The following is a 71,227-nucleotide window of genomic DNA, read 5'->3' as shown; positions in this document are numbered from 1 at the left end:
CATCCTAAGTGTTTTACATTTATACCATCATCTAACTCTCATAGCACCGCTATGTGTGGTGACATTTGTTATTGCTGTTTTACGGATGAACAAACGCGCAGAGATTCAACAACTTGGTCAAGTACACAACAGAACTCAGGCAGCCTGGCTCCAGAACCCCTTACTTGGAACCCCCGTGCTAGGCCCCCTCTCTTTGGGTATTACGCCTGTGAAACTTATTTGCATATCGTATACAATTTACTATTGCAGCAACATTCGTGTATAGGGTATACATCAAATTTAATACTCACATACAGGAGTTTATATTTTGTTCCAACCCTTCAGTGGATTGCTTCGGGCATCTACACCCTCAAAGCCACAGTGCGTTGGAGGGAAAGGAACCACAACGGAGTATGACTGAAGCAAACCGACTAGGAGGGGCCTATGTTTTGTAGCAAGTGGTAGTTGGGATGAGAAAAGAAAAATCTTCCTGCGTTTCGAGATCTCGGCATACGTTGGATTGCCTTCAAAGGCCCTCTCCCAACGGCTTGGCTCCCAGCCTGTTGCCATCTTCCTTCTCCTGCCCTCTTGGGTTCCAGAGATCTTGACTCTTTGTTTCCGACATTCTGATAAAGAGTGAGTGAACAGGAAGGAAGGGGGTTTGTAAGCGTCACAGCGAGCTGTCTCCACAGACATAAGCAACAGCATTCAGTACACAGGCAGACGGGGACCGGCCTAGGCACCCAGGGCATGCTCCAGCCACACTGAATTTTTTTTGACGCCTCTCTCTATACCACAGTTTCTCATTTCTTGGCTTTCTGACATCCTGTTCTCTCTGTGGGAATGCTGTTCCCTTCACCGCCTGGATCTTTTGCTTGGATGATTCCTATTCCTCTTTCGGGTCAGGGATCAGAGGGCTCCTTCTGTGGGTAGTGATGCTCTCCCTTCCTGAATCGGGGCCCCGTGCTCCCTAGGGTCTTACACTGCCCTTGGCCTCCCTCGGTATCGCATTTCTTAGTACTCTGTAATGTAGCTTTTGGCTTCCTTGTCTGGATCCCTCTCAGGAGGTGAGTAGGGAGAGGATAAGGGTCCCTGATGTGCTCCCCATTGTATTTCCATGGTGGCTGACAGCCATAGAGTAGGCACTTAATGGATTTTCAATCGACTAAAGTAGAACATACGAATGTAGTTTCCAACGGCGGCAACCACGTGAACCTAAGTCATTTCCATCCTTCTCCATTGGAGATTGGACAGGATCCCATCCGCCTTCCTGCTCAGATAGGCATGAGTCCATTCTTCTGAGCCTTCTGTCTCATGGAGTTAATATCCATGGAATGGGTATTGCCTTCCTCAGCATCTACTAAACAGAGATATTACTTGCCAAGTATTGTTTTACTCCCTGATGGACATGAGCTTATTTGCTTCTTAGAACAACTCTCTGAATTAGGTACTAGTATTAGCATTGTTTTCATCTGATAGATGAGGAAACTGAGGCATGGAAAGGTTAAGTAAGTAGCACAATGCCATATATCTTCTGTTTTAGTCAGGGTTATGGTAGGAAACAGCACATACGCATTGGTATATTAAGGTAGGCTTCAAAAAAGAATAATTTGTTAGGTTGACACACGTGAGATTGCCAGTATTTGATAACTTTTGATCTTCAAAATGGTAATTTTATAAGATCAAACCAAATACAAATCTAAGAACAGAGTTTAAGGCAATAATAAGGCACGGTGCCATACATCTCAAGGAGCTGTAACCACCATCTGAAGGAGCGAGAGGAGGGAGTGGCTACCAGGGCCTGAAGAGAACTGTCTAGAGAAGCCACTCTCGAGAAGATGTGGCCTCCCAGTGAGCCCATAGTGATCCATCAGAGAGAGAGCTGAAGGAGTCAATTCCCAAACCTACCTCTCCTCAATTCCTGCATTCTCTCCTGGGGCTCCCCATTGGCTGAACCCAACTGGAAGCTGGAGGTCAAGGGCATCTCTTGATGCTGTCCATGGAGTTCAGCCTCTTGGAGCACAAAGCAGAGTGGAAAAGGATAGAGGGTGGTTTGCAGAAGCACATGGGAGGCATTCAGCACTGGACTAGTGGGCAGTTCCGGACAGCCTGGCACCAGGGCCCATGCTTGGACCCAGCACCTCTCACTCTGAACTTGGTAGAAAGAGTTGGGTCTATAGTCACTGGGGCACCAAAAGCTCCTCTTAGGGATTTCTACTGAGTTTCTCAGGGACTCAGCCTCAATAATGAATTATTCACCTTTCATATTAATATTTGATTTCTAACAAAAGAGCCGATTTCAAGAGGGCCTTGGTGCCGAATGGAGCCAGTGTGAGCCCAGGGCTATAGCCCACTCTTTGCAGGTCTGCTTCACCTTGGCTGTTAAATATTTTAGAGGGTGGATAAGGGCCTATAGCATGTTTCATAAATGTTTTAGAAGTTGAGGCTGGCTGTCGAGATGATGGCACATTTATGAACATGGATGGCATCCAACCGATTGAAGGTAGCTCACTCAGACCACCAAAACTGGACTCTGGAAAGAATCATGCGATCCTGGAATTTAAAAGCCCACGCTTTGAGAAAATTTTGAGGTTAAAAACAAAGAACAAACTGGGGATTGCCAGAGGTGAGGGGATGGACAAACTAGGTGAGGGGGATTAAGGGTACGGACTTCCAGTTAGAAAATAAATAAGTCATGGAGATGAAAAGTACAGCATAGGGAACACAGTCAATAATATTGGAATAGCATTGTATGGTGACAGGTGGTTACTATACTTATCATGCCAAGCATCACATAATGTATAGAATCGTTGGATCATGGAGGCACCTGACTGGCTCAGTTGGTAGAGCGTGGGACTCTTGATCTTGGGGTCATGTGTTCAAGCCCCACACTGGGTGTACAGCTTACTTAAAAGAAACACTCAGATTAAAAACAAGTAATAATACGAATTGTTGAATCACTATGTTGTCCACCTCAAACTGAGACATCGTATGTCAACTATACGTCCATAATAAATACTCTCTAAAAAAACCGACTCAGTGATTCGAACATGAACTGGTAATGATAGAAAGAAACAAGAATTATGCTTAATCAAATTCTGTGCACCTGAAGTCCATTAAGGAAGTCAACAAATAAATAAAATCTATGTGATCTGAAAAAAAAAAAAATAAAGTAAAAACCCCACCCAAACGCCAAGTTCTGGACAACCCAGTGTTCTTCCACAGCAGTTGGGAAGTTCTGGCATGCAAGCCAATAGGTCTGGCCTGGAGCGTCATCTCTCTCCTTTTGGCACCTTTGTACTTGATGTTTCCTCTACCTAGAACATCCTCTACCTTTAATCCCATGACCAAATCCTACTCATTCTTCAAGCATCACCTTTTCTAGGAAAGCTCCTGTTATTTTCCATTTCACCCCAGGCCAAGGAAGCATCCTGGGTAATGGGATGGTGACCTGTTTCCCCCACCAAGCTGCGACTCAGCTGTGGCCAGAGACCACGTCGAGGTCATCTCCGAAAAACTCTAGTCCAGCATGGTGCCTGGTGGTCCACACAGGTTGGCCGCATGAGTAAACAAGTCAGCGGACCCTGCAGTTTCAGAGGAAGCCACCAACAGCTGCTGTGTTGGTTCTGTGGGTGCCATGGGGGTGGGGGTGGGGGAACCTGCCAGAACTCCAAGTGTTTAAAGAAAGGCAAAAAGTCATACGAGAGATGTGCGTACTGAGCAGCTGGGCTCTTTTCTGGAAGGTGCATGTGATTCCAGTCCCAGGGGGTCAGTCTGTCCCTAGTTTTCATTTCAGGGAACAACTAGCAGAATCTTAGCAACAGGAAGCCAACGTGCCTGAAGCCCCAAAGCCTTTGGTATCAGACAATTCTGGTTCAAGTTCCAGCTTGGCCACTCACTTGGTGAATGCCTTACCCTCCGTGTGCCTCCGTTTCCTTGTCTGTAACATCAGGGTGATCATTCGTAGCCCTCCGGGCTACTGCAAGGTTTAAGTGACATTATATATGAAAATTAACGAGCACGTATTCATTCAGCAACAAGTAAGGTTGCCCCTTTCCCTCTTCAGGCTGTTTTACCCCAAGGCAGGAACATCAAAGGCAGGACTCTGCACGGTCCCGTTGCCCAGACAATGTGCAGAGGGCTGTCTAGGAATTAACCAGAGTGCCAGTCAACAGGCTATTCCATGTCTCTCGCTCGTCCCTCAGCGTTTTCCATTCTCATTGCAGTGTCGCTGGTCTGTGTCCCCAGTGCCTGGGGATCTCAACCAAGTCCTGAACTGCATTACCTCCCCGGGCCTGATTTCTACCACCTCGATCCATTTCCACGATTCCGGCAAGGATTATGTTCCCAGAGCACAACTCAAACCAAGCCACTGTCCTGCTTAAAATCTATCCGTGGCTCCCCGACGCCAGCTGAGCTGAGCCCGGGCCCGCTGAGATGGCACTCCACTCTTGCTGACCCCTGGCTCCGAGTTCCCTTGCCTTGGACTGCTTTCTCGCTCCCCCCAGTGTTCTGGGGAATTGAGTCTCCCTGCGCCGCTCTTCGTGGAATTCTCAGAACTACTTGGTCTTCGAGAAACCACTGTCGAATAGCTCGAGACAGAAGTCACCTTGGCCTCCTCTGACCCTGTCAAGGGGTTCTGTGCTGCTCTCTGACTCACACACCACCACCGGCCTCACCACCACTGCTCTCATCTGAATGCCTGTGTCCACCCCCCACCCCCAACCCCCCAGCAAATTTCTGTGTTGTAACCCGATCCCGATGCGACGGCATTTGGACATGGTGCTTTTGGAAGGTAATTAGGTCATGAGGGGGGAGTCCTGGCGGTTGGGATTAGTGCCTTATAAAAAAGGCCCCTGGGACATCCCTGACCCTTCTCCATCCCTGGGACGACGCAGTCTTAGAAACAGGACGCTGGCTCTCACCGGACATCAAATCTGCCAATACCTGATCTTGGATTTCCTGACCTCCAGAACTGTGAGAGATAGATTTCTGTTATTTAAGCACTCAGAACTGATTTAGACAGCCACCACCACCATCAGTCATCATCACTGCTTCTCTCTTTATTTACCGTTATTTTAATACGTCTTTTCTGTCATTCCTGGCTGAATGCCCTCACCTTGAGGGCAGAGTTAAATCTGCGTGGTCTTTGTTGTTGTTGTTTTTTTAATGTTTATTTATTTTTGAGAGCGAGAGCGAGAGCGAGAGCGAGAGCGAGAGCGAGCATGAGCAGGGGAGGAGCAGAGAGAGAGGGAGACACAGATTCCGAAGCAGGCTCTGGGCTCTGAGCTGTCAGCACAGAGCCCGACGCGGGGCCCGGACTCACGAAAGCAAGTTCATGACCTGAGCCCAAGTCGGATGCTTAACCGACTGAGCCACCCAGGCGCCCCTCTGTGTGGTCTTTGTATCCAGTCCCAATGCCCAACCCAGTATCCATCACAGGGTGTGTGCCCAGGAAATGCGCACTGAGTGAAGGAATGAATGAAGGAGTGAGTTTGTGAGTCACCGATTCCAGGCTATCTGGCTACCGTGGCATTAACAAGGACGACAGCAAAGGAGGAAAACGCACGGCCCTTGCTCTCCCAAGGACCTCACGCCCAGCTCTGCGGAGCGGAGCACAAACCAGAACATGAGGGTGGGGCCGGGTCTGTGTGGGGAAACCAAGGAGGGGTGCCGTTTGCATCGTTCTGCAGGACACAGCCCCCATCCTGCTACGGGGAGGGGTGCAGGAAACGGGCAGCCTCCTGCTCCAGCTCCTTCAGCCTCCACCTCAGCTTTTGACCTGAGACACAGCCTGTGACCGAAGTCAGCAGGGTAGTCAGGTCTTGCCTTTCCTCCCCAGCTTGACTCCGGAGCTCACTGCTGACGTTCAGATCCGCCCTGGGCCCGGGGCTCTCCCTGGCCGCTCCTGCTTCCTCTCCTCTACCCTTCATGACCTTCCACCCCGATAAGCCTTTTCAGTTCCTCGCTTGGCTTTGGCGCCCGCTTCCCGGAGGACCCAGGTGCCGCACTCTCTTGCTCATTACTCTGTCCCAAGGAGGGCTCCACAAGGATCTGTGGAAGAGCAAGCAGATGTCAAAAGAGGGTGATACTCTAAGTAAAGAGCTTCCTATGAGTCCTGATGGGACATCCATCCGTGTTCTGGCTCTTTTTTTAGCCAAACTTACTTCTGGTCCTCTTGTCATTGGCAAGGGTGTGTTGAGTATTTTATCCGCCAGGAGCGCCATAATGGCCCTCCTCTCTCCTGAAATGACAAAGCACTTTCGTGTGGATATTGTTTGCAGCAGATGTCATATCCCCTCAGCTTGGGAGGTATTTTCCATACCTGAGGGAGAATATTCAATCACTCACTCCCTCACCCCCTCACTCAATCAACCAATGGTTGCTATGGGTTAGACGCTGTTCCTGGTGCTGGGGGTCCAGTACACACCAGACGTTTAACGTCCCCGCCCTTCTGGAGCTTCTGTCTCAGACACAGGACCTTCAAAACCTGCTGTGGTCCGAGGTGGTAGATTGACAGGCCCCAGGAGCTCCAGGCCAAGGATGCCGTGTGTGCTGGAATCTTCCACTGGCCCCTTAGATCCGCCCTCCAGCCATCTCCCTCACTGACCTGCATGGACCACCAACAGGTGTCCTTGTCTTCTGCCTCTGGCTTCCAACTGGTCCCTCACCCAATGGGAAGTTCCAGCAGGCGACCAGGGAGCGGGAGAGGAGTCAAGGGGAGATGTCTCTCCCCCTCCCCACCAGCTCCCTCCCTGCTATACTGCCTGGGTTGGTAGAGTCCCCACAGCTCCTGTCAAGCCGCCCTCCCCTGCAGCTACTCCGTCTGGGCTCTGGAGACTTCTCCCTCCCGTGTGCTTTCAGGCTTGGGAGAGTGGTAATAGCCCTGCACTCTCGCTAGCCCTGGGCTACTGCTCCATTCTGTTTCATTTCTCTTAACCGGCCCAGACCTATGAAAGAACTGGCTCATGCTAGCTGAGTCTGAAAGATGTCTAAAGCTGATTCTCCTGCCAAACTGAGGGCAGCCAGTTCCAACATAGCCATACTCTGTTGGCATGTGCTAATGGTCAGTCAGTTGAACCCTTGTCCTTGAGATACCAGTCCTCTGCGTTACCCACTTATAACCTGCTAGAGCCCTTGGGTGCTCTCTGAGTCATCTCCTTGAAGCCCGTCTTTAGAAGTGAAGGGGGAGACACTGTCCATCCTCCAGAAAAGTGGGATTCGCTGCCCCTTGTCCTTTCCGAAGACATACTCCCTGCCACCTATCTCCCAAACTCCATGCGTGACCCTTTCCTACCCCAGTGTGACCGAGGGGCTATCTCGATACCCACTTTGACATCTAAAATCTGTTGTATCTTGGTGCCTCAGTCAAAGCTCTTAGACATCTCATCATATAATTTTTGTGTAGTAGCAGTAGGAAAGTTGGAAATGGAAGCCAACTCTAAGGTAGCTTGAACTCAAAGCTAAGATACCTTACAAAGGATAAGAGTGAATGATGGAGATTTGGCAAGCCTGCCCATGGGAATGGGGGCAAGGGCACCTCATCCCTGACATCTTGTTTTCTCACCAATATGACTTCAGAAGCACTTCATGAAGTGTGATTAAGATTCAAGGAGGCTGTGAGTTGCACAAAGCCATGGCAGGTCCTTGATCGTAGCAGTGGATCACGGTTCTTGGTTATTCACACATAAGACAACTCGTGTGGTTCTCACAACATGCCTATATAGCACAGACTCTACTGTTAATACTCCCTCTTCACAAGCAAGATCATTAAAGCACAAAGAGGTTGAGTGATTTGCCAAGGTTTTCTGGTTAGTAAGTAGTAAAGACAGGATCTGAACCAAAGAGTTGAACTCGAAGACCTTGGTTTTACTCACTGTCCTCTACAATCTCCTAATCAGTCACACCTCCATTAGCCCGCCCCTTGAATTGAGGTCAACTGGCTTTGTCCAGTCCTCCCTGCCATATTTTCTACACCCAGTTCTATCTTCATTGTAGCTTGACAAGCAACATAGCCCTGTGGGGTTGATTGTGCCAAAAATGTGGAGTTATAGCTCATGGATGGACATTTAGAGGACTTTGCACAGATCTGGGTTTTGGAAAAAAATCTGGCTCTTTATATACCTGACAGTGTGCATGCCAGACTTAGGAAGCCAATATATATTCTCTACTGGGACGGGGATTCCAGGGCATAAAAACCTAGTGGCCAGCTGTTAACCAAGAAAATAAATATTTCACATTTCTTGGCAGGAAGGAGTGCCACATTTCCCCGTGACATCAGGAAAATGGGTTGTGTCTTCTTTCCACCAGCTGTCCTCTTCAGAGATAGCCAGCCTGTAGCTCAAAGCAGCCTGCAAGGTAGGAACCACACCAGGCCCGGCCCTTCTACCCGGTGTCACTGGGGAGCTATGACATCTGGTCATGCCACCTACTCAGAGGGTGACTTTGGGCTAGTCACTTCCCCTGCCTGAACTTGTCTCCCCAACTGTAAAACAGAAGGGGTGGACTAGAGGCTCCTGAAGGTCCCCTCGCGGTGTATAATCGCTAACTCATGGGTCCATGCGTGCTGGGCAGTGAAGGGTTCAGATGCTGAGGAAAGTCCACAGGATGCCAGCAAAATGGAAATCGGCATTGTGTAACCAGGTGTGTTAAGTGAAAGATGGTTGGGAGGGAAGGTAATGCCTGGGTTATCAGGATCTCAGGATAGGTTCATTATCGTTTCTTCCTCCTGTCCTACTGCACATAGACCCCGAGAGATCGTGAGAAGACATCTGATTGCTATTTATGGTAACACAGGGTTTGTTTTGTTTTATTTTGTTTTGTTTTTTAGTTCCCAGGACCACAGCCCCCACTCTTTCAAGACCAGCTTCCTCCCACAGCAGAAATCAAATGGGCAACGCAGAGTAGTGCTTAAGCATGGGAGCCCGCGTGTCGATTTTCCCCAAGCTCAAATTGCAGCGTTTCTACTTAATAGCTCGGTTCCATTAGCAGGTCTTTTAAACTCTTCAAGCCTCAGTGTTCCCACCTGTATAATGGGGATGATATTGGAGCTTACTGAATAAAATACAAATAGTATTGCAAATACTGTGGAGTAGTTAGTAAATTTTGGTGACGATGATGATAATGATGCCAATGATGTCTGCTGGCATGCCACAGCTTCACATTGAAGGGACTGATATGCTTCCCAATCTTTAGTTCTAATGGCCCCTGCTTGGGTCTGGTGACTGTCTCTGGGCCATTTAATGCTGGGCATGTGAGAGGGTACTCTGACTGGCTCACTCAGGAGCCAATCAAGAGCAAGGGGGAGTGCAAAGAGGTGGGGTCAGGAAGAAGATGGGAGGTCCTTCTAAAGCCACATCAAGTGGGAGGAGGGCACTGTTGAGAAGAACGAGTTCTGTTTTTGCAACCAAGATTGTAGGCATCTGCTGTAAGATCCAGTAACAGATTCACCGTGAACTAACAAAGCCAACATGGCAGGACCTCTCAGACCTGAACGGGCTTTTTACAAGGCCCTTGGTGTGGTGCTAACAATGTTTCCACAGGGTCATACGTTTTGGTAAAAGTAAAGCATTTTAACCACAATGGGTTAATCCTGCTGTCTCTTTCCAATCTGACTTCTCATCTGTCACACTCGCCTCTGTAGGAGGTGCCACCGGAGTGGCTGTGAACATTTTTGGTAACTGGCTAAAAGGATGTTGAGTTAGGGACACCTTTATTTTTAGTTTTGTGAAATAAATGTATGTCATTCACAGTTATTTCCATATATAGTTATATTCCATATATAGCTCGCCCAGTGCAGGAAGAGCTTCCAGGAAAATTGCCACTCATTTAACTGACTTAAACTGGCATTATGACCTAAGTGCAAGGCCGCAGATGGATTCCTGATATGAACGTGATCGATGGCACCAGCACCAGAGTGGATGGTTAATGGAAGAGAAATAAGGCTTGAAATATACAAGAAAGCAGCTTATCTGCAAAAATGTCTGACTCTTTCAAGCTTTCAGAGTCTCATAATTGGATGGCTGTTTTCTTTCTTTCTTTCTTTCTTTTTTAAGTTTCTTTATTTTGAGAGAAAGAGAAGCATGGGCAGGGGAAGGACTGAGAGAGAGAAGGAGAGAGAGAATCCCAAGCGAGCTCCAAGCATAGCCTGATGTGAAGCTTGAACCCACAAACTGCAAGATTTGAGCCAAACCAAGAGTCAGATGCTCAACTGACTGAGCCACCCAGGTGCCCCACGGTTGGACAGTTTCAAGCACACATGGTAAAAATCCACATTGCACTCGGGTGACTTGTCAGCCTGGCAAACATTTTTGGAGGCTCAGAGGACACAAACAAGATGCAAAAACTTTGTCCCAAATGTGGGTGTAGAGTTGGTATTTTCAATTTGTATTTCTCTGATGATCAATAAAGTTTTCATATGATGATTGGTCATCTGTATGTCTTCCTTTGTGAGGTGTTTGTTCAAGCCTTTTGCTCATTTTTCAAAAATGGGCTTTCTTTTTTTCTTATTACTGAGTTGTAGAAGGTCTTCATATGTTCCGATCGCAAGTTCTTTGTTAGATAAATGTATCTTGAATATTTTCTTTTAGTCTGTGCCTTGACTATTCATTTTCTAATGATGTCTTTTCATGAGTAAAATTTTAAATTTTATGAAATATGATTTATCAATTTACTGTTTTCTAATAAGTGCATTCTGTGTCCTCTCTGGGAAATCTTTGCTTATCCTCGGGTGGAGCAGATAGTCCCTTGTGTTTTCTTATAGAAGTTTTCTAGATTTAATCTTTACATTGGTCTTTGACTCATTCCAAATGAATTTTGTATTATTTGTATGAGATAGGGAGTCAAATTTCAATTTTTTCCGATATGGATTTTTTAAAAAAATTCAGGTTAGTTAACATACAGTATAATCTTGGTTTCAGGAGCAGAACCCAGTGATTCATCACTTACATATAACATTCAGTGCTCATCCCAACAAGCGCCCTTCTTAATGCCCATCACCCATTAAGCCCATCCCCCCATCACTTCCCCTCCAGCAACCCTCAGTTTGTTCTCTGTATTTAAGAGCCTCTTATGGTTTGCCTTCTTCCCTGTTTTTATCTTATTTTTCCTTCCCTTCCCCTATGTTTATCTGTTGTGTTTCTTAAATTCCACATATGAGTGAAATCATATATTTGTCTTTCTCTGACTTATTTCGCTTAGCATAATACATTCTAGTTCCATCCATGTTGTTGCAAATGGCATGATTTCATTCTTTTATCGCCGAATAGTATTCCATTGTGTGTTTATATACGTGTGTGTGTGTGTGTGTGTGTGTGTACATGAGATCTTTATTCATTCATCAGTTGACGGACATTGGGCTCTTTCCATACTTTGGCTATTGTTGATAGCGCTGCTATAAACATTGGGGTGCATGTGTCCCTTTGAATCAGCATTTTTGTATCCTTTGGATATATACCTAATAGTGCAATTGCTGGTTTGTAGGGTAGTTCTATTTTTAATTTTTGGAGTTTTGAGGAATCTCCATACTGTTTTCCAGAGTGGCTGCACCAGTTTACATTCCCATCAACAGTCAGTGTGGATTTTCAATTGAAAGAGCACTACTTGATGAAAAGATTTTAATTTTCCCATAAAACTGCTTTGGTACTTTTGTCAAAAATCAGTTGACCTAAGGCCGCATGGGTGGTCCAGTTGGTTAATCATCCAACTCTTGGTTTTGGCTCAGATCATGATCTCATGGTTCGTGGGTTCCAGTCCCACGTCGGGCTCTGCACTGACAGCACAGGGCCTGCTTGGGATTCTCTCTCCCTCTCTCTCTGCTTCTCCCCTGCTCATACTCTCTTTCTAAATAAATAAATAAGCATTTGACTTATTAAGTATGAGTTTATATCTGGCTTTTCTAGTCTGTTCTGTTGATCCCTTTGTCTCACTTTATACCAAGACTACAACATCTTGTTAAATGTAATTTCAAGTGGTCTTGAAGTTGAGTGGTTTCAATCCTCAGAATTGTTCTTCTTTTTAAAAGTTATTTTGGCTTTTATATGTCCTTTGAATTTCCATATTCATTTTAGAATCAGTTTGTCCATTACTACCCAAAAAGGCTGCTGAACTTCAATAGAGATTGTGAGAATGAGTAGGTCAAACCTAGGGAAGACTGAAATTACCAATGTTAGTCTTTGAATTCATGAATGTGGAGTCTGTCTCCGTTCAGTTAGATCCTTTAAAACGTCTCTCAGCAAAAATCTGTAATTTCGATGAGCAGATGTTGACCATATTTTAAAATTTATTCTTAATTACTTCAGATTTTTTGCACTGGTATTTTTCTCCCAATTCTAGGAAGAAAGCATTTGATTTTTGACAGCAATTATAATTTTATCTGTAGTTTTTCTTATTATACACATATTAACACATTAAGAAAGTTTGCTTATATTCCTAATTTGCCAAGACTTTAAAAAAAAAAATCATGAACACGTATTGAATTTTGCCAACTGCATTTTCTATGTATATTGAGATGATCAGATGCTTTTCTCCTTTATTCCATTAATATGATGAAATACACTGATTGATTTTTAAATGTTAAACCAACCTTGCATTTCTGAGAAGAACTTTACTTTGTCGTAGCATATTATTTTTTTTATATATCGCTGTACGTGATTCGATAATTTTAGAAGGATTTTTACATCTATGTTTATGAGAGACAATAGTGTATAGGGGCTCATGTCATGTATTTCCCTTCTCTCGGGGATCAGTCCTGCATTGCTTGTTGCTTGATGATATTGAGGACAGCAGGCTTATATATTTTGTCTAGTTTTTAGTTGTTTATGGCAAGAAGGCTGGTCTGGTATCAGTTACTCCATCTGGCCAAAAGTAAGATGTCTCCTCAAATTTTTAAAATCCAGTAATTTGTTGAGACGTTTTTGTCATTATAATTTAGCACCTGATTTTGCCTTTGTAATTCTGTGTTATTTTTCTAAAAGAGGGCCCCACACTGTAGAAACTATCGACCCCCAAAACTGAATCTGTCTCTCATTAAGACTATTTTCTTGGGGCGCCTGGGTGGCTCTGTTGGTTCAGCATCCGACTTCGGCTCAGGTCATGATCTCATGGTTCGTGAGTTCAAGCCCCTAGTCGGGCCCTGTGCTGTCAGGGCCAAGCCCACTTTGGATCCTCTGTCCCACTCTCTCTGCCCCTCCCCAATTCTTGCATGCGCACGTTCTCTCTCTCTCTTTCTCAAAAACCAAACATTTTTTAAAAAGACTATTTTCTTGAATGAAAATAAGAGTTTCTACTCCCTTCCTTGGTGCTGTCTGCAGAGGTGGTAGCTATCTGCTACTCAGCTTTACGGCTGCCCTCAGACCTCTGGTGAGGCCCAAGGTCATTAAAAAAGGAACCAAGAAGTTTATATGGCACCAGGGAGACTGACACGTCAAAATGAAGTGCAACTGTCAGGAACCCGGAAGCACGGACAATAGGGTGGGCAGAAGTTCAAGGGCCAGATCTTGGTGCCCAACATCACTGGTTATAGGAACAAGAAACAAAGCCCATGCCACTCAGTGGCTTCTAGAAGTTCCTAGTCCACCACACCAAGGAGCTCGAAGGGCTACTGATGTGCAACAAATCTTACCATACAAAGATGGCTCACGATGTCTCCTCCAAGGACCACAAAGCCATTGCGGAAAGAGCAGCCCAGCCGGCCGTCAGTCCCCAATCCTGATGCCAGGCCACGCAGCAAAGCAAGTGAGTAGACAGACAGCTTATGTGTGTGTGGCATTTGTGTTAAGAAAACCATTGGAAAAAAGAGTTTATTGCACAAATACAAAAAAAAAAAAAAAAGAGCTCTGTGAAAACCCAAGAGGAGGAATATGAGCACCACCAGGTTCAGGAAAACTCCCAAGTTGGAAGGGGTCGGAAATAGAAGCTTCACCCTACCATGCTGTATGCACCTTGCTTTGCCTGTATTAGTCAGCTCTTGAGAGGCCACCACGGAAGCTCAGTGTGGTTCAACAGTCCCATCTTCTCATCAATGTCTTCAGGTTGGCGAGGGTGGCTCAGGCTGCAGGCTGTCCAGGGAATTCTGATGACGGTGGCTCATTTTCAGACTCAGGCTGCAGGGGCAGCAGAAACCCAGAGTATATTCTGACTGTGTTGGAAGGTCTAAAGGGAAAATCTAAATGCAGAAGCAAATTCTAAACCCCTACTTGGATCATGCCCACTAGCGTTCCTTTAGCCCAAGCAAGTTATGTAGCCAAACCCATAACAAAGGCTGGAGAATTAACTATGGGAGGTGGGAAGAGAAAAGAGTGTATACGATATCATTATATAGGAGTAAAGAATCAGAACCCATAATTCAATCTGCCACACTGTCCATGTTTCATTTGTTTGTTCTGATCACTGTATTCAAGACTTCAGGCTGTGTGTATGGTCCCTAAGATTTTCCCAGCCCTCCCTACGTCATGAAAACTCTCAGTATATTTATCCTTCTGACGAGATTTTTCCTGGAAACTCCTATTTTTATCTCTTGGGAATTACACTGGCCAGGTCCATCTTTCTGAATCAGAGCCCTGTCAGTGGAAAGGCCACCTTTGGGTCACTCACCCATCCCCGGACCTTTGGTGGCTATTCCTGAGCAAAGAAGAGTCTGGCACAGCTTCCTGCGGAGGAATATTGGGGAGGTAGCCTCGACTAGAAGGGGAAGTTGGGCACAGTTGGCATCATGACTGGCATATCCCGTGACAGGGACCATGCTGGGTAAATCATAACGTCTGCAGCAGACTTTTTTCTCCAAGATTCTTCCACTTGGGAGGAAGTATGGGGAGTGCTGACGGGGGCATAGTGGTGGAGGATATAGCAAAGAGTGGAGTATACTGGTCCTTTGTGGGAAGCCTGGGGCTAAGGTAACTGATGGCGGCCAAGTGACATTTAAAATATCTACTCATCAAAACAAACAAATAAATAAATAAAATAAAATATCTACTCATCTATGTGGCATGGGAACTAGCTAATGAGAAGGGGCTACCAACAATAAATCTTGGTGTGCTGCTATCTATTCCTGAAGATACTATTCAGGTAGCATTGCCCCCTCTAAAAAAAAGTGCCTCGACATTTGTCCCAAGGTCATGTAGCTTGTAAGTAGCAGAACCTTTTATTACATAAAAAATGTAACCCATACACTTACACTGGGAGAACAGATTTACTAAACTGATGACAAGAAAATCAAAGTTCAAAAACATCAAGATTCTGGTCCAAGATCTATAGATGGATCAGTAGCATATTTGGGACTTGAACACAGATTTGCCAGGTTCTGAACCTGACCTTCATTTCTGGATGACTTCCTGGCTCTCAGAAAAAGCTAAGGGGTGGTCATTGGTGATGAGTGAGCGATAGACTTTCTGCACATGCTCATGATTCAAATGCCCAAAGAAATGGACTTACCCACAGAGTTTTCCAGAGAGAAGTGAGATGAGAAAGAGCTATTGCCCAGTTCTGGTGGCCGAGCCAACATCAAACCAGAACGCCCCACGGAAGCTAAGTTCACACATCTCTTTAATATTGAGGCAGAGTCTTAGAACTTCAGAACCCAAAGTTCTACAGCAGAGTCTTCAGAACTAAAAACACTGATGTGGGCTCCTCAGGACAAAAAACAAAGTTACCAACGAAAAAACGTGGCCAACTAAGGTCAGATAATGACCTCAGAGGCTGGGACAACAGGGGCTCAGATGGCAAGAAGCAGGGAGGGTGATAGCAACCACAGGAAGGACAATCACTCTGTGGGACATTGCTGGACCCCTGCTCCAATAATTATAAATACAAGTCTCTTTGGGAGCTGACTCAGGGTTTGGGTAAGCCAACCATGTATGGACTCCAGTGGCACCTACACGTGTATTCTGGAACATGCAGGTATGTGAAGAAGTACCTGAAATTGACCTTTCCTGGGCTGGATTTCCCACAGATTAAGTGACCTACAGGCATCTCAGCAGCTTTGATTTGTGGCTGGTCCCCATCAATGGGTCATCGTTGGTCTGTGCCTTTGGCCTTTCACGACAGAAGGGGCCCCTTTCTGATTAAGAGAAAGATGGCAGCTTATGGGTAGGGAAGATCTGAGGAGTCATCTTTGGGTCTTGCCAGAATTAAGGCTGACCCACCTCTCTGCTCGTTCTAACTTTGATTTCTTTGGTCCCAATGAGATAGATGCTAGTTAAGGAACTTGTGCCTTTCTTTCTTTACCAACTGCAATGCTTAGGACTGTTCAGCTGTTACCCATAGCTTCCTGCCCTTGGCTGAGAGATGGGATGCTCAGAACAGGACACTGAGTTGTGCTGTCCTCCCAGTGACCAGGACAGACAATGGAGTTGAAAGCCCCAGCTTTAAGGCCAAGTTTACCTACCCGGCAGGCTGTCCCAGGCACGGAGGTGTCCTGACCTTGGATTACCCTGCTGTGGATGCATCTGATCTCTTATTTTGCAAAATTCCCCCATTATTGTCTAACCGTAGAACATACACCTCTCAACAAAGGGTCTTGTAGGGAAAAGTTTACAGATATCTTGTGACCTTCTCTCTCAGAGCAATAATGTGGCCCTTCTGCCAGGAGTGTGCACAGTTTTGTGTAACTTGTTTACGAACGGTGGAGAATATCAGCAGTCTGCTCATTCCATCTGCTTCCCATGACAGAGAAGAATCGTCAGGTAGTGATGTCCAGCACCCCCTACCCCCCGCCCACCCAGCTCACAAAGGGGTCTTTCTGGGGATGGCCCACCATAGAAATTCTGCCCTTAGGGAGGGGGAAGCCACTCAATCCTCTAGGAGAGCACTGTCAGAGGAGGAATCAGGAATTTGGCCTCTGGAACTCTCTTCCCAAGTGTGGCCGCAGCCAGTCTGGGCTCCTGAAGCAGCTCTCAGGGAAGTGCTTATGTGGCGGATGGGATTGTTTCTGGCAGAGAACAAGGAAACCAGGAAGCGAACGGGTTTCCTGATGCTCTGTGGGCAGCCGACGGGGAAGAGAGAGCCCTAAGACTAAGCACGGTTGATGGCAACATTCACAGGAAAGTGGGCTGAGGCGGGGGCTGCTTAGAGGAAAGGGAGGAAAAGAGAGGAAACACAAGAGGGAGAAAGAGAAATGCGGAGAGAAGGGGGCAGGAGTGGGGGAGGATGACGGGGAGAGACACTCTAACTGAAAGACTTCCTGTGAGGTCGTATACAGTTGGTGCCAAGACGGGGCACTTGTTCTCCCAGGCATTCTGCTGGGAGCTGTAGCTGCACTGTCTCATTGGACTTTCCTAATGACCTGGGATCGGGGTGTTACTGTCAGCTTTGGATAGATGAGGGAAGCCAGCTGAAGAGACGGAGACTTCACCTAAGACCAGCACAACCACCTGGGTCCCGGGCTCCTGGCCCAGGTTGACATCTGGTTTCATCTGCCTCACTGCCTCCAAATATGCCTGATCACCTGGGAGGCCCTGTGAAGACTGGGGCCAGGCTCCACTCTGGAGCTGGGATCTGGGAGAGGGTGTATGTTTCCTGAGCATCCAGGGGTATCCCACCGTCTCTTTTGTTTGGGCAAGTGACTTCCCCAGATACTGTCCTTGTAGCTGTGGTGAAGGATACCACTGAGACCACTCAAAGGGGTCACGGGAAGGCAAGGGCAATGCTCGGGCTGCTTTTGAGCAGGCTTAGAGGTTGGTTTGATAGCCAACACTGTTGACAACCTGACGGTCCAACAGTAAGAAAACAGGGACACGGGTGATGCTACATCTAAACAGCAGGATCCCAAGATTCATTGATACGCGACCATAGTCCGGATTGTTAATGACAACGTATCTGGGAGCAATGTTCATAGCATGGCACCATTTGTATAAATTATAGTTTCTACCTCCTCCCGAGGAAGTGTCTGAATGGCTGTTGACGATGGCCATCTGGAACGCCTTTGGACCCAGCCAATACGAGGAACAAAGGAAGCTGTCCATTATAACAGGGAATGTGGCGACAATGACCTAAAGACTGTGCCTTGCCTAAACGCGACACTACTTTCATATTTCAAGGAAAATGGTCTCTCCAAACAGATGCGCAGTCCACCTGGTCTATAACGTATACACTAAATATCATCTTGATTCTGGCTGGTGATCTCTGGAGATTATTTTAATTTTTAAAAAAATGTATAGAATGTTTTAAAAATTGCAATTCTTTTCGGCTGGGACTATGCATGTGTGATTCATGGAAAGACAGACAAGGATGAAAGATAGGACTGAGCTGCTGGGTCAACTGGCCCCCTTCTGTTGCAGCATGAAGAGGTCTCAGCCCCCGCTATGCAGGAGGGCACCCCAAAACTGTGCTCCTTGGGGTTAGGATGGCACATTATGGGGGCTAAGGTGGGGGCAGAACTCAGGGTTCGTGGATAAACCATTTGCTTTGCACAGAAATCACAGAAACAGGCAGTGGGAAAAGAGCTTGTGGTCCATGTAGTATCCATGAAAGTCTTTTAAAAAGAAAAAAACAGTCTCTATAAACTTTGCCCAGACTTCCCTGGACATCTCTGGACTCGTGAGCTATGTGACTTGAGGGGACTTGATCCTGTCTGGGTTTCAGATGGTTTACTGGGTTTAAAAAAAAAAAAAAAAAAAGGAAAAAAATCTTTGGGAAAGGGTCTCTGCCCTGCCCCTCCCCCATCCCGTAGAACCAGAGGGACCCCAAATGCCCCCTCTGCCTTCCCAGGGTGTGGGTCCCTCTCACTGAACCTGGAAGGTCTTTGAGGCATCCTATGTCCTCCACTGAACCTCAGGCTTCCCCAGGGATCTTTCTTTCGGGGTCTCAATGCCGCTCTTGGGCTGGAGTGGGGAAGACCGCGCTTGGGACTTAGGCTCAGTGCCTTGCTGTTTGACCTCACAGTCCTCGTGCCTTTGCCAAGTCAACTCACCTTGCAAGCCACACTTTCTGCATCAGTTACGTGAGGTAAACATATCCACCTGATGGGATTAGGGGGCTAACATCACCCCCATTTCCAGGGGAGGAAAACCAGGGATCCCAGATCACAAGAGCCAGAAATGGGGTTCAAGCCACAGGCAAGCACCTCACAGCTCCGAACCTAGGCTTCCAGGATCGGGCTTTCGGCTTTCGGAGGTCCCCCCTGCAGGGGTGGAAGCGAAAGGCATCCATTCAGCTGTGCTGCCTGGGCCAGCTGTGGGGAGATCAGAGCGAGGCAGGGCTGGTGGGAAGCATTGGGCCCCAAGCCCGAACTGGCCAGATTCCAGCAAGCTCACCCCCACACCTTGGGCCACGCGAGGTGCAGAGCCAGAAGGTCCGATTCCGCTTTTCCCGACCGTGGTGCAACCTTGGTGGAATCAGTTAGCTTTTTTGAGAGCCGCTGCCTTCATCGTGTAAAATGGGGAGAAGGATACACATCTCATGGGGTGGTTGTGAGCCCCGCGCCCCCCGCCCCCGCCTCCAGTAGGATGGGTGCAAAGTGCTGGGCGTGGTTGTGATCACTGTTATTAATCCCCGGGCTGGGCTCTGTGCACGCGTGAAACTGGAGACCCGAGGCCACGGTGGCCTCTCCCTTCCCTGTTCCCTGAAGATGCCCCTAGACCCTCGGGAAGCTGTGGGTTTGCCCAGTGTGCGCTCCTGGGTCCTGCTACACGAGGGTGCAAAGAAGACCACGCAGGCCAGAGACGCGGGCCAGAGCACCTCCCCTCGGCCCGGCAGGCACTGAATGGGCAGCTTTATTTCCAGGCTCTGGATTACGATGATCTAGAAGAACCATCTGGAGGCTGATCCGAGGGCTGGAAGGGCAGTTTCCTCCCCCCCCGCCCCCAATAAATTTCAAATGAGTATACTTGAAACATCACGGGGGCTTCTACGGCCCAAACCAAACAGGTCTGTTTAACAGAATCACATTCAGGTGTTTTTTGTTTTTTTTTTTTTTAAATAAAATAAAAAATAAGTATAGACAAAGGAATGACAGTGAATGAAGTTTGAAAATACCACAGTGTTAAAAAAAAAAAGACATTGGTAGTATTTTTTTAATCCATTGCACCTTTATTGTTTACTCTGTTCACTGTTCAGAATTTTCATACAGTCTTTCCAGAATCACACGCAACCTGGGAGATGGCTCCCTCCCCCTGACAGCCCATTTTATTCCCAACCAGCCTCCTCTTGTCCCTCGTCCTTACTTGTATGATATTCTGCCAGTGTCCAAGGAATTCCCAAGGGTTATTTATTTTTACGGAGGAAGGGGGGGGGGTGAGATGTGCAGAACTGGACTTTCACAAAGCCATCGGGTTTGTGAATGACCCTGAGGGCCCTTTCTTTCCTGCGTCTTCCCCTCCTGTGCATCATCTCTCTCTCCAGCAGCCCCACAGCCCTCACTGGGCTAAGGAATCGGGCAGATCCGGGCAGATTCAGCCACATGATCTCGGGGAAGTTTCCTGATCTCGGAGCTCTTTCTTCTACAAATGGTGGCAAAAGAGCCCCTCCCATCTCGCAGGGGGACTACAGGGTTATAGGGGGATTTCAGCGACCTAAGGAATATAAAGTCTCTGGCACACAGTGTGCCCTAAATGCATGTCTACTTCCTTCTGGGAGGGAAGAGAAGACACCTGATGAATACTGTCAGAGTCAGGTGCTCGGGGGCATCTGCTTTATAAAAGAACCTGGTCCCTTAAAAGAGCACAAGAAGTGACTCTCTAATGGTGGAATTTCAGACACCACAACAAGGGGAGGGAGAGATCTGGCGGTAGCGACCTCCTGGGCATCATTTGAACCCAACTAGGCGAGCTGCTGCTTCTTTCATCCACGGGCAAGTCTGGCACCGGCAAAAGGAACCGTGACCCTCTTTGCCAGGGTATGTCGCCACAGCCAGGCAAAGGCCCTTCTCAGGGAGCCAGGAGCAGAGGGCAGATTTGTATATATTCACCCATCCCTACCAGGGAGGAAGTAGCTTTGTGTGGCTGTAAACCAGGAGCTTTAGGAAGCACAGCAATCTTTTAGGGTGATCACTGCATCCCCTTCTAGTGCCCTTAAAATGTCACCTGTCATGGGGGTGTCCTCGCAGAGCCCGAAAGAGCCACGTGAGCTCTCACGCTGGACAGCCCACGTGCCATTTACACCCCACCTCCTTTGGAAAAGGTCCCAGGCAGCTCGCTAAGGAAGGAATTATGCCCCTGTGCTGGCCTTCCCTCCTCGTTCTCCCTAACGTGCACGCTATGTGGCCACTAAAATAAAAATCTGATCAATGTCACCAGAATGAAAAAATAATGCTGGCAATAAGAAGCCGACGATTCCGTCCTAGAGTTGATCTGTGAACGTAGCTGCCCTCTCCTCTTCAATGACAGTCCTTTTTACGTTTTTTCGAAGCTGATCTATCGCTCAGTCCTCGTTCATGCAAAATTCTCACTAAGGATATGGTATGACTAAGGTCCACATGCCCACAATCGTTTTAGATCTCCCATATAACAACAAAAAGCCGCTCAACGGACAATCTTAAAACATGCATCCACCAGGACCAGGGCTGGTACTATGGAAAAATGTCCTCCAGACCAGAGAGAGAGAGAGAGAGAGAGAGAAAGGCGGGGGGGGGGGGGGGGAGGGAAAAGATTCAAGATGTTCGAAGCAGGACTAGAATGGCTATACCACACAACACCTGCAGTCTACGGGGCGAAGCAGATAAAACCAACGAAAGCTCGAGGACTCGAGGAGCGCCTCTCCAAATATTTGGTTCATGCTAAAAAATAGAGCACATTTATTAAAAATATATATTTATAAACGTTGATATGAACAGATACACACGTCAAGCCAATGAAAAAAGAAAAATAAGTTATCTCCCCAGTATCAAATAGTTAGCCACGTTTGATGAATGGGATTCTGTCAGAGGGTGGCCCCTGTGGTTTCTCGTCCCGAACGGCTCGTGGTCGTCAAGTTAAGGTGAAGCCCGTGTCCCAGGAGACGCACCGACGAGCCTCGCCCGCCCTGTTCCTCCTTTCCAATGCGTGAAATCCATCAGAGACCCGGGATGAGGAGTTTCTGCACCCATCCGCTCACCCATGGCGTCAAAGGCTGGTCTTCCGAGTGTTCTTTCCGGCCCCGGGCCAAAGACGTTGAGTTCCTTGTCGTGTGGATGAGTTTTGTTGGGTTCATTGTGCTTTAGTGTCTGCTCTTTGTAGCAGGAGTGGTTTGTTTTTGTGACCTCTTCTACAGTTCGAAGGTGCATTTGCTTGAGCAGCGTGTGTAGGTCAGGCCTGCTCGCTTGCACGGCAGCGTCCGATCAGTCACCTGCCGACACACAGGACTCCCGTCATTCGGCCATCCCCGAGGCCCCTCAGCACCCTCTGAGCCATTCACAGAGTGGTGTATATGTATACAAATATGATAACAATCAGGTTCAGAATGGTCCCGATAATCCCCAGCATCGCCAAGACGCTCTCTTCCTTACTCTCTCTCTCCTGGCCTCCTCTGTCCTCATCATTTCCACTCGTGATTACCATCTTGGTGGCAAATGTCTTTATCTTCCGCCCCAGGCTAACCTGTAATGGAAAGAGGCAGCACAAAAGACGATCATTTATAAGCATCCTCTCCACGGCAGGGCAGAGCCGGGGCAGAGGGGAGGGGATTTCATGCCTGGGCACTAGACCGTGTGTGGGAGTGAAAAATCACCCAGGGATCCCATCCTGGGACACGCCGCTCTGAGCCACAGAGCAGTAGCAGAACACGGCTTATCAATTTCCAGGGTGACTGTCCTGACACTGACACAAAGAGATCGGCCCAGGAGTCCAGCCTGGGTGCCACCTTTTCTACCAAGCTTGTTCTCTCCCCTCTTCCTTGAAGCAGAGAACAGAAGCTACTGCACAGCAGTTGAACGAAAACACAGGCACCCTCCACGGCAGTGGGAATTTTACGTGCATTCACGTCCTACATCACACCCCAGAAACGTCCCGTCCTGCATATGTACAAAGAGGGGTTCCTGCACACGACAGGAGCACTGGCTGCCACGTGGGCAGGGGTGGTCGGGACCCAGGGCAGGTGACTCACTGGGGCCAGAAGGACGGCAAGAGGATAAGAAGACTACCGTAAGAAACTCTAGCAGGAGTTTAAGTTGGAAAGTTCCTTGGCGTTAAAGGGACACATCTTGTACAACTGGGCCGGGCACCTGTGCACTTGGGGACGTGGGCGAGAGGCTCCTGCAAGCTCCGTTTGTGACAGCAGAGGACCAGAAGCCACCCAAACGTGCATCAAGTGTAGAACAGATGGACCCGTGGTGGTCCGCCCACTAGGCACGTCTGGACGTGATGGAATATTATACGGCAGTGAAATGAACGAGCTGAGGGCACCTGTGACAACGTGGAAAAAGCCCCAGCATGAGATGCAGAAGACTTTGTGCAGCAGGAGTCAAACCACAAAGGCTGAGAACAGGCACAACCAAACAAGATGGTGTGTAGAGACACGTACAGTAAAAAGCCTTGGTTTTCGAGCATAATTCGTTCCGGAAACATGCCTGTAATCCAAAGCACTTGTATATCAAAGCGAATTTCAAGAACCACTGGCTCAGTCGTGATCACGTGACGTCCCGCCTCACGTACTACGCGCCCTGCAAGACATCGCTCGTTTATCAAGTTAACGTTTGTGAGCAATGTTTGCTCGTCTTGTGGAACACTCGCAGAACACGTTACTTGCGATCCGAGGTTCTACCGGGTTTGGTTTTTAGACAAAGCAAGCGAATAATTAACGCAAAATTCAGGAGAGAGGCTTCTCACAGGTGAGGACGAAGAGGGAGGCCATCTGGAAGGAGCACCAAGAACCTTCAATACACTGGCCACTTGCCCTTTGTTAAGCTGGGTGGGGGACACCTGGGTGTTCATTTTTGCCTCATTATCTTTTGAACTGTATTCATAGGTTCCAGATTTTTTTTTTGTATGAGGCATTTTGCAGTAACTGAAATCATTTCTTTTTTTAAAAATTTTTTTCACCTTTAATAGCTCTAAAAGATAATTGTTTAGATGTTTAAAAAAATATCATAGGGTTTATAACAAATGTAGAACTAAAATACATGTGATAAGAATAGCACAGAAAGTGGAGACAGTAAATCTGTTGTAAGGATCTTCTATTTCAGGGGCACCTGGCTGGCTCAGTCGGTAGAACACGCGACTCTTGATCGTGGAGTCGTGAGTTCAAGGGCCACCTTGGGGGTAGAGTTTACTTAAAAAAACAATAATGATGAACAAATAAACAATAAAAATTAAAATTAAGGATCTTATATTTTATGCGAAGGACTTTCATAGGATTTAGAGATCGATGGTGGTAAGTTAACAAAGACTGGAACAACTCCTCAAAAAAAAAGAAAAAGTAGAAGAGCTAGTCAGCCAATAGTGGAGATAAAAACTGAACTGTAAGATATAATCAATTAGTCCAAAAAAAAAAAAAAACACCAGGATAAAAGAAAAGAGGAGCAAAGAACAGATGAGACAAATAGAAAACCACTAAAAGAAAACCGTTTTCCGCCAGCCACTAATCTGAACCGTATGTAAAAAACGATCAGTGTGTGTGTCACGGCAGCAGCTTGTCTACTTGATGGGATGGGACTCAGACCAGGCCAGCACCCCACCTCACCCCGGCTGCACTTCCTCCTTTAGAGCCAGGAAGTGTTTCAGGCTCCGGCATTGTGATGGTTAATTTTATGCGTCACGTTGCCTGGGTCGTGGGGTGCCCTGACATCTGTCAAACGTTATTTGGGGCGACTCCATGAAGCTTTTTCTGGATGACATTCACATGCGAATGGAGAGACTGAGGATAGCAGATGGCTCCTCCTAAAGTGGGTGGGCCTCACCTAATCAGCTGAAGACCCAAAGAGATCAAAAGGGCTGAGTAGGAGGAGTTTCTCCGGCCTGCCTGCCTTTGAGCTGGAGCATCACTTTCCCTGCCTTTGAATTCAAACTGAAACACTGATTCTTCCTGGGTCTTGAGCTTGTTAGCCTTTGTCCTGAAACTAAACCCATCGGCTCTCCTGAGCCTCCTAGCTGCTGACTCACCCTGCAGATCTCGAAACTCGCCAGCCTCCATCATGACATGGGCCGATTCCTTACAATAAATCTCTTTTTATCTGTATGTATCTGTCTATCCATCTATCATCTATCTACCATCCATCTTGTCGTATCTGTTTCTCCGGAGAACTAATACAGGGGTCAGAAGATATCTCAGGGCAAATACCCGGGACGGATCACAAACAGGAATCCAGGAAGGTGGAAGGTGTGGTTGCAAAGTGAATTATCCTCACATCTCTTCCCCTGGGCCTGCGAATCCCCAAAAGGGCTGGGTAAGGCCGTGTGGATCAAGTCTAGATTTGGAGCCCAGTACATGCGAACAGGTGTCTGTATCAGGGACAGACAGACGATGAGTGAAGACAGGGGAATTAATGCAGCGTGAATGCATGCACAAATGAGTGGATAAATGTCTTAAAGCGAAGTCCCATTTCGTTCACAGCTTTAGTATAACCAGACAGGCTCAGGCTAGGCCAAGCTTCCGGCTGGATCTATTCGGTTGTCTTTCTTCTTTTTCCTAGTACGGTTTTTAATGATGCATAATACACACACAGAAAAGTGCCCAGACTTTAAATGTATAGCTTGACAAATGTTCCCACCTGTTTAGCTAGCATCAAGAGCAAGAAACAGAACCTTCCAGAACCCCAGGAGGCCCCCGTGGCACCCTATTCCATTTACTATCTTTTCTGCCTTCTCCCCCTCCCCCCAAAAAAAACCCCACTACCCTGGTTTCTACACCCTAGGTTAGTTCTGCATGTCTGTAAATTTTACACGAATAGAATCATACAACACATCCTTGTTCTCCCCCTCAGTCCTATGCTGGTGAAATTCACCTGTGTTGCGTGTAGCTTGTGGCTCATTCATTCTTATTGAGAACAGTACCCCATTATATAAACAGACCCATGATTTATGTCTCTATTTACTGCTGATGGACATTTGGATTTCTTCCAGTCTGAAGCCATCATGCTGCTCGGAACGTTCTTGCACACGTCCGCTGGCAAACGTTAAAAGCGTGCATTTCCCCCAACGTTTTACATACAAGTTTTCAACATACAGAAAAGAAAAATTTCCAGTGAGCACCCACACACACACACCATCAGAATGCCACCATGAACAGGTTACTACACTTGCTTTAGCAAATATCTGTGCGCCTACCCGTCCATCTTCCTTTTTGGGTGTATTTCAAAATAAACTGCAAATATGATTACACGTCCGCTTAAATCCTGCAGCATGCATGGGTTAACTAGCGTTCAATATTTGCTTGCAATTTTTCTTTTGACGTAAAACTTGTACGTGTGCGATGTCCTACTGGCTACCTGAGCCCGGGAGAGGAACCGCTGAGGTACAGGGCATGCACGTGTTGTGGTTTACTAGATGGTGCTCGACAGTCCCCCAAAGGGGTTGTGTCCGCTTGTTTGTGAGTGCTAGAGTGATGATCGTCTCTTTTCTTCTGGTCACTCCATAGCCCAGCCTCTGCACCAAGTCACGAGAAGGTGCAAGAACTTTAGAAACCCACTCCTTTCTCTGCTCTGGACAGACATCTAGCCAATGAGTAGCCGTTAGCTCCTTAGAGGGTCTCTTGTGGCTTGGAGTCTCTTTAGCTGGACCTCGAGCCCCAAGAGAGCAAGAAAGTTCACCTCCAAGCATGGTGCCCGGTGTGGGCCGGGCGCTGGGAGAAGCGTGCAGAATGAACGTGTACTGCGGATGGACGGGCATCTGCAAGGCAGGGAATGCATCGCCACGGTTGGTCTAAAGAGACGCTGTTAGTGTTGCCCTTAAAACCCAAGACCGATCATCACAGTCACTCAAGCAAAACAAAGTGCCTGTCAGGGAGGCAGCTTGGCTTCAAGGCTTAATTTAGCCTCTTCCCTGAGTTAACCTGAGATAACTCTGACTCAGGGGGAAGTGGAGGGGAATAATCAGGTCGACCGTATTTACTTTCTGAGGGCTCTGCAGCAAACCAAGGCCTTCTCCGTCTCACAGAAGTCCGTTACACCCCGAAGTCTGTTTCTACAGTGCTTGACTCATCAGCCTGAACTTCCCCGCGGAAACCAGGCTGGGAGTGAAGCTCCCAGGGGAGCTACCGAGGGCTTCCTAGGAGAGAAGTGGTTGGAACGTTCTTTTCCTGGGACAAAGTTGTCTGGCCAGAGTGTGCAGGATGAAGAGAGGAAGATTAGCCTGGAAGCCACAGCAGTAATAAACATGGGAGGAGAAACAAAACCAAAATAACACAGAAAGCAAAGTCTGGGGCTGAGCAACGCGGGACATAAAGCTTTCTTCCATTCCTTCACTCCCTCGTTCACTCGTCCCTCCCTGCCTGGGACTGGGTGGGAGGGGAATCAGAGAGTGACTGCCTGATGGATGATAAAAGCACTTCTTCTGGGGTGAGAAAAATGTTCTAAAACAGATTTTGGTGACGGTGGCACAACTCTGTGTATATACTAAAACCACGGAATTATACGCTTTAAATAGGTGAATTTTGTGGTTTGTAGAGTGTATCTTTTTTTAAAGTTTATTTATTGTGTGTGAGAGAGAGAAGGGGGAGGGGCAGAGAGAGAGAGAGAGAGAGAGGGAGAGAGAGAATCCCAAGAAGGCTGTGCACTGACAGCACAGAGCCCAAAGCGGGGCTCAATCCCACGAACCGTGAGATTGTGACCTAAGTGAAAAATCAAAGAGTTGGACGCTTCACCAACTGAGCCACCCAGACATCCCTTCTGCATCTTAATGAAGATTTATTTAAAATAATCACAAGCATGTGTAAAATCTTTATAAAGAATATCAGAAAACTTTACCAATAGACTTAAAATTAGACCAACACAAAAAGGGAGAGGTATACCATCTTCATGGAGTGCAAGATTCCACATCCCCAAATCATCAGTTCTTTCCAATGTGATCTTACAGATTTGCTACCCTCCAGGCAAAATTTGTTCAGGGTTTTTGGTGCTATTTGACAGGCTGGCTCTAAAATGTGTATCAGATTGAGAAGGGATAACAATAGCTAAGATCTTCACTAAAGAAGAATAAGGGAGGGGGATTTGCTCCAAAAGACCTCAAGAATCACCATGCTGCTTTACTAATGAAATCTTAGACAGACAGACCGAGAGAACAGAAACAGCTACATGTGCATGGACAATGCTGATCAGTGGGAGGAAATAGGCCTGTGGATAAATAGTGCTGGAGTAACTAAGCATCCGGTGGGGGGAGGGGAATGGAATTGAACCAGTATTTCATCAATTCCCGATGGATTAGAGACAGCTGTGGAAGGGAAAACTTAAGACCTTTTAGAAGACAATAGAAGTGACTATCTTCATGACCTTTTGGTAAGGGATATCTTTTTTTTAATTTAATTTAATTTAATTTAATTTAATTTTTTTAATATGAAATTTATTGTCAAATTGGTTTCCATACAACACCCAGTGCTCATCCCAACAGGTACCCTCTTCAATACCCAGCACCCACCCTTCCCTCCCTCCCACCCCCCATCAGCCCTCAGTTTGTTCTCAGTTTTTAAGAGTCTCTTATGGTTTGGCTCCCTCCCTCTCTAACCTCTCATTTTTTTTTCCTTCCCCTCCCCCATGGTCTTCTGTTAAGTTTCTCAGGATCCACACAAGAGTGAAAACATATGGTATCTTTCTCTGTATGACTTATTTCATTTAGCATAACACTCTCCAGTTCCATCCATGTTGCTACAAAAGGCCATATTTCATTCTTTCTCATTGCCACGTAGTATTCCATTGTGTATATAAACCACAGTTTCTTTATCCATTCATCAGTTGATGGACATTTAGGTTCTTCACATAATTTGGCTATTGTTGAGAGTGTTGCTATAAACATTGGGGTACTATATATAGATATAGATATATAGATATATATATATCTTATATATATATAGTACCCCAAGATATATAAGATATATATATATCTTATATATCTATATCTTATATATCTATATCTATATATATATATCTGTATATCTTATATATATCTTATATCTTATATATATCCTATAAGATCTTATACGGCTATCTTAATAAGACATAAGACTCAAGCTATAAGAGAGAATACTAATACAAGCAATCACATTAAATTTAATGTTTATGAAAAAAGACCATAAAAAAGTGAAGTTATTAAATGTGTTATATTAAAGTTATATATATATATTATATATATATAAATTATATAAATTATATATATAATATATATATTATATATATAAAGTTATATATATATTAAAGTTATAAATGTGTCATATATACACCTTATATATACTCTATATATCACACATATCTTGTTACAGTCAAGTCAGTGAGAAAACTATAAACTTCCAGTAGAAAACTGGGCAAAAACCACATTCAGGAACTTCCCAAAAGAGTGAACAGCCATAAAGAAGCTAAACCTCAGTAATCAGAGAAACGCAAATTAAAATACGAGCTGCTCCCCAACAGTCATCGGCTTCACAAGAGCTATAAGGTCCAACCAACCTCCCAACACTGACGACACAGCTTCTGAAGTCGCAGGAGGACAAGCTGAATGCTGTCACTCGGGAAAGCAGGATGACATCACCTTGTAAAGCTGAACATGCACAGGCCCTGTGACCCGCCATCCCACCTTCGGGCTCCCACCCTGAACACACCTGCGACTACCTACCAGGTTACACAGCCGTAAACGTTCACGGACAGGGTCACCCGTGGCAGCCTGGACCTACTGTCCCGTTTCACACATGGCACTTACGTACGGCAGTGAAAATGCCATCGCACACACGTATGGATGGCCAAAGAGCACTTGAAGGGTGTTTCCCTTTAGAGAAAGTTTGGAAACAGCCCTACGTTATCCAGAGATATAAACGTGACAAAATTCCAAGGAAAAAGCGAGAGAATCACAAACACGAAGGCAGGCGAGCCCATACTAGTGAGTGGAGATGGGCAGTGGATGGGGTCAGGGAAGGGTGCTGGGGGAACCCCAGAGGTACTGGCGATACTCCTTAAGCTGGAGAGTGGGTACATGGGTGTTTGTTCTTTATACTTTGCATTTTGTAAGGATGCTTCTGGTATCTAAGAAACGATCAATCAATTAATTAATCATCATCACAGCGGAGTAACTGTAAAACAATATCGATAACAAAGTAACAATAGCCACAACGGTAACAACAGGAGTCGAAAGACCGGGGGCATCGAGTCTGCTCAATGCCAGAAGCAGCTCCAACCGGGAAGGGGGCCACCCAACTGACGGACAGCTCCGTTCCGAGCCCACCTGCCAGCCGGGCCTCTGCTGGGCCGCTTCTGAAAACCACGCTCATAGTTTGCCCAGTGGGGACGTAGGGCCTTGGAAAAGAGGCCACAGGAGTACAGGATGCGGGGTGCGGCCCGGGTGTGGGGGCTGCAGGGCCACGTGGGAGGGGAGCCCAGACAGAAGTCAAGGGCTCCGTGTGGCCCCTGCAGTCACAGCCCGTCAGGGCCAGCAGGCACTGCGGTCGCTGGCCACCCGGCCTGCCGGCGTCCATGCCCTTCTTTTGGTGACATTTCCACCCGGGCCGAGTCCATCAGAAGCTCCCAGAGCCCAATCCCGGGGTAGGGCGCTGAGGGCGGGTCGGCTCTAAATGCTGGGTCATCGCGGCCACGGCTCCAGAAGGAGCCTCCTGTGCCTGGTGCCACCTGGGTGCCTGGAGCCAGCCTGACTTCTGCCCTTTTTCAGGTTCTGTTGCCCGTTTCCTTCTGTCCCATAAATGACCTTCTCTAACTACCCTGAAAAATACTGTGTTTTTGCTGAAGGCAGTCAAACCCATTCCTTATCCACATCTGCCGCTTATGACCAAGGAACTTGTACTCGCACAGAACAGACATTAAGTGCATTTTGTTTGCTTCCTCATCTGCCCTCCACTGTTGCTTTCTGGGTACCTCCTGTCACTCGAACTCACCACTGTCAGGCCAGCTTATTCCACCTGCCCACAGCTCAGTCCAGAATGCTCTTCCTTGCTTTCAAATGGCACATCCTCGGGGCACTGGGTTGGATCAGTCAGTTGAGCATCCAACTTCAGCTCAGGTCACGATCTCATCGCCCATGGGTTCGAGCCCCGCATTGGGCTCCGTGCTGACAGCTCGAAGCCTGGAGCCTGCTTCGGATTCTGTGTCTCCCTCTCTCTGCCCCTCTCCCACTCACGCTCTCTCTCTCTCTCTCAAAAATAAACATTAAAAAAAATTTTTAAATGGCACACCCTCACTGTAACCTACATCCCCTGGAACCACGTGTATAACTGGGAACTAAGCAAAAACAAATCCCCATTGTCTTCTGCAAGGCGACACTCGGGTTTTGAAAAACTGATAGGAAGTGAGAAGCGCTGGCCTCAAATACATCAGCCCTGACTCCGTAGTTCGCTAGTTGTGTGACTTGGCCAAGCTGCTTCAGCTTGATCAGTTTGAAGTCAAAGGCAGGGAAAGTGACATCAAGACAAGGGGAGGCACCAGATCATCCAAATTCTTTCCACGACTCGCTGACCGCGTTCTCTGGAGTGACTCAGGCTCAGCCATCATTCCAAGTGTTTCTCGGTCTTGAGGAGACTTCTGTATTTTGGGATGAGGAAGATTCACTCCGATCCACTCCTGCCTGGAAATTCACAATCACCGGAGTGGCCCATCGAAGGGATGCGGCGGAACCCCTCCCCAGAGAGAGAGACCTCAGGGGTCACCTAAGGACCGTGCTTCCAGCAAATATGCCCAGAGCACCCGTGCTGATCCAAGCTCCGGACTAAGCCACAGGCAAACGCCGAGAGACTAAGGCCTTTGGCGTTCAAAGACCTCATGGCCCAGGGAGGGGAAAAGACCAGCAGATCACGGTGGCGATGTGAGCGCCAGGCACGGGGCGGCACGAAGAATGCAGCAGCCTCAACCTGCCTGGGAGGGCACATGGGGAACTGTCCCTGAAAGATGGGCAGCATTGAAGCGGACGTGTGCAAGTCTAGTGGGACCAGCTCGGCGACGGCAGAGGAGGGGCGTGCAGTCAGGAGGCCAGCAGGTGCAAAGGAAAAGCAGGGGGGTGGAAGGCTGCAGCCTGTCGGGGTGATGAAGCATCCTGGCGAGCGAGGGAAGAGCCGAGGTTGCAGGCGGAAAAGAGGCCAGAACAGCAGCTCTTGCAAACCACACAAAAGAATTTTGGAATTCAATAGGTGCAACACACCCGACTCGTATTTACTTTCTCGATGGTACATGTAGGCATGTATACTCTTTGGTATGCCTGAGATACCTCGTCATAAATTTAAAAAACCCATTTGGCTCCTATAATCAGGCAGGCTGCATTAACCGGAAGCTGGTGACCTGCTCTCTAGGTCAGACGGAACGTTCTAGATGGAACGTTTCCATCGGATGGCTCCTGGCTCTGCCACCATCTGAGGCCTTGCTCTTTGCCTTTTCGGGCCTCGGGAAGTTCATTGGGAGCCTCTCTCCAAGGGACAGGACCCCCGCACCCAGCTGAGGTCCTCGGCAGGGGCTGGGCGTGTCCCTAGAGGATGAACCCCTCTGTATATGCCCGCGCCCAGCCCAGGTGGCCACAGAATGGCCTGGGTGCCACGGATGGCCACTCAATGGAGTGGCAGACAGGACAGCCCCAGGGACCGGAATTTACTCCGAGTCTCCAAGAGTCACTGAAGAGAAGGAACATTTGCAAAGCATTTAATCTGCTCAACAAAAGTTCATGATTCTTCTTACGAACAAGTAGAGCACTGTCCCTCTTTAACTGCCAAAGGGTTGCCAGATCTGCCTTTGCACACGAGGCCCACCTCTGTCATGCTGTGGCTCGTAACTGCTCCTCTGGCTACACACGGCCATAACAATCATAGCTGCTAATTAGTCAGCACGACGTATGGGCCAAGCCCTGTACCCTTCAGCCGGCCAGCCGCTCAACACAGGTTTATCCGGCACCTGCTATACTCTGGGTCCTTTTCTAGAATATTGGGATACAGACAAACGGAAGTGTTATTCCCATTTTAGAGATACAGAATTGAGATTCAAAATAATTACTCAACACCTACAAGACGCCAGGCACCGTTGCAGGCAGGAGGGAGCAGCAGTGAGTAAAACAAAGAACTCCTCAAACAATGGAGTCGGGATTGAACCCAGCAGCCAATTCTGCTACCCAAAGCTGCCCATCTCCTGCCCTGTCCCCGGTGCACCCCCCACGCGGAGCTCCTGCCACAGTGCTGCCTTTGCTCACGCTCCCTTCTTGGCTTGGACAACTGCCGCCTGTCTTTCCAGGCTCAGCTCGGTTGACAGTATCTCCAGGGACCCCCTCTTGATGTCGGGAGGCCCGCTGTAGACCCCATCTGAGCATCTCCTGCCTGAGTCCGTAACTATCCCTTTATCTGCGGTCTCCCCCACTGAACTGTGATGCGAGTTCCTCAGGAGGGACAGGCCTGGGTCCCATTCATCTCCCTGCCCCTGCCCCCGCCCCCACGCCTGGAGTTCAGATGGTGCTCAGTGTACCCAGTGAAAGGAAAGATGGACCTCAAGCGAGCCTGGGGAGGCCCAGCTTCCAGGTCAGGGGAGGGCAAGGCATGGGAGGCAGCTGAATGGATGACAGGGATGGTCCAGCCCAGCCAGCTAGAACTTACTAGAGAGAGACAGGCCGTGAGAAGAACCTACGGTCAAGAGGACACGCCCCCTTCCCTGACTCTCCAAGCAGGGGGTCCACCAGGGTAGGCAGACTGGGCTAGTTTGTGTGTGGGTGGGGTGGTTGGGGACACCTGGTGGGGAGCCCAAGGGGTCCTCTGCTCTGGGACCAGGTCAGAGAGACCCCTCCTGCCCCAGCAGGTCCTGGCCTCTTCCTTCTCTTGAGTGCAAGTGCCACACTCAGAGCCCTGGACAGAGTGGGACCTGCCTTCCCTTCTCCTCCTTTGCGGGAGAAAGAGCCTGGGTAAATCTCCCTGGGCTCAGTTTGGTCATGTGACCAGGGAGCGCAGGGACCCAGATGATAAGGTACAAGGGCCTTCGGTGGACTTCTTTCTTCCCTAACTAAGGAGGCTTAGTCTACTGTGTGTGGAGTAAGGAAAGTGTGAACACTGATTACAAAGAGAAAAAACAGCTCCCGGTACTAACACTTAAGGGTAAATTAATCAGTATTTCCCATGTTCAGATGAGAGCACATTCCTTAGTTTTGGGGAAAATTAATTATATTAGCCTAGATTTCCCCAAGGAGCCCAAATCATGAGGTAGCTCTGTGATGAGGTGGCTTAAACCAAGAGGTGAAAACGAGACTCAGGCCTGTGGTATGGCCCACCAGCCCCATGGACAACATCACACCTACCTGCCAAGCACCCACTTGGCCATGGACCCCACTTGCCTGTAGACTCCACCCCCATCATCCAGGACCAGCAGGAAACAGGGAAGGAGCCTGGGACTCTAGAGAGCTAGCTTTGAGTTCCTGACTGGCCCCCGATGAGCTGCGTCACTGAAACACATGACCCGCCCCCTCTAATACTCATCTGTGATGGACTCAGGATGGACACAAACCGGTGACTTGTAACAAGAAACAAGTATTTTCTAACAGCTGAGCAAAAAACTTATCAGAAAGGCAACTTTGCAACAAATGCACTGGCTCTCCAACGTAGCGACTCGACTCCTTGGACTCTACCATGAAGATAACCCCCAGCTCTACAAAAAATACACCTGCAAGTTCATTCACCGAAGCATCATTGGTAAACGCAAAACTATGAGGAGCAACCTAAGTGCCCGGACAGAGGGAAGTGGCTGAATAAACTCTGGTACCTGCACACACGTGGAGCACTGTGCAGCTGTAAAGAAGGGAAGGGTGATGTGAACAGATGTGGAGAGAATTCCACAACATACCATCCCGTTAGAAAAGCAAAGGGTGAAAGACTACTATGGTCTGCTACCAATCACGGAAGAAAGGGTTCAAAATACACAACCCGCTCTTTGGACAGCAGGAGTCAGATATGGAAGAGACGGGCTCTCTAGAGGGGCGGACGCTAAAGGAATGGAGTGATGGGGATGGGATTGGGATGCAGAGGACAGAGGGAGTGACCCTTCTCGGAGTAGGTCTTTCAGGACAGATCTGACTTCAAAGCACTGTATTGTTCCACGCGCCCCTCATGTACCCAACACACAAAAAATGACTGTAACCAACCAAGACGAGAGGGAAACCCAAAGTGGAGTATTCATACCAACAGATGGACCAAACGAGTACAAATACATAGCTTACCCACATAGAAGGGGATAGGGAAAAAACAAAGAACCAAACAAAACGAAATAAAACCACTCACCTAAGAGACTCTGGAAAACAGGATCCTGACCAAACAGTGGAGAGCCAAAGACAAGACACCAAACACAGACGCTGTCACCCTGTCACCGACTGGGAAAGTGTTTCCCACCGGGGTGTGGGTTAGCAATTCGGAACTCCTGTATACTTGAGTTAAGAAAATACATTGTAGCTACTGAGGAAGGCTTCCCGGCTGGAGAAAGAAGTTAAAATAAGGAAAGGGGAGACCAGTAACGGGGAGCTCTTGATGCTGGGACTAGAATTTGAGAGCTCGGAGCCGACTCATGGTTCTCAATGTACAGACAGGTGGGCAGACCCAGAAACACATGTGGTGTGTTAGTGCGCGTCCATGTTATCCCAGCTCTGTCCCCTAAAGGGGCCTAAAAGCAGTGACGTCCCAGAAGCAATGAGCACACTCGGCCTCCAGACCTTGGTTTCTAGGCACCTGCTCCAGGGACAGGACCCAGGGCTCCTTGGAGAAGGACTGATTGTAGGGCTGGGGAGGGGAAAACAGAAGCCGAACCCTGAACACCTTGTGATTCGAGAAAGCAAGAATGTGCCCCCGGAAAGACAAGGGGGCACGGGCGGGCCAAAAACACGAGCACAAAATTGAAGAAGATCCTGATACTAGGCCAAGTCTGACACAATCTGAGCCAGAAAATGAAAAACCACCGTATCAGATTGTAATTCATAGAAGAAAGGAAATACCCGGGGGTCTATACTGATGGAAATAATCACATAAATACACACATGGGCGAGAAGGGCTAGTTCTTTCTTACAGTAGAATTTCTAAGCAATAAATGTGGAAGGAAAGCAGGAATTAAGAAAATCACCATTAGGCAAACTTTGCAACAGTAACTGCTGGAGACAAGATCCGCCGACAGATGTTAAAACTAACGGGTGGAAGTTTAAGGAGAAACCGGATTTGCATGGTCTCAAAGTACCTCTCCCAAGGAATTTGTAGGAAAGATGGGGACTTGAGGGTAGAGGAGCCTGGCAGACACCATCCCGGCCAGCGATCAAGGTCATCATCAGAGTGACAGGACACGGACACCATGACCAACCCCCCACCCCCGCCCCTGGCAGGAGGCATGGTTCTTGCCCAGAACGCACACCTTCGAGCCACTCCTGACGAGCCCAAACCTCAGACAAACCCAAACTGAGGGACATCCTACAAAATAACTGGTCAGCACTTTCCAAAAGCACCAGGGCCGTGGGAAACAAGGAAAGTACAAGAAACCGTTCCAGACGGGAAGGGACCAGGACACCCAGCTAAGAATAAAGCCCTGTGGGGTCCCGATGGGGTCCTGGGGCAGAAAAGGACACGAGCGGAAACCCTGGGGACGTCTGGACAAGGTGTGTGGTTCAGTCGGTCGTGTCGTACAAGGCTCCCTTTCTGGGCCTGGTGACCTCACTCTGGTCATGCACGCTGAGGACCTGAGGATAAGCTGGGTGAGGGGAACCTTCTCAACTATTTCTACACCTTTCCAGTCTAGCTCGGTGTCTTTGTTTGCACATAAGAGGCCGTGTTTACTTTTATTTTTTTAAATATGAAATTTGTCGTCAATCTGGTTTCCATACAACACCCACTGCTCGTCCCAACAGGTGCCCTCCTCCATGCCCCTCACCCACCCTCCCCTCCCTCCCACCCCCCATCCACCCTCAGTTTATTCTCAGTTTTTAAGAGTCTCTTATGGTTTGGCTCCCTCCCTCTCTAACTTTTTTTTTCCTTCCCCTCCCCCATGGTCTTCTGTTAAGTTTCTCAGGATCCACATAAGAGTGAAAACATATGGTATCTGTCTTTCTCTGTATGACTTCTTTCACTTAGCATAACCCTCTCCAGTTCCATCCGCGCTGCTACAAAAGGCCATAGTTCATTCTTTCTCATTGCCACGTAGTATTCCATTGTGTGTATAAACCACAATTTCTTTATCCATTCATCAGTTAAGACGTCATGTTTAAATTCATCATTCAATTATTCCACTAACACTCATGCCAACCCACCAGGCCTTTGCTGGGCCCCACTTAGGATTTGTTTCAGGGTGAATCCTTTGTGGGGGAGGCAGGGGGACAGATGCTAAGGGGTCTTAGTTCTGAACCAGAGCTTCCAGGGACCTTTGGTCTCAGGTCCCAGGTTGTTCCTTGGTTACAGAGAGATCCCCAGAACCTAAGGGAACTTCTGGAACATTCTGCCCAACATCCTCAGCCAGAACCAGAATCCTGAAGGGAAGGGGTCCAGAGTTAGGCCCTGTGGGGTTCTCTCGAATCCCTGGATCCCCCTGCAGACCCTGCCCACCGTGGTTCTTAGAAACAGTTGGGATCCGAAGCCACCATCATTCAGGAGCTCCGTCTCAAGGGCCCCGGGTTCCGGTCACTTCGGATTCTGTGTTTGGGAGCTAATCATACCCAGGCTCTGTCAGCACACATCTGTGGCTTTCTTTTTAGGACCAGCTTCTGACTGTGCAGGCTCTGTGAGTTCCTGTCCCAAAAGCCTGCTTGGCGACCCTGGGTCTGGGCTGTTGACTTCCGTGCCTGTCCCCCACCCTCCAGGGACAAGTGCCCTACTCTAGAGCCCCAGCTGTTCTGCTCCTGAGGCTGTGGGGGGTGGGAGGGAAGGGTCAGGCTGCCTGCCTTCCTGAGTCCTGCCTGTGTTCACCTCGCCTCTCCTGCTCCTTTGCTCCTTAGTCCTCCATCTTTCAGCGTGTCCTCCACTGCCCGGTGCCCCACAGACCCTACATGCCGTCTGGCTTGTCTGGTCTCAGTGTGTGTGCCAGATGGGCTTTTCCCCAGCTCCCTAAAGAGGCAGATCCCAGTCTAAGCCAATCACCTGGGCCACGCAGCCTGTCTCCAGGTGTGGCAGGCCAGGCTCCCGAACTTTCCTTTCCTAAGGGACTCAGCAGACGCTAGGTCCCATGGGAGTGAGCAGTCAAAGGCGTTCAGACCCCGCAGAGCCTGCCAAACGCCTCCTCCCCAGCTGTGGTGATTACAGATCACAACAAGCCTGCCACCCTCGCCCATCGAGACGCAAGCATCTGTGTCCCCTCCCCGTGGGTGACAGCCCACAGTGGCGGTGACCCTGGGAAGTCTCTGGGCCCAGCACTAGGAGACTGGCCGCTTGCACCTCCCGTCTCTCGGAGCGCACCGCTCCGGGGGGGAGCCAGTCACCAGGTCAGAAGTCCGGTGACCCCGGGACTGCCTGCTACGAAGAAGCCCGAGCGAGCCACCTGGAGAGGAGCGTGGAGACAGAGGCCAGCCGGCCACCAGATGTCCCAGCGGGGGGGTCCTCAGCTCCAGCACAGGATGGCCCCACGTCAGAGCCGCCCAGCTGAGCCCACCCACCCCCAGAACCGCGACAGATAATAACGACTTCTGTCTCAAACCACTAAGTTGATCGGTCTGTTACATACCAGTAGGTAACAGGACCCTGGCTGAAAGAGGCTGGTGTTCGAGAGCCTGAAGGAAAGGTCTTTCTTCTTCAAGCAGAAGCAAGCGCTCCCAGCAAGATCCGATAAACAGGCAGCCAGAGCCTTCTGCGGAACAGCAAAGATCATGAACATTCTCATTTGTAAAGTGAGAGTCATGGTTCCCTGGGGAATCAGATGAGCCCCATGTCAGCCGGAAAATGGACTGAGCTGGCTATGTCTGGGATTATGTCCCTGCGTGTCACTGTCTGTGTGTATGGGGACTAGGGGACGGGGGGAGGGCCAGTCACCTCAGTTACAAGTCTTTTGCACATCCCAGGAATCAAGCAAAGTCTCTGCATTTCAGGTCTGGTCGTCCCTCACACGGACAGCCCTGCTTGGCTACCTACACACCTCCCTTCCTGCTGGCCGAGCAACCCGGATGCTGGGAAGCCAGTTCGAGGAGCCTCTGGGCTACTGGGCACTTCCTGGGGGTCAGGCAGTGATCTGAGCACTTCAAACCCACTGGCAACTTTAATCTCCACAACAAATGAGGTGGGGGTGGTGCGGCCGGTCTTCACATTTATAAATGAGCAAAGCAGGGCCAGCAAGGTGGACAGACTTGCCCTGGCCGGTCCCCCAGCCGGCAGGTGGAAGGGAGCTGGGATTCGAACCCACGCCTCGGACGGGGCCCACGCTCCCAGGGGCCCTGCTCTATGGTTTCCTGGCGGGTGGCCACAAACTTTCCTCCTTTCATCCCTGAACCTATCTCCTTGTCTGCAAAATGGGGTAACGCTTACCTAGCTCTCTGTCAGCACGCTTTATGGCTCAATGAGGCACATAAAGGGTATTTACTAAGAAAATGTACGTTCCCTTTTGTTTTCTCTTTCTTCCAAAGTCCCACAAGGGAAAGGAGAATTCTTTTTCAAGAAGTCTCACTTGAAGGTTTTGATCAGATCAGAAAGAGAAGCTGAACGAGTATGAGGGGAGGTGGGACCTCCCTGAGCAATACGGAGGTATCAGATTTTTTAAAAAAAATGTTTATTTTTGAAACAGAGAGACAGCGTGAGGTAAGGGCAGAGAGAGAGAGAGGAAGACAGAGAATCCCAAACAGGCTCCACGCTGTCAGCACGGAGCCCGCCGTGGAGCTCGATCCCACAAACCGTGAGATCATGACCTGAGCCGAAATCAAGAGTTGGACGCCCCAGGGAGGCATCGGTTTTTATTCCTTCTCCCCAAGGTCTATGGTGAGAGGTCCAACTGGAAATATGGAAAGGATGTGGCCAGAAAGTCCTTCTAAGGAGCCCATCCCATGATTCCCCAGTGCCTGTGAGTCCCCACGTCTAAACACCACTGGGGAGACCCCAGGGTTTCCTAATAGCTCCTATAACTGAGATTTCTTAGCAATTCCCATCTTGCTGAGCAAATGACTCAGCCCGTGAGCTGTGGCTCAATAGTGTGTATTTCATGAATATTTTTCTTTGGAGGGCTGTACCCATCAACATCTCACTTACTCAGGAACATCTGCATTTTAATGTGATTTTTTCAACACAACCAGACAGCTGGGTGGGTTTTACCCACTCCTGAGGTACAAAAATCTCATCTCTGCAGATGGATCTCTCCAAGTGTGTTTGTGTCCAGACTGGAAATCGCATCCATCTGAATGATAGCATTTTTTTGCAGAAACTGCTACTGACACACCGAGGAAAGTCAGGGTTACAATTTTGATCCAATACTTGTCCAAAATGAACAGGGGGGAAAAAATAGCTTAAATGGATTTTGCTACAAAGTGTCATCACTGAAAAAATTTACATGCTGCGGCTCCTGCCTGCCTCTCCAAATTCCTCCTCCTTTTTCTCTCAGTCATTCCTGCACCAACTAGACCAGCACCCTCTATTTTTTTTTTTTTAAATATCACCCCAGGGCCTTTGCACTAGCTATCTCCTCTATCGGAATTCACGTTGCTCTAACTTCTGTGCTCACTTGCTCTCTCACGGTGTTCAGGCTTGGCTCAGACCTCCCGTCGTCAGGAAAGCCTTGCTGGCCACCTTGTGGATAAAGGCCTGACACTTTCTTTTTTTTTTTTTTAATTTTTTTTTTTTTTCAACGTTTTTTATTTATTTTTGGGACAGAGAGAGACAGAGCATGAACGGGGGAGGGGCAGAGAGAGAGGGAGACACAGAATCGGAAGCAGGCTCCAGGCTCCCAGCCATCGGCCCAGAGCCTGACGCGGGGCTCGAACTCACAGACCGCGAGATCGTGACCTGGCTGAAGTCGGACGCTTAACCGACTGCGCCACCCAGGCGCCCCCTGACACTTTCACTCACCATGCACATGCCCTACTTGATTTGCATCAAAGGGCTGATCACGGCCTGACCACTCCTCGCCACGCTGAAGATAAGCTACGATAGCAATCATGTCCTCCGAGGGAGCCCCCACGCCAAGAACAAAGCATCAAGAGTACTGTAGACACAGTTTGTTTCCGAATGAATGCGCTAAGTGCCCATTTTCCAGAAGAGGAAGTTGTGACTCACTGGGGGCATGTGATCTGTTCACAATGGCACGGCCAGGAGCCAAGGGCGTCAACCCTTGGTTTGCCACGCACTCAAATCTGCTGGACGAACTCCTACATTGTACACTTGCATAACTTACTTTTTCTGACTCGATCCAAGCACACGGGCTCGATCCCACGAACCATCTGCATGAGGCCTGATGCCCAGCAGATACTCAGAAAGTGCTTGCGGAAGGAGGTCTCGATGCATGAGGAGAACCCCTCGCCCCTGCTCCTCCTGTCCGGCCACTCACGGAACCCTCAACCCTTTGTGTAGCAGTCTTGCTGCGTGACCGCCCACCTTTCTGCTGGAGCCCCTCGGGGCTGCCCGAATCCTCGACTGCCTCCCGTAAGCAGGCTCTTGTCGGCGCCCACAGTGGGGAAGTTCTCAGCCCAGCCAGACACCGCCGCTTGGTCATTTGGCTGATCGCCTCCTACCATTTCCAGCATTATTGTAGAAAACAAAAGAGAATCAATAAATGATCACTGAAATAAAAAAGAAAGTCAAAAATATGCTCTTCAAAGACAGGTGAGGAAGGTGAAGGGAAAGAAAGAAAGAGAAAGAAAGAAAGAGAGAGGGAGAGAAAGAGAGAAAGAAAGGGAAAGAAAGAAAGGAAGAAAGGGAAAGAAAGAAAGAAAGAGAGAGGGAGAGAAAGAGAGAAAGAAAGGGAGAGAAAGAAAAGAAGAAAGGGAAAGAAAGAAAGAAAGAAAGAAAGAAAGAAAGAAAGGGAGAGAAAGAAAGAAAGAAAGGGAGAGAAAGAAAGAAAGAGAGAGAAAAAGGAAGGAAGGAAGGAAGGAAGGAAGGAAGGAAGGAAGGAAGGAAGGAAGAAGGAATCACAAAGCACTTGCAAAGCACATGCCGTCATTCTTGTCTCACCTAAACAAGCCATATTTTCCTTCCATGAGCCTCTGTCTGCCTATCCGTGAAATGGGGATTTGGGCCCGGCGGGCTGACCCCTTACAAGCACACGCTGCTTCCCTCCCTTTTGCTACCGTTTGTTAATGCCGACAGCACTCGGAAATGCAGCAAACGGCTAGGATCCTCAGCCACCTCGTCGTATGTGGTAACGGCCCGCGTGGATTAACCGCTTACTGTGTCCTCGGCACCTGCCACCTGCCCAGGCTGGCTCATTTACTCCCCGGCACAGCCCCATGCACGAGGCAGGGACGGTGCCCTGCATCAGACAAGCCACCCAGGCCTCCTCGTGGCAAATCCCCTGCTGTCCCGGGCTCCCACCCACCGGGGCCGTGCCCTGCCCCCCTCGCCGGCTCCACCAAGAAACCCGAACTCCTGCTGCGTGCAGAGACTAAGACCCAGCTGAGAGCAGAAACTAGGTCTTAACCGCCTCTGTGTCCCCCGCACCCCTGGCCCCGGGCAGCTCTGTGCTTACGGGAAGATTCCGTGCACATTAGCTGGGTAGACGAGAAAAACACAGGATGAAGACCAACTCCCGGTGAGTGCCTCCGTCTCAGCTCCTGCGTGAGATCTGAGGGGCTCCCCGAAGCCGGGGGACTGTCGTGAGTGGCTCTGCCGTCGCCAAGTCGGAACGTTCAAAGGAGAAAGTCTGCAGTAGCGGAAGGTGAGGGGAGATGACCCGGAGTACCGACGGTTAATGTTTAGCCCACGTTTTCGGTTTTACACCTGTCTGGAGTCACACACCTGCTGGAATCCTGTATGCAGGTGGAAGTCCGCGCCCCAGGACCCAGGGGTCCCTCTTGGGTGTCCCTCCATAGGCAGCCAGGGAGCATCCTGGGCTCCTCACATAACATCCCCGATTGGAGGCTCTCCTGTCCTGCAAGGGACAAGCCCAGGTCTTCACTGGGGGCTGTGGCGAACCCTTGGCAAAGGACCCCGGGCAGGGGGGAAGCAGCCATCTCAGGATGGGGCTGCAGGCCCCCTGACGACCCCAGAAGCACAAGGGATCCCGGCAAATCTCGCACTGGGGCAGCGGACACAGATGGGAGGGAAATGTGAAGCCGGTCGCAATGGAAAAAGAGAGACCCAAAAGGGGTCTGCACCTGCATGGGGCGTGGAGAGCACACGTGGTCTGCTCACTGGCCAGCAGTGTGACGGCAGGCACGGCACTCCCCCTTTCTGAGCCTCGCTGTCCCCATCTTTAAATTGAACTGGAGGGGGCGCCTGGGTGGCTCAGCGGGTCGAGCGTCCGACTTCGGCTCAGGTCACGATCTCACGGGTCTGTGGGTTCGAGCCCCGCGTCGGGCTCGGTGCTGACAGCTCGGAGCCCGGAGCCTGCTTCCGATTCCGCGTCTCCCTCTCTCTCTGCTCCTCACACTCCGTCCCACCAAATCCACACCCCACTTTCCTCTGGTACAGAACCCAGCGACATCCCCCTTTCTGTCCTGCACTTAGGGGTGGCTGCGTGGCTGAGGTCTTGACGGAGGAGTATGAGCAGAGAGCCGTGGGCAGGCCCGCGGCCAAGTTGCGCTCTTTGCCGTTCGTCCAGCCCGGAACAGATGACAACAAGGATGTCAGAGGATCCGGAGTGTGGAGGAGCCAGAGGCGAGGGAGCCCGGGTCCCCACATCACCCCACGGAGGACAGTCGTCCACCGACTGGGGAGACCCACTGAGGCTAATCTTGGGCTGGAGCCACTACACTTTGGGGCAGTTTCTAACCTTTGCTGGTGGTTTAACCCCTCTGCTGGATCTAATTAACATGTTATTTCTACCCTTCAAAATTTTTTTTTTTTTTTTAAATTTTTTTTTTCAACGTTTTTTATTTATTTTTGGGACAGAGAGAGACTGAGCATGAACGGGGGAGGGGCAGAGAGAGAGGGAGACGCAGAATCGGAAGCAGGCTCCAGGCTCCGAGCCGTCGGCCCAGAGCCCGACGCGGGGCTCGAACTCACGGACCGCGAGATCGTGACCTGGCTGAAGTCGGACGCTTAACCGACTGCGCCACCCAGGCGCCCCTACCCTTCAAAAATTTTAAAAGAGAACTGCTGAATTTTGAAAGGGGAATGTAGTAGTCAGAAAGCTTAGCGGAGCCTCCGTTTTCCCTTTGGAACTGGTGTTTCTGGGGCTTTGGGGAATCAAATCACTCGTCCTCTTACTGACACACCAGGGCCACACTTGTCCCACGGCGTACGATTTGCGGAAAATTCCGGTCTTCATACAATCAGCAAAGCAGATGGATCTGGGCCTAACGTCTACCTAAAGTCAATCAGGTCTTTCAGGAAGAACACAGATACTGAGGGCCTACTATGTACAAAGCACCAGGAGGGATGCCCTAAATTTGCTGTCTGTCTCTCCAAACCCTAAAATCAGGCTATGCAGTCTGAGAAGCAAGTCAGAAGCAGCAGAATAGAATAACTAGTTTCTGGAGAGTCCCAGAAGCCTCCAAGATGTACGGTTGCCGGAGGAAGGGCATTTAGGCATGAAAGGACCCAGGCCTGCCCCGCCGGGGGCTCAGTGTATTGGCGAGAGGTGTTAGCCAGGTTTGAAAAGAAAGTATCCTCATGCTGCTGAGAAGCAGAACAGCCAGGAGAAAGGGGGCAGGTCAGAAATCCAAAGGTTGGGGTTCACCAGCTGTGTCATTTCTGCTGTGTGACCCTGGCCAACGATTCAGTCCTTCTGAGTCTGATTGCTTACTGGCCAAGGAAGAAACCCAAAAGCCGCTAAACTTATCTCAACTCTGGATGAGCAGGCACACGAGGAAAGGAGCAACACGGAGACAAAGATCAAGATAAACACAAAAACTGACCTTAGAGAGGAAGGAAATAATTCATGAATGAAAGCAAACAAACAAAAACTCTAATATTTCACTACTCAGTATGTTAACAACTATAAAACAAAGTGAGATTCTAAGAAAAGGAGCAATTGGAGAATAAGCAAAAAGCTCTTAGAAATTAAAAATACTCGTGCTTTAGGGGCACCTGGGTGGCTCAGTTGGTTGAGCATCGACTTCAGCTCAGGTCATGATCTTATGGTTCGTGGGTTCCAGCCCCGCTCAGGCTCTGTGCTGACAGCTCAAAGCCTGGAACCTGCTTTTGATTCTGTGTCTCCCTCTCTCTCTGTTCCTCCCCCACTCATGCTCTGTCTCTCTCTCAAAAATAAATAAACACTAAAATTTTTTTTTAAATACTCGTGCTTTAAAAATGTTTCTTTAAAAGTAAACAAACAGGGGCTCCCGGGTGGCTCAGCTGGTTAAGCGTCTGACCTCGGCTCGAGGTCCTGATCTCGCGGTTTGTGAGCTCATGCCCCACATCGGGCTCTTGCGGTCAGCACAGAGCCTGCTTCAGATCCTCTGCCCGCCTCTCTCTCTGCCCCTTCCCCACTTGCACGTGCACTCTCTCCAAATAAATAAACTTTAAAAAAAGTAAACAAACAAAAAAGGTGGACTGGAAAATGAAGTCAAGAAAATCTAGAATAAGTAGTATAACAGCAGTGAAATGAGAAAACAGGAGAAAAATGCAGAAGTAAGTAGGCCCATTCTGGAAGGTAGAAGAACCAACAAATAAAGGGTTCAGAAATGCAGAATGGGAAAAAAATGGAGATACAAAAAAAATCAAATACATTAGGATCTCCCAGGGTTCAAGGTCTCATCTTCAGCTTATACTAAGTATCTGGAAGAAGGGATGGGGCCTCCCCCCTCAGTATCTTCATGTAATATATGAATGTCAAGGATAAAGAATAATTACTAAAATCCGCCAGAAAAGAAAAACAGAAAATAGAAAAGCTACAAAGGACCTCGAATCAGACTTCTCATCAGCAACATGGAAAGCTCCGAAGTCTTCAAAATTCTGAAGGAAAATGATTTTGAACCTGGAAATCTACCTTCAGTGTGAATATAAAATACAGACATTTTCTGACGGTTTACTAGCCATGTAGCTTTTCTCTTAGGAAGCTCCAACCGAGGAAAACAATGAAGGATGAGCCCAGGATGACCTCTACCGAGCAGGTGTGCAGAGCAAGTACAGGAACAGAGAGGGTCTTGAGAGGACAACAAATCAAAAACAACACACACACACATACACACCCACACACACACACACACACACACACGGGGAGCTCAACAGACCAGGTGGTATGAAAAAAGGAAGAATACGATAAAGATAGATGAAGCAAGAAGAAAAAAAGAAAGGCAATTAAAAATTCCAGGAAACACACACACACACAATCCTGCATAATCCAAACACCAGTGAAACTAACAAATGGAATGATTTTAAGCAAAGGATGGAATGCAAACAAACAGAATGCATTTGACTCAGTTACAGGACATTGTGCCTTGAGCGATCCAGGGGTTGTTAAACTGATCTCTGGAGAAGGAAATGTAATCCCAACACATGGTTTAACATAGCATTAGACACTCCTGATACAGCAGTCACTTTACCAACGTCGCCTAGCAGTTTTGATTCCTAGAGTCAAGCTCTGGACAAAGCAAATGGTAGAGAGTCCAGGACAGGATGTAAATATAACCAAGTCCGATGCAGTGTCAACCCTAATGCAGAAGGTGCACAATGCCGAAGGCAAGAGGAAAGGGAAAAACTCTAGGGCACTAATCACTTCTTCTTACAACATGAGGTGACAGAGTACCCCGAAAGGGTGATGGAGAAAGACACTGATTTCAAGATTAAAAAGTAACGGATGGAAGCACTTCAATAAAAACAAGAACAGGCAGGGGCACCTGGGTGGCTCCGTTGGTTAAGTGTCCGACTCTTAGTTTCTGCTCAGGTCATGATCTCACGGCTTGTGAGTTCAAGTCCCACATCGGGCTCTGCGCTGGCAGCATGGAACCTGCTTGGCATTCTCTCTCTCTCTCTCTCTCTCTCTCTCTCTCTCTCTCTCTATCTCTCTCTCTCTGCCTCTCCCTCACTTATACCGTCTCCGCCTCTCTCAAAAATAAATGAACTTAAAAAAAAAGGACGGGCAAAGGAGGAGTCAAATCTTCCTTTTTCGCTTTAGAACATCCACAGTTATGGTGTGTAGGTGACAAATCCACTGCCTGGATATGAATCCTGGCTCATGCAGAAAGTGGAAAAGGGTTGCACTAAGGATTAAATGCATTCATATGAGTAATATCCACGGGGCAGTGCCTGGCACAAAGTAAGCACTCAAAATATATCAGGTATTTTATTACGCCTACCCCTGCCTTACAATGTGCAAACACTGATTGGAGAAGAACTTTAAATGTTGCATAAAAAGATATGCCACACAGAGCGATTTAAAGAAATGTATGTAAAAGTGAACTTGAATCAGGACATAAAGTATGACGACTATTTTAGAGACTGCTAAGCAGGGTACAGCATATGGGAGGGGAGCTTTGGTGAGGAAGGCTTCCCAGAGAGAGCCTGGAAAGAGATTCTGCTCTCTGCACTAGCCAAGTGTTTACAAACTGTAGAGGTCTCTACTGCTGCCTTATATGGACATGACCGAGTATTATTATTAGTATTTTTGGTTTTGCAAATGGAAAACATGTCTGGATACACCTTTTGGGGATGCTGGGCACTTTTTAAAAACTACTTGCCAGCAAATTCAGACTGCTTCTCTGTTGCTTACATTATTGTGCAGGGGAGAGCAAATGCTTGCAGAGGCTCTATGTCTCCGTGAAGAGAGGAACAACTGAGGCTCAGAATGGAGGCCGGAGGGCGCGGTGCAGCTCCTGGCTTGACTCTGGACTCCCCCAGGCCTTTCCCAGAAGTCCCAGCTTTATTCTGAGCCAAACAGGGGAGGAGGTACCTCGTCCCAGGAGATGGGGCTGGAAGGAACCTTGGGCCCAGAGTAAGGCCTGCATACTTCCCCAGTTAGCTGGACCAGCCCAATGCCTATTTCTGGACCTCTGCCTTAGTTTCCCCACAAAGCCCAAACCGGGCCCTGACACTGTGCCTGGCTCATCCAGTGCCCTCCCTCCATGAGACCAGTCTCTGAGCCCCTTTTCTCCCCCCGTTGGCCACAGAACTGTTCGGGTTGGCGAGGGCGGCGGAGGCTGGGTGTGCTCCCCAAAGCCCACAGGTGGGGAGCCACAGAAAAGACGGTTCAAGGCCAGCTCTGCCACTTGCTGGCCATGTGACCTTGGGAACATTTCTTAACCCCACTGACCTGTGGCCTTCTCAACAATTCATTGATTTATGTAACGAATACTTTACTAAACACCTGTCCGGGGCCAGGTACCATGCTAAGTGCACGAAGCTCGTGGCCGGCTTGCAAGGAACTCAGCAAGGACAAGGCCACTTTGCGTGGCTACTTCTGGAAACGGGAAATCTGCAGGAGAGCTGCCCAGAGGGACAACCAACGGGAGGCTGAGTTAAGATGTGAAAGAGGAGCAGAAGCAGAGAAGTGGTCCAGAGGAGCAAACAGCAGGTGGAAGGTTTGGGGCACAGAAGCGGTGTCACTGAAGTCAGATCAGAGGCTCGGTTGAGCCCCGGATGGGACCTCGTGAGGATTCTAAATCATTGGTGAATGCAGACGATAATTCTCACTTTGTAAAAATGTGAGGTTTAGGGAACCATGACCCGGGGGGGCGGGTCACTGGGCCCCGGGACCTCGCACGATCATGTACTGGGAGCCACCCTGTAAGTCATACGGACTAGCTGACTTGACCACCCCGCTGCCTGGATTTTGGCTCGCTTCATCCTACAACAGCCCTCCACCCGGACCCCTACACACACGCGCGTGCACACGCACCGAATGCAGGCACACGCTCGCACTTGGCTGGAACCGAGCTCTCTGGACGCTCGGCCTGACTGGGGTCCCAGCCCGTCTCCCACCAAAGCAAACCCGCATGCAAATCTGTCTTTCTCGCCCCGGGCTCAGCATCCCGCCTCTGTGCCTCTCTTCCAGGTGAGAACACAGAGCCCTTGCTCCTGCCCGGACTGTCCTCCTGCAGGGGGCTGACTGCTACTCCCTCCTGGAGACACAGCTCAGAGGTCCCCTCCTCCAGGAAGCCTCCTCTGACCCGCGCCTGCTTTCAGGGCTGGTTCTGCGCTCCCCGCACGTACCTGGCTGGCTGCCAGCATTTGCCAGGAATCTCTAGAGATGCTGCTGTCTGACCCGACTCCCAGAGAGGGGACAGCGTTCCTGATCCACGTCGCAGCTCGGCACGGCCGCACGTGGTCGGGCAGTCCGCCTAAAGGGGACGCCACACAGCACCCCACACCGCCCCGAATGAGGATGCCTGGACGCCTGGGTCCTCTGGCCGTCCTCCGCCTTAACTACACCTGCGCCCTGGCTGCACCTCATGCCAGGGCCACCCGAGGCTCCCTGAGGGGCCGGCAGCTCCTCTCTGAAGAGGTCCTGAAGCTGACAATGGTGCAGAGAGAAGCAGATCAATCGTGAGAGGCTTGTTCTTTCCGGCATGGCCTTAGGGATTTTTTTTTTTTTTTAATGTAAAAACCGAATAATCCATAGACCCACAGCTCAGCACCTGCAGAAGGTCACTGGCTGGATTCCAAATCTCCTCTCGAGGCCGACTGAAAACGGTTTACACCAAGGTAAAAAAAAAAAAAAAAAAAAAAAAAAAAATGTCTCCGTGATCACGACTGCCGCCCGAGGCCTGCACGCCCGGTCCCCGTCTGCCTCGCACCCGTCCCTCGCGGGGCTGGAACACCGCTCTCCCTCCCCTGCTCTCCTGCCGCCCTGGGTTGAGACGGGGTGGCGGGGGGGGGGGGGGGGGGGGCAAGCACACGGGGCTCCAAACAGGGCACGACTTTGTCTAATGCGTCTAATTCGTTTAGAGGTCCCCAACCCCTTGTTCAGATGCGGCTTGTTAACAGGAACTGTGCACGGCAGACGATGACGAAATGGCACCGGGTTCTCCGAAAGGAGGCCCATTTCCCTCAAACACCCTCCACATATGGCAAAATCAGCTTCCTACTTGGGATCAAGAGTGGCCAGGGCGTCTGTGTGCAAGGCGCGGCGTTAGACCCACCACAGGCACCATGTCCATAAGGCCACGCCTTGAGCCGTCTTCCAACGATGAGCCAGGCCCAGCAAGGAGGCACATGGGCCCAGTGGTGCGACCGACGGGCCAGCCCTGAGCAGTGTCAGTGGGGAGCTTTTAAAAGTATCGGTGCCCAGGCCCCATCTGAGACCAGCTGAACCATAAGGCAAAGCGAGGGGGCCCAGGCCTCAGCATGTTCCAAACGCTCCCAGAATTCCGGTGCTCAAGCGCGATGCCTCAGGCAACGAGAGGGTCTTCTCATCGTCTTAACTGCACCGCTGCTCTGCATCTCTGGGGCAGCTGGGGGCGTCCTGTTGGTCTTTCGGAAGCGCCCCCCCCCCCCCCCCCCCCCCGCCTGCCCCGGCCCAGCCTTCGGGAAGCATTCAGGCAGCTTGGGAAATCAGGGTCCCTCACGGAAGAGGGCAGATCTATGTCCTCAAAGATTTGTGTAGGGAGTTTGTGCAGGACGGCCCCTTCTCTGCAGGCTCTGAGCCACTCCAGATTCTTCTTGGCAACAAAAGTTTCCTGAAAGGTCCAGGCAGTTGATATTTTCAGATCTGCTGGAGCCGTGCCCACCCACAGTGCCCCAGAACCTCGTCTGCCGAGACCCTGAATCCCCATCCTCCGAACCTAACCTTGCAAGGGTGGCTTCTGTGCTACCCGCAGGACAGACTGCCCCTGCCCAAGCTCCTGCACCACGTCCTACCCCTTCCGCTGCCCCCCCCCCCGTCTCCTCCCGCCCTTGGCAGAAGACCCTTAGCAAAACTCTTGAGAGGGTGCCTGTTTCCCTCCCTCTGGGCTCCTGCGGTGAGAACATTTTCCCACAGTCACTGCAGGCCTGCCACATGGTGACCAAATCCGAAAACACGGGGCAGTTGCCACGTGTCTGAAACCGTGCTGGAGCGAAGACAAGAGATGGCCAGACGTCCCTGCCCTAGAGAGATCTGCGGTCTGCGGGGGGAGAGGAACCAGACCGCCCAAACGTCTAAGCTCTGCCCCATCTTCCCAGACTCGGCTGTCCCTTGGCCGCCCCGAGGTCGGAATGATACCTGGCAGAATAATGTGCCAGGTGCGGTCAGAAGCCCTGAGGGAGGATGCTATTATCCAGCCGGGGGTGGCCCTGCTCCCCAGAACACGCAATGTGCCCAAGCCACCGCCTACTTGCCCCTATGTGGGCGGCATCCCAAACAGATGCCAAAGCAGCACGACCCGCCCCCATGAGCTCAAAGCTGGCAGCAGCTGACTTCACGGCCATCTCAGCAGAGGGGCCAGAGGACACAGGAGCCCAGTGGGGGGCATGTGCCAAGGCAGCCTGAGTAGGGGATGGGCGAGACCCCCCCCATGGGCTGATAGAGCTAATGCTCACAGAACCTTCTGGTTGAGGGCGTGGTCCACGGGGGGCCCGCCCCGGCGCAGTCTCTCGGTGTGAATTGCGTCTCCTCAAGAGCTATGCCCAAGTCCTAACCGCTGGGACCTGTGACCTCATACGGAGATAGGATCTTTGCAGATGTAATCGAGTTAAGAAAAGGTTGTACTGGATTAGGGCGGGCCCTACATCCAATGGGTGGTGTCTTTGCAAGAGGAAGGAAAGGGAGGTTTGTACAGAGGCAGGCACACAGACACAAAGGGAGACATCTTCCCACGTGAAGATGGGGGGGCGGTGTAGATTATAGGGGTGCAGCCACAAGCCCAGGAGCGCCAAGAAATTGCTGGCAGCTTCCGGAAACCAGGAAGAGGCATGAAACAGGTTCCTTCTAGAACCTTCAGAAGGGGCCAGCACCTTGATGTCGGACTTGTGGCCCCCAGAACAGCCGGAGAGGACGTTTCTGTTGTTTCAAGCCACGGAGCTTGTGGCTCTGTGAATGCAGCCCAAGGAAGAAGCACTCGGCAAGGGCACAGGACACCAGAGAGCTGAGATTGGAAAATCCCTCCCCCCTGCGCACGTCCTGCATAATGACAGGGGACGAAGTCCTCCGGGGTTAAGACCTGGCAGCAGAGAGACCCTGGTCCATTTTCCTGCCCCACCTGTGTGACCCTGGGCCCGCTCCCAAGGCAGCCTCATCTGTCATTTCGGGCCATTAAGCCCTGCCCCACTTACCCAGAGTTGCTGAACTTGACTGTGCCCGTGATAGGGCTTCAGACGGAAAACTGACCATGGGAGTCAGGGGACACTTGCGGAAGAGGATGGGAGTTAACTCTAAAAGCCAGTGTTTTCTTGGAGAAAGGAATCAACGTGAAGTCCACTCTCGAGGTCACCCCCACCCCCCACCCCCACCCACGCTGGTGGTGTCTTTGGAGCCGGGGAGGTGGTAACAGACAGGGCTCCACTCAAGCTCCACAGACGGCACAGACGTGGGACCTTCCAAACGGGAACGCGTTTTCGGAAATCAGTCGATTTGAGTGCATCTGCATTCGCCAAACATTTGCCCTCTTCAAAGTGTTTGCCAGCACAGATTTCTGATTCGTAAATGTTGGTTCAATCTCCACGTTGTGATAGTTGTGATAGGGCTGCCCTTCCAAATCCCAGCCTGGATCATGTGGCTTCCTCGTAGCCCGACCCTGCTCTGCCCCGATAGGAAAGTCCGGTCTGGGCTCTCTACGCTCGCTCCGAGCTGTGTCCGTGCCTCTGTGGCCGTCCCTGGCCCGGATGCCTCTGTCTTGTTCCAGGCCTGCCTAAGCCAACACCTCTTTGGGGAAATTTCCCGAGCCCCGCCGCCTTCCCCCCCCCACACCTTACGGTCTCTGAACAGCTGGTATATTCTGCCATGAGCACCCCGACATCACAGCTTGCCTTTGCTCGAAATGAGGGGACTCCACCCATCTCCCTCATCTAAAAGGACCCTTTTTTGAGCAGTCAACAACCTGCAATCAAATCTCACTCCTGCTCTCACTGGCTGCGCACCTTGGACGAGACAGGTGACCTCCCTGAGCCGCGTCACGTCCGTCTTACAAGGTGCGAGCAGCCACAGTGTCCTGTAGAGACTCAGGACTGAACGTCAGGCTCGGAGCCCAGGGCTGGCATGTGTCAGCCCTTCCCGCCGCTCAAAGTGTGCTGCTGTTACGGCTAAGTCACCTCTGCAGACGCCTTAATGCCCGTGGGTCCCCAGACCACCTCAGGTCTACGACCAAAGTCTTCGAAGCACTTGGCAAAATGAAAACACCAAGAACCATGCACGCTGATTGGCTAACGAGTTAAAATTAATCAAATGAATTGATTAAAAATAACCGATTTCGAAAATTCTAGCATGAGGCTCTTCCTATTTTTTTTTTTTTTTTGAGATTTGATTTTTAAGTAATCTCCATACCCAACGTGGGGCTCGAACTCACAACCTAGAGATCGAGAGTCACCCGCTCTGCTGACTGAGCCGACCAGGCGTCGCCCTGTTTTTCTTATGATTTATTGCACCGTGGTGGGAACACGGGGCGACTTCAACTCTGGCAGTCTCGCGCAAGTCTTCGATTAAACAAACTTCCTCGCCTCTGTCCATCAAAAGGCCGGCAAGTACGACCCCGCAGTGAAGCGGTTTTGAGGCAGGGTGTTGTGACGTTGCCCCATCTTTCTCCCCCGCCTCCCCCCTCCCCCCACCCCAGGCATGCCCTTCCTGGGGAACCGTCCCACCTGCCTCCGCGCGGAGCCGGCTCCGCAGACCTCGTGAGGCACCTGCTCAGCCACAGCTGTTTAGACAAGAGGAGCCCCCCACCCCGCACCCCATCCAGGCCGCTAGGTTCCCCTCCTGGGAATCCGGGGCCCCAGCAGAAGGACCGAGTTGGGAGGTCGGTCATACGGTTGCAGGGCTGAGGCTGCCGCTCTGGAGTGGGCGTTATTCGGCCATGTGCTCCAAGGAGCAGGAAGAGACGGCCGGGGGTGGGTGGGGGCGGGGGTGGGCACCGCCAGGTGGTGGGACGTGGCATTCCAGACGGACAGGAAAGAAGGTGTCCCGGCCGCTGCTGCGGATCGTCCTGTGACCGTTTCTCCTCTGTGAAGCCAGGCTGCCCCGCTCGCTTTTGGCTTCCGTGAAATGCTGATTCCTGATTACAAATCTCCCATCGCTTATCAAATGCATGTGTTGATCTTTCTGTTTTTGTGCCCTTCTAAGCTCCAGGAGGACAGAGACCCAAGAGGTCCTGTTGACACAGAGCAGGTGCTCGATGAAGCTTCTAGATGGATGAGAGGGCGATTACAAGCTGGCCGGGGGTGTCTGATTCTTGCCACCCCACACGCGCCAGCAGCAGCCTGGGCGGGGAGGGCAGGGGAAGAAGCCTCCTCTCTCAAGCTTTCAGGGAAAAATGAAGTGAGGGGTTCCAGAGACAAGCCAGAAGCCAGATGGGGTGACTGCTCGAAGGCTTAGGGTGGGGCAGCCTCTGCTGAAGTCCCTTCTCATAAGGAGGGTCCACCCCCAGGGAAGGGCCAGGAGAGAAAAGAGGCCCAGGGGCAGTGGGGATGCTCTGTGCCCAGTGTGGGTACCAGCCCAAGGGACACAGACAAGAGCCTGGAGTTCACAGTCCAGGAGAGGTGAGTGGCCTGCGACACGGGGAATGAAGAACTAGGTAGTGCAGGGGGAGGACTGACAAGGAGGGGGAGGTAGACAGGGGAGGAGGAAGAGAGAGAGAGACAGAGACAGAGAGAGACAGAGAGAATCCCAGGCAGGCTCCACACGGTCAGGGTACAGCCTGACTTGGGGCTTGATCTCAGGGACCGCGAGATCATGACCTGAGCTGAAATCAGGAGTCAGACGCAGGGGGGAGGCGAGGCGAGGGAGACCGCAGCAGGGTCTGTACCTGCACCTCTTTGAACCACAGGAGCAGACGCTCTTACACAGCTCTGCTTGCTTCTTCAGGGGGAATGCCTGACAGGCGAACGGGAAAGGTGTGGGGGCTTCCTACGGGGCAAGGTGGTCACTGTTTATAGATGTCTGAGGGTGACAGGATGTGCTCTGACTGCCGAGGTCACACTCTACTGCCCATCGTCTACCCTGTGCTACACTGGCTTAGCACGCACTGCAAATACCCCAACGCTCCCCCCCCCCCATCAAAAGACAGAATCCAAATGCCTCCAACGTGGGAGCCTCAGGAACTTGCTTCTAAGGAGCAGGGTATATGCCAGAAGTGACACTGTGTGGTTTCTGAGCCAGGGCCATACAAGGAGGTACAGACAGACCCCCCCTCCCCCCCAGCTGGCTCTTTCCTGAAACTCACACTGAAGCCTGTGTCACGATGTAGGAATCCGGGCTCGCCGGGCCAGCCGTGCTGGAAAGACCACACAGAGATCCGAGGAGCCTCCCCATGTCCCCAGGCCGTGTGCATCTTCCCAGCCTGGGTGCCAACGTGTGAGCGAGGAAGCCTTCGAGATGATTCCAGCCCCAGCCACGGTCTGAATGCAATCTCATGGGAGGCCTCCAGCCAGAACCACCGACCGGAGCCCAGGCAGCCCTGGACTCGTGAGCAAAATAAAGAGGGCTCATGTTTGAAGCTGCGATCTGGAAGCATTTCGTGTGCAGGAAGCAACGCTCTCTAAACCTTGGTTTCCTTGTCTGTAAAATGGGAACCATAAAAGCAACTACTTTATCGAGCCGTTGCTCCGATGAAATGAAACGGTCCCCGCAAAGTCCTTATTTAGCACAGGGTCTCCACCCAGAGGAAGCCCCGAGGATAGAAACGCTCTGATTATCATTCACTGTTATCATCATGGCCACTGCACGGAAGAGAAACAAGGGCTCGGAAAGACCAACGCCAATTGTCCAGGAATCCCACGGGGCGTTAGATGCTCCACAGTCCGACCCTGAGAACAGCCTCAGATACAACGTGCGCGCTCCCGGCAGCGGCCGTGACCGTGATCACAATCTCGCCGAAGAACTGTCATTCCTATCTGGGAGGTGCTAGGTCCACGACCAGAAAAACAAGAGGGGCGGAGGTCAGATGCTCAACACATCTTCGTCTTTCTTCCTCAGCCCCTGCCTGCCTGGTTCCCACACGCTTGGCACCCGCTAAGGCTCCGGTCCCCTCTCGCATCGACAATAAATAAGGTAGCGGCATCTATGAAATGTGCCAGCAGGCGGGTCCCTTCCTTCCCAAGCTGCAGTAACGTGCAGGCCTCCCAAGATTATTTGCCTAACACGTGTGTTTACTAAGTGTGGGGGTGATAACCTGGGAAGGTCTGCAAACAATCCGTCCACAGTCGGCAGGGCCGTGACAGACGCATTTTATGAACGGGAACCGCACGTATATTTCTACCTAATAAAGCCTTGAAGGTTTTACTGTTTCGGAGTCAGCCGGCAGCTTCTCTGGCACCTGGGAGAAGCTACTTGATAAGGCGAGAAGCAGCCAGGAGAGCCGGGGAGCTCCCGAGGCTCGGCTGGGCTGGCGTCGGACAAGTCCCTTCCCACCCTGCACCCCTCGCTCAGCCACCAAGAGGTCTGCAGCGGCTCCTGGTGCTGAGCCAACTCTGTGCCCGGCGCTGGGGGGAGGGGAGGGCAGGGGAGCACACAGCTTCGAGGAGACAGACACGGACAGTGATGCCACAGGGTGCTTTGTGCCACACCCAGGTACGTCGAGGAGCTCTGAGCCAGTGTGACCGGCTTTCCCGGGACATTTGATGGGGCTGTTTGTGATACTCAGAGCTCCAGGGACCTCATCCTCCTTTGCTTCCATGACCAGATCCTGAGAACTGTTCGAATTTGCTCCAATTTTTTTTTTTTTTTGAGAGAGAGAGAGCACAAACGGGAGAGGCAGAGAGAGAGAGAGAGAGAGAAAGAGAGACAGAATCTGAAGCAGGCTCCAGGCTCTGAGCAGTCAGCACACAGCCCAACGCAGGGCTCGAACCCACAGACTGCGAGATCATGACCTGACCTGAAGTCAGACACTTAACCGACTGAGCCACCCAGGTGCCCCCCACTGCCCCAATATATTTTTTCTAATTTTTTAAATGTTTATTTATTTGTGTGTGTGTGTGTGTGTGTGTGTGAGAGAGAGAGAGAGAGAGAGAGAGGGGAATCTGAAGCAGGCTCCAGGCTCTGAGCTGTCAGCACAGACCCCAGCATGGGGCTCAAACTCACAAACTTCGAGATCAAGACCCAAGCGGAAGCTGGATGCTCAACCGACTGAGCCACCCAGGTGTCCCAGTGTTTTTTCACGTTTACTTATTTGTTTCGAGAAAGTGAGCGTGCGTGAGCAGGGGAGGGGCAGAGAAAGAGGGAGAGACAGAGAGAATCCCAAGCAGGCTCTGCACTGCCCGCACGTGGTCCGATGTGGGGCTCGAACCCATGAACCGTGAGATCATGACCTGAGCCGAAATAAAGAGTCAGACGCTTGACTGACTGAGCCCCCCAGGCGCCCCGATTCGCTCCAGTTTTGCTCTCTTCCTGCATTAAACATCCGCACCAGCCTCAGAAACCAAAGAAGTGGAGAAACGGCCAGAGATACAGATGTCATGCCCAGCCCCCTCCGACTCTGACTGCCCAGGACCTTGGCTCTCGCCCTGGCTTCCCAGACAAAAGGCACAGGAACAAGGAGAAAGCCACGTCCTCCATGCCCGGTTGGTGGCAAGGCAGCGTGAGTACAAACTGTCCGTGGCCACGTGGATGCCTGCCAACACTGGGCGCTGGCCAGCCTCAGAGATCATGGCTGACTCCAGAATGATCTGATGTCCCGCTGGGCTACAAGCCCACTGTGCAACCTTGGGCCAGCAGCCTCTTGTCTCTGGACCTCGGTGTGCTGACCTATAAATAGGGCCAACGGGAGGGTGGAGTTGCATTCCTTCCTGGGCCCACGTTCCGGGGCACTGAACTCTCTAGCACACGGCAGCTCTTCAAACTGCCCGGGATGCTCTGCCCTTGACACGATTTGGCAGTCGGCCTGTCCCAAGGAAGGCCCTTTGCCAGGGCCAGACTCCCCAGAAACAGCTAAAAATTTACCCACTGGCCTGTGGAACACGCTTGCTCTCTCTCTCCCTCTCTCTCTCCTCCCTTTAGCAATGAGAAGGTGGAGGCGAAGACGGGTGAGGTAAGCCTAGTGACCCCTGGAACCTTCTTCCCCGCATCCCCTCTGCCCCGCTGGGTCTGCGCCCATCACCGCTCTGCCGAGCACGAGGACTTCACAGCAAATGGTCGCAGCACCCAGCGGCACACGCTTCAGTTCCTGACACTGACTCCCTTTCCCGCCCATCGAGCCCATCGCTGGGGGAAGCTCTGGGAAGCTGGCCGGCGAATGTCTGCCCTGGATCCTCTCAGCTGTGGATGTAGGTCCGGGAGCATTGTTTTTAGGCCAGGAGCAGCCTGAACGCTTCTGCAGAGGCGCAGGGAGACCCATGGCCCGGTGAATCAGGCTGGGACACTGCCCGCTCCATTTCCTGCTGGCCAGAATCCACGACGGCCGGGCAGCGAGTGCCTGAGCCAGCGGCTCCCTCACCTTCCCTCCGAGCCCCAGCAGGGTCGCTGAAGCTGGGGTCTGGGCAGCAGGGGCCTGGAGAATCGCTCAATAAATACAGACCAGTGGATACAGTGCAATCGAGAAAACGGCCTGGAGGTCACAGCCCAGACAGTCACGCTTACATCCACACAGCACGTCTTCCCAAACATTTCACGTGTCTTCACTATGATGTGCAAGTTACGGAGGGAGCGTGAAACGGGACCACCAGCTGGCTTTTTAAAACCCACACCCTCACTCAAACACCTCCCGTGGCTCCCCATCACCTAGGAGACACGGAACACTCCTTATCCTGGCGTTTCAGACCCACGCCCACCAGGCTGGGACTGATACACCTGCTTCCGCGGCCCGACGCTACAGCCCTCCGCCACCCCTGGTTCACCCACCCCCAGCGGTCCAGCGTCTGCAACGTCTGCTCCTGCTTCCCCTCCCCGAATGCCCTTCCGCCTCGCCGCGAATGGCAATGGCTTGGCGAACTGCCACTCATCTCTCAAGGTCAGATGCCCACAACCTCCTCCGTCCAAACCCATCTTTCCCACCTCTGCTCAGGCGCGCCGACCACTCTAACGAGCTACAGGTGGTTACACGACACGGTTCCTGATGGTCTCGGGGTCAGCTGAAGGCAAGGAACACCTTGTCTACCGTCATCCTCCCGCCTGCGGGGACTCTCCGTAAAGGCCTGGCCAGCGTACACAGAGCAGGAATCTGCAAGAGGACCAAAGCTGCACGTGAAAACTCCCCCTCGTAGAAGATTCGAGAAGCGTCTACCGTGGGCAGGCAGGGCCCGGAAGGGTCCGAAGTTTTCGTGGCCTTCTCCGTGTTGACGCACTGCTGGGTAGGCTGTAGGCTTCAAGAGGACCCAAACTAGTGCCTCGTACTGACCACAAAATCCCGCCTGCAAGACTCCTCGTATCTCGTGTGTCTCCACCCAGTTAGGCACTCAGCTGGCCTCGGAGGCAAATGTTACAAGACGGTCCATCTCTCCCTCCTACTCACTACGCCATCGATATTTCTGGGTCCGGTTTGCTGTGCTTCCCCCAGGCCCCAGGAGAGCCACTCTTCACACACAGCCCACGGCTCGTCTTCTCTGGTGGGAGAAGATAAAGGCCGGAGGAATACTGTCTAGGCCTCACTGTTCCATCCGTAGGAAGGCCAGAGCAGGAGTCAGAGAGGAAACCAAGCCAGCTCTGCTCCTCTAGAACTCGCGTCTCTCTGGAGCATCACAGGGCCTAGAACGGAGCCTGGAGGTAGTTCTAGGTGTTCTGGGAGTGTTTGTGGAAGGAAGGGGAAGAGGGATGGCAGGATCATTGGGATCGGTGGCCGCTGAGGGAACTTTCCAGCCCGAGGTGGGGGAGGAGGGAAATCTAGCCTATTTCTAGAAACTTCGTTGGAAAGAGATTTCTAGACCCACTTTGATAACCCCGTCTGGTGATGAGTCATCCTAAAATACGGTGCCCAGTTAAAGGGCTGCTCCTGAAACCACTTGTACTCTGGGGGAAGGCCTTTGAGATCTGTCCCAGTGAGCTTAAGCGTATCGATCTCATGGGTTTACACAGTAGTGGTGGGGCAGAAAATGGCAGCTCCTCGGGGCTATTCCCCACCCTCCGAACACCCCGCCTCGTCAGTCCCCGGCCCCTGAGGGCTCTCGCAGAGTGAGCTGTGTAGTTTTAGGAACGACACAGAAACCAGTGTGGCTAGCAGGGCAGAAGCGAAGGCCAGGAGGCAGGAGAGGCAGTCAGACCCAGGGCCAGCTGGTGCAGGGCCCGGGACCTTCCCAAAGTCACTGGCCACCGCCCTCGGGGACACAGCAAGTAATGGAGATCTCTGAAGAGAAGGCAGTCATGAGCCTGGGGCCCCGCTGGAAAACAAACTGTGGAGGGCAGAGGGGAAGCAGAAAGGGTGGCGAGGAGACAGGAGGGTGGCCTGGGTGAAGCTGAGGAGAGTGGCCAGCACGGGAGGGGGCGCCACAGTCTGAGGACTTTGCAGCAGGAAGGCCATTAGTGATCAGCCAGCCGTGACAACCAGCGAGTCTAGAATTTCGCTGTGGCTGAGACAAGAATTACTTGGAGGGTGTTAAAAACACAGATTCTGGTTCTGATTCAACAGGTCTGCAACAGGGCTGGGGCATCCGTACTTTAGTAAGCTCCCGGGGGTGTGCATGGAGGTGGTCCCCCAAACCCACTGGGGAAAAACCCTGCATGGCCCTGTCCTCGCACGGACAGCCTGGGAAGCCAAGGGAGGAACAGAGTGGGGCAGAGGCTCGTCCCCAGGCGCCCAGGTGAGACAGACAGAAGGCGGCCCGATGGACAGGCCCCTGACTACCCCCCAGGGAGAGCCTGTATTCTGCTACCATAGCCAAGTCTCCCAGATTTTGAATGGACTGCTGAAGAGCGGGGGGTGGGGAGGATGGGGTGCCATCCCAGGGCTCGGGCAGAACCAGAGGCGGGCCCGCCGATGGGAGGAGACGGTGCCAGGCCCGGGCAGAGGGACAGCACAGCTCTCAAACTCCACAGCCATGTCGTGGGGAGGGCCTGAGGACAACCGGCCCTACCGAGGCAACACTGATCTTGTCACTAACACCGACCAAGGAGAGTCTCAACGTTTCCTTTTAGAAATCAAGTGTGCTGTTCCACTCCTGCCTTCTGGGTGGAGAATCCAGGGTCCCGACTTCCATTTCTGCCATTAGATTTTCACGTCGCAAAGCCAGGCTTACTTTTTTTTAGAAGTTATTCAATAAAGCCCTCTCAGCACGTTAACGGCACTGTGTGCGTTCATAAATCATTTTCAGCGTGTGCGTTAGGCTCCCAAGACACATTCATTCTATTTAAAAATAAGAGACTTGTCAATGCTGATGATTAAAAAGAAGATGATTGTCGTTATCATCCACTTTCTGAATTAAAAGCAATAGAGGATCCTCCGGCGGTCACATCAAGGCCACTAGGAACTGAAACAATGTAACCTGTGGCAGAATGTAGCAGCGTGTTGGTCGGGATCTACGTTAGCAGAGAGAGGCTGAAAACCTGGGGTGACCGAAAAACCACAAGGCCCTAGACATTCCTTATTTGCTTTTCTGCTGCAGAATACTGAGAGCGGCATATATCATCAGCTCATCACAGATCATTAAGAAACTAAGCCAACTGGGAAGGGTGCGACCCTCTAAACACCACCACTGACCCTGTGATTCAAAGTTCAGTAACAATCACAGAAGCACGTAGCCTGGCAAATTACCAAGACCCACCACTCTGTGCCCACCAGGAGGGTTTGTGAAGGTATAGGCTCTACCCCTGCGTAAAGGTGCCCCTGCCATCTGTGCTCGTCCTAAGCCACAGACAGACAGCAGGAAAACATCTGAAATTCTTTAGTGAATTTATTCTAGGATCCTTGGTGCTGTAGATGGACATTCCATCATTTCCACGACCACGTCCTAAATTCTGTTCCTCGTAATCACAGAGCAAAAGTCGCAGACCTCAGGGGCGCCTGGGTGCCTCAGTCGGTTAAGCACCCGACTCGTGACTTCGGTTCAGGTCACGATTTCACAGTTCGGGAGTTCGAGCCCCTCATCTGGCTCTACACGGGCAGCACGGAGCCTGCTTGGGATTCTGTCTCCCTCTCTCTCTCTCTGCCCTCCCTCGCTTGCTCTTTCTCTCTCTCTCTCAAAAAATTAAATACAAATAAACTTAAAAAAATTTTTTAATAAAAAAGAAAACAATAAATAAGTCACAGACTTCCGTGCCCTCCTGCCTTATCCCCCGATGCCTCTGCATGGCTGCTTTTGTGTTTTCTGCCATTTAATAGCTGTACGTACTAGAAATCTGGCCCAGAGCTGAAAACCCTGGGCATCTGTTCTCTCAAGGTTTGGGGGCAAGAGGTACCGACTCTATGGGTCTCATGGGGGCCATGCAATGCTATTTCTAAATCACCGAATCAAAAAATTGTGCTGGCTGCAGAGAGGTTTTGGTATCTTACAGATGACAGGTGAATCACAGTGGAGTTTTGCAACACATTGGGTCTCCTTTTTCTCGTTAATCACCTCTCACGAAACTTGAAGCTCTTGGCAGATAAGCAGTTTAGTAATCCAGGGGAGGTAGAGGGAGGGTCCTGTTTGTTAAGAGGTCACTCGCATGACACAGGCAAGGCCGGCATCAGGGCTGGAAGGATGTTAAGCTGCGGTGGAAAAAAAGTAGCCTGGATGTGGTTACTAGAATGTGAAGCCAGGTGACTTCAGTGACTCCCTTGCTGTCCGTACATCGTGTGTCTGGAACCTCCCATCCTGGGTACGGATGACACTCATCCAGATCCGCTGGCCTATCAGCAAAGAACAGCAGCGGCTCTAGGAATGTGCGTTGACTTCCGCCAGCCGCTCGAAAAGCCTGTTATGATGGCATCTCTATTCAGTGGCTCGAAAAGTTCTTCAAAACCTGCATTTCCCCCAACTTCCTGGAAGTTCTTAAAAGCTGCAGGTGAACCTTGAAATTCTGGTATCCTTTCCTCCTATTTCCTTCTGGCTTGTTCTTTCGGGAGGATTAACCCGTGTGGCAACTTGGAGAAGCAGTCAGGCTCCTTTGGAAAGCCTGTTACATAACTTTGATTCTGAAGCCCTTTTAAGGGGTGCAGGCTAGCAACGCCTTCCGAAATGTCCCACGTGCCGGGTTGTGATCACTTCCCCCAGAACCCCAGGGTGACACGGGATCTCGAGGGGTTATTTTAGCCTCCCCTGAAGGACTACCAATACTAACCCTTTTTGGGTGGCACTTGGCTTATTTCTGAATATCTTCGGAATCTAATACATCAGGCACAGAGGGATAAGAAATCCAACGTCCTAACAAAAATGCCGGTGAATTCAGAAATCTCTGCAGGAAAATCACCCCCCACCCCGCCGCCCAGGTCACCCACGTCAAATCGCCTAGACGCTTTCTCGGTGCCATGGTGTTATTTAGAAATTTGGAATGAAGGACCCAATTTGGTTGCCAGGCACACTGCAGTGACAGCAGAAATGAGGTGTGGCACGGGTGACTTAATTTGAAATCCTCCCCGGTTCTGCCATTCACTAACTGCGCGGGTCTGAGCGACACGTTCCAGGTGACACTCTCTCGAGCCCCGGGTTCCTCATCTGGAACGGGAGGTTGGTGGCATCTACAGAAGACAACGTGTTTAAGGACTGTGGGATCCCTTCCCCACCGTCTCCTGTCTCCTCCCGTACCCTCTGTATCTGCCGGTCACTGCGGCTTTGTCCGGAAAGCCGACCTCAGACAGCAGTGACTTCCAGGGTTGCAAGGAAACCCTCGCAGAGAACCCGGCAAAAATACCACTGCCAAATCCACGAACTTCTCACCACTTTTTCAGCTTCAGCTGAGTTCAAGGCTCTAATTAAAGTACTTTCCATTTTCAAAACAACTGCAAACAGTAATTACACACTTCCCCTCCCTACCTTCCAGGAACGGCCTGAGACGGAGGCAGAAGCTCCGAGTCCCCAGGACTTCAAGTTACACAGACAAAACGACATATTCTTCCTCCCCCAACGACCCAGAGTATACAAAGGCTCCCGCGCCTCCTGCCACATGGACCCTGGAGAGGGTCACGGCTCACTCTAGGCTTTTCAGACGTGCACCAAGACGCTACCCTGCAAGGAACCCCGATCGGAGAGCTGGCATAATCACCTTTAGGATGAAAGTCCCATCATCACACATTCAGAGCAGGGTCCCCACTTAGGGTGATAAATGGCATGTTTTATAATGACCGGTTCTCCTTACTGTTTATATGGATGTCTAATTGAAGATGTTACGTAACCTTAAAGTACGGAGCATTCCGGAGCTATTAATAACCGGCTGCATCCCAATCCGAGGACTCTTCAAGCTTAGAGTAGGAGAGATCACCTCCTACTAACACACACACACACACACACACACACACACACACACACATGCATGCACACACATGCACGGAAACATACATACTCGCTGCAGGTGCCTGAACTGAGGCCTAGAGAACAGGAAGAATATGTCCAAAGTCACAGAGCCAATGAACAACAGAGTCAGGAACAAATCCCGTGTTTCCTTGACTCTGGGGATGTTCCTTTCATCTGTGCCTCCCATAGATACCTCTGTCCATCCCTAATGTTGTAGGAAATCTCTGGCACTTGAACTGAGTTCTCAGGATGCTGGGCATGTCAGCTCCAAGCAAGACTTCAGGGTCTAGATCCCGGTTCAGAGACGGGATGCCAACAAGGGAAAGCCTCGTTGTTATTATGCATTTGGGACACACGCCTGTCCCGTCATCCCAAAAGAAATCGAAGGCACCCAAAACATATCTGCACATGAGGCCACTAGATGTATGGTGTGCATGAGCTCAGTTTTAGAGTCTTCCAAAAAGAGGTAGGTTCGAGACAAACCCAAAACTGAAAAGAGAGAATTTATTCCTCATTGTACATTTTCATGCTAGAGATGGGGAGCAAAAGAAAACGGGAAAGAACCGACAAATTATAAACTAAATTATCAGGAACGGGAGTACTGTTTTACTGTGAGTACTGTGGTTTCAGATTTCACGGTGTAAAAACTGTTCTTTCGTAATTACATTAGCATTTTCAAAAGCAACTCAACGAAGACTGTTTCTCTGCATTCATTTTTATTCAAAGCCTGACCAGTTAGCCATGAGGAGCCAAAGCACACAATGCTGGGACTGATACGCCCACAGGAGATGCTTTATTAGCTGTTCGCAGGCCCTATGAGCTATGAGCATGTCGCAATGAAAGCTTTGCTCTGGTTTTGTGAATTTCAAAGTCCCGAAACCTGGGAGCTTAGTTTCTGGGGAAAAGGTGAGACACATGCCCATTTCACTGGGGAGTCAGTAACCCTTTAAAGGACCGTTAATCCACCTCTTTAAAAGACCTATGACAACCCCATTAAGGGCCCATAGGTCAAGTTGACGGATTTAGCTACAACAGGCGAAGAATAAGTCAGGGTCTCAACATCCCTGTGACCCACCTTCTTTTGTCACAGTCCCTCTGTGTCCCTGCTTAGGGATAGACTGCACCCATCACTAATATAACCGGCAAACAATGGCGGGGGGGGGGGATCTAAACATCACTTTATTTACATGACTAATTGTTTAGGCTAAAAAAGCTTTACCTATGCAACTATGATGCATTCTTTCTGGAGGGCAGGCTCACCAGCTTGCCACTTTCTGGCCGGCTGGACATCTAATTGACGCACTGTATTTCATCAGTTTGTAGGGGCCAATGTCATTTCTCCCAACGAAAAGCCTAACCTCTCCCATAACCTCAATCTAGCACCTTGGGACATTTTACAGCCGCCATGCTTTAGACCAATAAATAATCCACCAAAGCACCGCTCAACCTTCCCTTCTTTCGGGTGGACCCCGAATCTCGTGGGTCCCCACTTCAGCCCCTGCTTAGGGATAGACTGCACCCATCAGTAATATAACCGTGTCCTCTTCCTGGAGATCAACAGCCTATTCAGTGCAGAACTATCAGTCCAAATGCATGTGGCTGATGAGCTCACACACCCTGGCTCAGGCCAGTAACCCGCTCTCCTCCCGCTCACAGAATTGTTTAGTTGGAAAGGAACGGAGAGGTCGTCCAGTCGGACTCTGGGAATCGGGAAACTGAGGTTCCCCGCTGCTAAGGGCTTTCCCTGCCCTGACACGAACACTGTCCATGTCATGACAACCAAGCCTAATGCCTAGACACTCAATCGATTAACTAAGCCGCTCAGACCAGCACCAAAGGATTCCATGTGGCTTCCCCCTCCAGGATCGACCTAAGTGCACTTAAGCAAACAGTGAAAAGCTGCAAGCCTGACAACTGGGGACAAGCAGAGAGAGCCCCATGTCTACCGTAAACCCCCCCCCATCCCCTTTTCTTCTAGGCTAGAAAGTGCGAAGTTCTGCTGAAAGGGAGGGTTGGCAAGCATGAGCCAGGATAAAATTTCTGACAGGGTCAGTTCCTGAACGGTGGCCATCTGGGATCAGCCCCAGCGCCTGTTAAATAACCATCTCCAAGACTTACACAACCAGGGGCGGGGAGCCTTGATCAGCCCTCACCCCACAGAAAGGTTTAGGTCACGGCTTCTGAGGCTGAGCATGTGCAGGCAGGCACAGCCTGAAAGGGGCTCAGGAGAAGAACCAAATACTGCCCTTGGCATCCTTGAAGAGGCCTGGGAGACACAGGACTGCAGAAGAGACAGCACCCTGGGGAACATTTTTATCCTCCCCCCCTTTTAACTAAGGGAAGTAACCTTCCGCCTGCAATTCACATTAGGGGCTGGCAGCCACGTGAGGGAAGAATGGACAAAAATGACAGGCTACCGGCAATGTATTTCACCAGAGCAGATACTCACTGGCACAAGTATTTCCACACACATGCAAATGATTCCAGAAAGAGGCAGGTAGCAGAACTGGGACAAGAGTGTGTTTGCTACGAAAGGGATCAGCTTGGTGGAGAAGCCGGTTTCCAATCCTGGTCTCTCACATGCTGGCCCTGTGACCTTGATTAAGTCATTCAACCTCTCTGGGCCTCAGTTTCCAAATCTGAGCCATGGAAGAAGGGGAACCGACTTACCCAGCTCGGCTTGGACACCCATTACGTAGTCACTATATAGGAGTCGTCTCCCTCCACCGATGAGTCTGAACCAAGATGCATATATCCCTATCTGGACCAAACAGGTCTCCCGCCTGCGTGACAAGCCCGCATCTGCCTCCCCGATGGCAGAGGAAAGCCCCGCGTCTCGAAGGCGCCAGGGCTGTTCAGCCTCCCGGGCAAGGTTTGAGGGTGGAGGAAATGGAGGGGTTCCATCGGAAGCCCCGCTGGCTTCCAGGCTATCGGTGGGGGCCGGGAAGGGGGCTCAGAGGCGGCCTCCCGGCCGGAAAGGGCTTTGTTCCCGAGGCGGAGGGCCTGGCTTACCGAGCAGCGCATCCGGAGGCGGGCGGGGGGCGCGCGGGGCACGCAGCAGAGCCACAGCCCGGCCCGGGCCCGAAGCGCCGGAGCCGAAGGAAGGCGAAGAGGAGGAGGAGGAGGAGGAAGAGGAGAAGAAGGAGGAGGCTGCCGCGGGCTCCTGCCTCATTCTCCCGGGCAGCGCTGACCCGCTGGCCGCCGCCGGCTGGGGCTGGCCGCCGGGCGCCGGACCCCGCGCGCGCCGCTCATGTCCCCGTCCGCCGCTGGCGAGGTGTGCGCGCAGCCGGGTCGTCTCCGGGCGGCGCCCCGGGGCTCCTCATGCCCCGCGCAGGGGCTCGGCGGGAGGATCTCGGGGAGGCAGCGCGGAGGGAAAGAGAGAAAGAGAGCGTGAGAGCGCGCAGAGCTGCACCCCGCCGGGGCCGGCGCCCCCGGCAGGACCGCGCCGCCCCACCCACCGTGCCGCTGCGCCCTGCGCTGTGCGCCCGGCGGGGTGCCGAGCCCCAGAAACTTTAGCACATGGCCGGGCCGCGGCCGCGGTGGCGGGAGCTGCCGGGCTCCGCGCGCGCCCATCCCCACTCCCTCCCCGCCCCAGCCCCGGCCTCCGAACCCAGCTTACCGGCGGCGACGGTGACCGCGGCGGTGGGGCGCCCACCCGGCCGCGCGCAGAGCGGTGCGCACCGGCTGGGAAGGAGGAGGGGGCCGGTGGCGTCGGGGTCCCTGCGAGGGCGGGGCACCTGGGCGGTGGCGATCCGCGCCGGTTAAGGCATCCTGGGAGGGGGGCCGCGGGCGAGTCGGGGTCTGCGGCCGGGATGCGGGGAGGTCCGTGCGTCCCCGCCCGCGCCCCGCGGCGCGGCTGCTGACGGCGCGCGCGGGCTTCCCCGGCCGCGGGTCTGCGGAGCCAGCCCCGTTACCTAGCGACTCGCTCCGGGGAGCCCAAGCTGACGCGCGCCACGAACGGGGCTGCGGCAGCCGAAGGGAAGGGAGGGGAGGGGGAGCGTAGGGGAGGGGAGAGCGGGCGGCTGCGGCCGGAGCTCCTCCCTCCCACCGCCTCCCCCTCAGCGCTGGAGAGGGGGCCCCGGGGAAGACGTGGCCTCAGCCTGGCCGGGGCCGGTGGGGGCCGCTGGGGGCCGGCGCCGGGCGGGAAGCGGATGGGGGAGGCACGGAGATGCTCCTTCCCCCTCACCGGGGACGCAGCAGCAGGTGGCGGCGGCGTGGCCGGCTGAGGCCCGGCGCCCACAGGCTCGCCGAGATGGGCCTGGCCCGGGCGGGAGCGCGGCGAGTGTGGCTGTGGGCGCGTGGGTGTGTGTGACAAGCTCCCACCCACGTGGCGTACATGGGACCTGAGGACGCGAGTGAAGGAGGAGGCTCCTCCCTCCTTGGTCTCCCTCCCTCCTTCCTGGACATTCTGCTCCCTGCGATGACTGTCTCTCATCATGGAAGTACAGGTCGCTCTGCTCCCTGCTCTGAGCTCCTCCTATCTTCCGAGAACAGGAGGTCTCGGGCAGCTACGTGGTGATCAAACCTCGGCCACCACCTCCCCTCCCTGGCCCCACCTCATCTCCCCTGTCTCCTTGCCCGCCTCGTCAGGGGACTTTCCTGTTTCTGCATTGGGGGCCTCTTAGACTGGGGTTCACATTCAGGCCCTTTCAGTTGTCTACGGTATGTATGATGCTCCTTAAGTTATTTAACATCTTCACTAAAACGAAGTGCTTGTCCCCCAAAGTCTTAGCTAAGTACTAGCATCTAAGGTGTTCCATGAACGTGCTCAGCATGTGTTTGCTGGAAGGTTTGCAGCCTGTCTCTTGAGCCTGTGGAACCTCACCAAAATACACCTCAGCACCCAGGAAACGGTGCTATGACATACGAAACATATGCTAGCAGCAGGGACCCCTGCTTTTACAGATGAGAGAGGTAACTTGCCCAAATCCACTGGGTGCTTCAAAGCAGAGCTGGGCCCGGAACCCAGGCTTCCTGGTTCCCAGGAACTCAATACCCCACCACCGCCCCCTCTTTAACACCTGAGAATAGCAACCACCTGCCAGGTCACCCACAGGACCAAGGCCATGGCCCTTTCCCACCCTGCTCTCCTCTCTTCCTGTCTGGGATGGCTGTGGGGAGAAAGAAGCAGGGGATGGTCCCTGCGGCGGACGAGGGGGAGCCTACCTACCCTAGAACAATCATTACCCCCCCGCTGTGGGTCTCCAGGACAAGATATGTCCTCCAGCCATCATCATCATCATCATCATCATCATCATCCAGATGCCGTAACTCATATTGAAAAACCCTGCAAACACAACCAAACAGAAACCTGTGTCTTAAGAAACTGAAGTCAAAGGCAGCACTTTTCTGGGAAAACCACTTTGCATCTCAGCCCATGTGCAAGTGTTGAGATGTGACATCTCCTAGTGAAATTGGAGGCAACGCTCTTTAATCCCCTGAGTCCCCAACCAGATTTTATGGTTGACGACAGCCAGCTAGCTGGCCTACAGGAACTCTAGGAGAGCTGTGTCCTGGGGCCATGGTGGCCGCTGGCTCCGCCCTCAGCACAGACTTCCCGAGGTGCAGGGGGAACCGAGACCTAATTTGGTCAGAGAACCCAGTGCTAACAGCAAATGAAACCTCAGGGCTCGTTTTCCGCACGCAACTGGTATCTGGGCCCTGCTCTTCCGGGAACCAAGGCAGCCCGTGGAGAAATGTGATTTGATGGGACACTCCACTCATGCACAGGACGCAAAGATTTGAAAAGTGCTAGCTTATGCTGTAGCCAAAGCCAGGGTGTTCCTTTGCCGCATGTGCATGGGGGTGGGGCAAGGAGGCAGCGGGGAAGGCTTCCCTTAGGTTGCCTTGTCATTCGTGAGCATCAAGATCAAGGAGGCCCGTGAATCCCTAAGGCCACGTCTTTCCAAGATGTCCACCTGCAATGCGGTGGAGGAACGTGTCCCCAAGTTTGCAAGCGGCATCCACGCTGCTCGGCACTAGGGATGCAAAGATGTATCAGAGAAGCCCTCTGTCTTCCCGGTCCTCCTAGGGACATTTATGGGGGAGGGGGGGAAAACCCACGCAGATACTCCAGGTACGAAGTGCTTTGCCTACAAGAGCTCATTTTAACGTCACCAAAGCATGTAACGTAGGTCCGTTATCCCTTCCCCGAGGGAAGATTTAAAGGCTTACTTACGTGGGTTCCCTAAAGTCGCACAGGTGACAAACGATGGACTTGCCAGCTGCAGTCTGGTGTCCCTGACCCCAAAGCCCACGGTCCTAGCCGTTACCCTGTTTTGTCTGCCAGGCTAAAGGAAAATGGGGACGGTGAAAATATAGAAAGTGCCTACCTGACCCCTGAAGATTACAAATGACACGTGCGTGTAAAGTCCCCCGGAGAACAGGGCCCCAGCCTGCAGGCAGCCCGATCTCCCACCACACCTAGGGACAATGGGAGTCGTGATCCCTGCCAGCCTCAGCACTTTGCAGTGCCACTGCGAGCGACATAGTCCACCACCAGGGGCGCTGGATGTGACGCAAGGCTTGGAGACCTGTAATGGGTGCATCGCACACACGGGAGGCCTGACTAGTTCACCCACACGCAAGCTTTCTCACCCAATTCAGTCATTCTTTTGTGCATTTGTTCATGTGATGAATGTGAACTGAGCACTTACTATGTGCCCAGCTCTCTGTTGGTCCTAAGCATTGAGCGAGAAACACGCTGTGGCCCCTGCCCTCATGTTGCTCAGGGTCTAAGGGGGAAGGCTTCCCTTAGGTTGCCTTTTACAGATGAGAGAGGTAACTTGTGGGGAGA

At 51.1% G+C, this 71,227-nt stretch overlaps 1 protein-coding gene across 4 annotated transcripts; it reads right to left on the bottom strand.

Moving 5' to 3' along the window:
* Window positions 1–19,975: 19,975 nt before the first annotated feature.
* TUNAR (TCL1 upstream neural differentiation-associated RNA) lies at window positions 19,976–68,689 on the bottom strand. Of its 4 annotated transcripts, XM_058740215.1 has the most exons (4): window positions 68,051–68,689; window positions 67,444–67,782; window positions 59,066–59,231; window positions 19,976–22,484 (listed from the first exon to the last, which is right to left on the bottom strand). In XM_058740215.1, exon 4 carries the CDS (start codon window positions 22,443–22,445, stop codon window positions 22,299–22,301), a length of 147 nt encoding a protein of 48 aa, XP_058596198.1. In that variant the 5' UTR covers window positions 22,446–22,484; window positions 59,066–59,231; window positions 67,444–67,782; window positions 68,051–68,689; the 3' UTR covers window positions 19,976–22,298. The 4 variants fall into 4 exon arrangements, with proteins under 4 accessions (XP_058596198.1, XP_058596197.1, XP_058596200.1 ...); XM_058740214.1 differs by lacking the exon at window positions 59,066–59,231 and having other exon boundaries at window positions 68,051–68,685; XM_058740217.1 differs by lacking the exons at window positions 59,066–59,231; window positions 67,444–67,782; window positions 68,051–68,689 and adding an exon at window positions 67,102–67,150.
* Between the last annotated feature and the right edge of the window lie 2,538 nt (window positions 68,690–71,227).

This window comes from Neofelis nebulosa, chromosome 7, assembly GCF_028018385.1.
Source record: "Neofelis nebulosa isolate mNeoNeb1 chromosome 7, mNeoNeb1.pri, whole genome shotgun sequence".
Lineage (NCBI taxonomy): Eukaryota > Metazoa > Chordata > Mammalia > Carnivora > Felidae > Neofelis > Neofelis nebulosa.
This window is presented reverse-complemented; position numbering and strand designations above follow the sequence as displayed.